The sequence below is a fragment of the Gossypium arboreum genome, chromosome 13, assembly GCF_025698485.1.
Source record: "Gossypium arboreum isolate Shixiya-1 chromosome 13, ASM2569848v2, whole genome shotgun sequence".
Taxonomy (NCBI): Eukaryota; Viridiplantae; Streptophyta; class Magnoliopsida; order Malvales; family Malvaceae; genus Gossypium; species Gossypium arboreum.
The window spans coordinates 104,843,127-104,915,215 of NC_069082.1; the positions used below are offsets into that span (position 1 = coordinate 104,843,127).

The 72,089-nt window shown below is 33.5% G+C and overlaps 1 protein-coding gene and 1 pseudogene across 1 annotated transcript; one reads left to right on the top strand and one right to left on the bottom strand.

The window, feature by feature from the left end:
* The first annotated feature begins 27,926 nt into the window (after window positions 1–27,926).
* LOC108462052 (desmethyl-deoxy-podophyllotoxin synthase-like) lies at window positions 27,927–29,590 on the top strand (annotated as a pseudogene).
* Window positions 29,591–32,367: 2,777 nt separating this feature from the next.
* Window positions 32,368–36,632, bottom strand: LOC108462051 (probable terpene synthase 9). The gene is made up of 7 exons (XM_017762052.2): window positions 36,500–36,632; window positions 36,153–36,399; window positions 35,581–35,959; window positions 33,846–34,064; window positions 33,477–33,615; window positions 33,021–33,287; window positions 32,368–32,898 (listed from the first exon to the last, which is right to left on the bottom strand). The coding sequence occupies exons 1-7, from the start codon at window positions 36,584–36,586 to the stop codon at window positions 32,614–32,616; spliced, it is 1,623 nt and encodes a 540-aa protein (XP_017617541.2). The 5' UTR covers window positions 36,587–36,632; the 3' UTR covers window positions 32,368–32,613.
* Between the last annotated feature and the right edge of the window lie 35,457 nt (window positions 36,633–72,089).

Sequence of the window (72,089 nt, forward strand, 5' to 3'; positions counted from 1 at the left end):
GCATGAATAGAATAGACTAGTAGTGAGAGGATATTTTGGTTAATGTATAGGACTACCCTTTTGTTGTAGGTCATGTACCTTTCGGTTTTGTGTAAATTTGGATAGCCATGCTAAAATGGCTTAAGTACACTTTGATCATAGCATTATAATGGTTTTGTATGTCGTCCGTCGAGAGGTATGGAAATGTTGGTAACGGTTAGTCATGGGAATGGTTATTCATAATCACTTTTGGTATATGTATGACAAACTCTAGTTGATCCATGGAGGATCATGAAATAGGTAAAGTTTACCTTAAAAATAGATGCTGGCAGCAGCAGTGATGTGGATGTGGAAAATCTCTAAAAATAGTAGGAATGGAATTAAATAGTGAATAAATTATGTAATCGAACCTTGATGAATCTATTTTCATAGGAAAGTAACGAAACGTTCATATGAACAGTATATTATGAGATGTTAAAGTTTTCGTGAGACAGGGCCAGAACGGTTTCTGGATCCCCTGATCTGACTTTGGAAATTCATTATAAATTAACCAGAGACATTTAGAAGTCATGCCATATATTTATAGATTCCTTTTTGAGTCTAGTTTCTATAGAAACAAACGGCATCAGTATTGAAGCCCTGTACAGGGAGATATCCAAATCGTAATGCATGAAGGTCAGTGTAGTCGCACCCTGTAACAGGGGAGGCTTTAACTAATAAACTGTACTAATTGGCCCGACCAAAAATTCTAGAAAAAATCTGTAGATGGATATATGAGTCTAGTTTCGGGGAAAAATTACGAAACTGATTTTCGAGTTGTGGAACTCAAGTTATGATTTTTAAGGTGACAGTGACGCAGTTAGCCAGTCGTCTGGAAAATTTTTAAATGGACTGTGAGAGTAAATGAATTAAGTCGGTTAGCACCTCGTGTTCGACTCCGGCAACGGTCTCGGGTACGGGGTGTTACAGCTGAGTTTGGGATCGTTGATTGGATGTTAAAATTGATGCTTGGGATCTCGAATTAAACCTAAATTGGGCACGAAAAGCAACCGTACACTAAGCAAAACACTTAATGATAAATCTATGATTCAAAATAATATAATCAAGTTTATGCAAATGCACACATTCAATTCATATTCAATCTCATGTCATTTATGCCAAACACTTTCAACTCCAAATATTCATGCTTATGATAATCTTAATTGCCTATTCAGTTGTACATACATGTTAATTTCTTTCACCATAGAACCTAAACAAATTCATTAGCAGCTTTATTTCATCATATAGGTAATCTAAACTTACCATTCATATCATAAGCATCGATTCATCATTTGATATACATTACACATTCATATATGTTGAACTCCATGTTATCATTTCAACAATTTTTGAATCTATAAGTTCAATCGAGTTCAAGTAGCCTTAGGCTCATTTTCAATTCAATGCACTTGGTATCGTAATTCACATTTCCATTACTTTTCATTTCATTAGTATTTAACCAGTTCATATATTTTTAACCTAATTAACTTGACACAGACTTAGAATGGATACACGGATCAGCCGCCCTAGGTTGCCTGACAATAATGACACTATGCAAATATCTGTATTACCATCCCGGATTGCCCAACGACGATGGTTTTCTCAATAAGAATAGATTGCCACCCCGGATTGCCCAAAAACAATGACTTAAGTATATAATCTATCCCACCAAATTATCCGACAACGATGGTTTTCAATCAATAACTTGACCATCCGAACAACTAATAGGGTACTCAACTTCCAATTCATTACATATAGTTCAATTTACATTTCATTAATCCAATTCACTAGCATATCATAATTTCAAAGCATATACAACATATTTCAATACAATTTCATGCCAATGATCATATATCAAGTCAATCTTAAAACTTGTATTTTATTCAATTTAGGCATTGCCTCGGAAATCAAGCTCAAACACATCAACCGGGTCAAGTAATCATCAAAGGCTTTTCTCGAATTCGATATGATGCAAAATGACATACATATGCATAAAATTAAGTGTTCCCGAATCATAAAAATATAAACCGAAAATTCTGAGTTATTCATCGACGACTTTGGATTTTCCTTTCCCTCTCGACGAATTTGGGTCAATGTTAGCTATGGATTAACACAAAGCATATAACACTATCAATAATCAACTAATCCCCAATCAATTATGAATTTATACAAATTTTACAATTCATTCAATTAGTCCCTAAAACTGAGACTAACATAACTTTCAATTTAAAGCTTCAAAATGAATTCTGATTCCACTATTACTCATTAGGGACCTCTTATTTCTTATGCCTACTTCCAATTTTACATTTTATTTAATTTGGTATCTAATGTATGAAACTATCAATTAAACTTTACAATTTGGTCCTCTTTCACATCTAAGCTTAAAATCTATCAATTTAACACCTAAAAATTTAAGAACTCAACAATGACAACTTTTTAAAACTTTAACAGTTTTACAAATTGATTTACGTGCTAACTAAATCAAGCAAACATGACATCAAATCTATAAAAAAAAATACAAAAAAAAAAATAAGGACTTACTTGAAATTTGAAGCTAAAAGCTTGAATCCCTAATAAAAATGGCGTCTCCTTCTTTTCTTTCTTTTGGTTCGGTTGGGAATATGGGTTTTTCTCTTTCTCCCCCACCGAATTTTACTTATATTTTAAATTACTTTGGTTAATTATGCAATTAACCTTAGTTTAATTATAAAATACTTAATTTAATTAAACTAAGTCACATGCTTATACCGTCCACTTTATAATGTTTATACATCCTTTAATTGCTATTTTGAATCTTTAGTTAATTTTAGTTTAAGTCCTAAAATTATTTTTAATTAAAAATCTATAGTGATTAAATTTTATAATTTAGTCTCCTAGTCTAATTAATCAAAATTTGGGCTAAATTAACTATCCAAAATTCAATTCACCTATATAATAACTCTATAAATATTTTTATTTAATAATTACGGATTTAGTTTACAAAACAGGTCTGAAAGCTGTCTTTTTCGACACCACTACAAACCGATCGTTACATTTTTATATAATATTTATTAATTAAAATATATTATAAAATTGTATCTATAAATTCATATTTGAGATAAACTTAAAATATAACTAATTTTAATAAATATTTTAAATATTAAAAAGAGTATAAAATATTAAATGAATTTAAATATAACCCGTAAATCAAAATATATTAAAATATTGATAAAATTAAAAGTATTTAAATTTTATACATGTCACAAATATTTAAATTTTTGTGATAAATATAAATATATATGTTAATTTAAATTTTACACAGGTCATATATATATATATATGAAAAGCTAACAAAACAATTTATCTACTTATATATATATATATATATATATATATATATATATATATATATATTATATAAATTATATTATTTATCTATTGAATATACATGTTAAGTTCACAAATTTTTTTTGTGACCCATTAAATATTAAATGAATACTTAGAAATATTTAAATATAAATATGACCCGTATAATATTTTATTTAAATTTTATACTTAAAAGTATAATATGAACCGTATAAATATTTAAATATTATTTTTTGTAACTATACAGACTTAAAATATATTCAAATATAGGGTCATATTATATTTTAAGTTTATCAGTATTTTATTAAAATATTTTGTTAATATATTTTAAGTTTATATAGTAACCCGTACATTACATTCATATTTAATATTAATATATTAATAAACTTAAATATGACATGCATATTTGAATATTCAATATAATATTGATAGGAATTTCTACAACTTAAAGCGGAGACAGCAACGAGGGAAGCAGAGGCAACAAGAAAATATGATGAACTCCAGCTACAGCTGTAACAGCCTAATTTTCAGTAGTGTCGGAACAGTGATTCGAGATTACTAAATCCGAAAAATGAGTAGGAAATATTATTAATTTAGTGAGTATAAGTTAATGTGAAGTTAAGAAAAATTTTGAAATAGTGAATAGTGTACTAAAAATAAATATTAAAATACTTAGAATCGAATACAAGGTATCGAGAACTTGAGAATTTTAAATGGAGCCATAAATATTTTTATAAATATTTATAGAGTGTTAATAAGTTAGTATTAAAGTTTCGTCAAGAAATTTTAAAGTTCTGATAGTTAATTGAACAAAAAGGACTAAATTGTATCAAATGCAAAATTGTGGGAAATGATTAAATAGCTTAAATGATAAAAGAAAGAGGGTTTAAAAGGAAAATAGACCCAAGGTCTCTTTGGGCTGGACGGCAAGGGCATGAAATCAGTAAGAAAATAAGGAGAATTAAGGGCAAAATTGAAAAATTGTAAAATTTACTTAATAAAGCTAGGACTAAAGTGGAATTATCTAGATTTCTCTTTATTTTTCTGCATTCTTATCAGCAAAAATGCCATGGAAGAGTTCCCTTAAGCTGGTTTTTCATATTTTTACATCAAGTAAGTTCAATTCTTGATAAAGCTAGGACTAAAGTGGAATTATCTAGATTTCTCTTTATTTTTCTGCATTCTTATCAGCAAAAATGCCATGGAAGAGTTCCCTTAAGCTGGTTTTTCATATTTTTACTTCAAGTAAATTCAATTCTTGATTATTTCTTAAATTTTTTTATGTTTTTGTGACTTTTACAACTAGGTCCACTTGTTGAATTCATTAGTTTTTTATTCTATGAAAGAAATTGAAAGTTTCTATGAATATGTGCTAGAAGTATATGATGATTTGGCATGGAAATTAGAGCTTTAAATTGTTTATATGCTGATTTTATTGAAAGAATTGAATAGAAAGTGAATGTTTGGGACCTAATTGTAAAAGAGTTTGAATTTAGAGTTTTATGTGGAAATGCTGAATTTCAATAGTTATGAAATAACTTATAATGTCTAGTAAAAGTATTAATTGAGAAAATTATCTTAATTGAGGGGTTAATTGAGTAAGGACTGAATTGTATGAAGTGTGAAATTTGGGGCAAAATGGAAATCAACATTTTGCACTAAAACTGTTTTGGACAGAAGCAGTAGTCTAGCTTTGAAAAATCACCAAAAATTGTAGAAATGGAATTAAAGGATGAATAAAATATGAAATTAAAGCTTATTGAGTCTAGTTTCTTATAGAAGAAATGATGTAAGCAATGGAATTGTAAATCATGAGATATGATAAATTTTGTGAGACAAGGTCAGAATGATTTCGGGTTCTCCTGTTTTGACTTTGTAAAATCATAAAAAATTGTATAAAAATAATTAACGGCTTAAATTTATATTTTTATAATCTTGAATAAGTCTATTTTCAAGAGAAACAAACGGGAACATCATTCAAATCCTTTACTAGGAGATAATTAATTTTTAGTAAAGAAGGGTCAAAATTGTCAGATAGCAGAACAGGGGAGAATTCAATGAATAAACTGTATTAATTGGACCAACCAAAAATTATGAAATTTTTATGGTAAGAATATATATGACTCTAGTTTTAGGGAAAATTAGCGGATCTTAATTTGGAGTTCTGTAGCTTCAAATATAAATAATTTAGTGACTATGACATGGGTGGATAGCTTGAATATTCACATAAGTAATTAGTGAAAATTATGGATAAGGTTACTTACAAGTGTGTTATTTATACCAAGGATGTGGATGGAGAGGAGGAGGAGGAAAAAATATATGAATGACTCGTGTATAAATTGATCACATGCCCGATTATAATCGATAAGTGTTGGATTAGAAATGATATAATGTTTTATTTGGAACATTTATTATGAAATTATGATTATCGTTATAATACAAAAATTGAACTTGTGAGTTTATATGGCTAAATTTTAGTGATTATTTGTTAATTTTATGAATTTCATGATGTATAATTTCATATGTATTGACGATTAAATCGTGAATAATGTAAAAGCATGAAAATTGAATAAATGATCAAATTGAGCATTTCAGTTCAGTGACAAGATGAATTGAAGGAAAAGACCATGGTTGGACCATGGCAACAAGTGATAAGTGATAGCTTCGGCTACACTTATCTGATCAAGGACAAATGAAAGTGATAAGTAATAGCTTCGGTTACACTTATCTGATTAAGGACAAGTGAAAGTGATAAGTGATAGTTTCGGCTACACTTATCTGATCAAGGACAAATGACAAGTGAAAAGTGGTAGCTTCGGCTACCTGATCAGTGAAAAGTGGTAGCTCTGGCTACCTAATCAGTGAAAAATGGTAGCTCCGGCTACCTGATCAGTGAATAGTGGTAGCTTCGGCTACAAGTGACAAGTGATTTCCGTATAAGACCATATCTGGGATATGGCATTGGTGTGATATCTGCTACTGTATAAGACCATATCTGAGATATGGCATCAGTGAGATATGTGATTCGTGTAAGACCATAGTTGGGCTACGGCATCGATATGTGATATGTGATTACGTGTAAGACCATAGCTGGGCTATGGCATCGATATATGAATATGTGTTGGACCATAGCTGGGCTATGGCATCATTATGTGAAGATGTGTAAGACCATAGTTGAACTATGACATCGAGAAAACGAAGTACTCAATTCCGTAAGGCGTTCACTAATTTGACAACGTTTGGTAAGTGTTACATGGAATTATGTGATACAAGGAAGTACGAGTTGATAAGATATGAGTATGGAACTTGGTTGATAAATGAATTCATTTGTGATTATATAATTGTTCATCTTGAATGTACATTCCATATGTATTGATAATTCAAATGTTTTAATGAATAAAGTTCCAACATGGAATAAATTGAACACGAGACAAATAATTATGAAATTGAACTCGAAATTCATGAAAATGACAGTTATTGATATACGGAGACATGAGACATTGATATATGAATATGGAAAATGTTTGATAAATGTGTTTATTCATAATTATGGAATTATATACCTCATGTGTACTATTTGCATGAAGATGATATTTCAAATACTTTGGTTATTTAAGCTTAAATATGAAATAGTATGAAATCAAGATAAGTTGTTATGAAAATATATTTAGATTACAGAGATATAGTTGATATATGTTGTATGATTACATAACGTGAAATTGTGTATATATATGAGAAATTTAATGAGAATTGAGCCCATATACGTTTCTTGTTATTTAGATGAAGTGTACGACTGACAAGGGTGATGAAGTTATAAACAGAGAGTTACACGGGTTGAAAACACGGGCGTGTGACTCTCCAAAGTGTGAAAATTTTCTAAGTGTTGCAAAAGTTTCATATGTTTACGGTTTGGTCCCGAACCATCCTGAATGTATGTTTTGGGCCCCGTAGGCCCATATAAGGGACATTAAACATATGTATGAAAGTTTTTAATTTAGAAGAAATTTTATGGCTGATTTTTACATGATTGATCATATTAAGTTTGGTAATGCCTCGTACCCTATACTAGGCTCGGAATACGGGTAAGGGTTGTTACATTTATTGGTATCAAAGCTTTGGTTTAGTCGATTCTCGGAACGAATGAGATGTGTAAAGTGTCTAAAAATACATGCCATATAAATCTGTGATAGTGTGATGTGTATGATCCGATCTAATCTTTGTTTTACATATAGACAAAAATACTTTTCAATTGAGCTATTTCATAAAGTGTTGAAAGTGGCACTAAGGTGTCTGAGTAAGAATGTGTTTATGATGAGTCGAAACTTGGAAAGGTATGAAGAAGAGTTCATGATATGGATGTGGTAAGGTACGAAATGAAATAGTCATAAATCGAGAAATATGGAACAAGTGAAATGAAATGGAAGTTTATCTTGTGATGAGCGCATCTATGTTTGTGTAACATTTATATGATATTATGTGCCTGACTTGTTTGATTAAGTAAATGCTATGAGTAAACTTACTCAAAATTCATGGAATGTATGTTTAAGTACACTTGTTTGAAAAGGATAATTGAAAAGTTCGTGTAACATAATTATGTATGTTAATTTTCTTGAAGTGAATTATGTAATTGTGAGGATATGATGTTGATGATAAATGCTAAGTCATATGCGTGTATTTATGAGAGTCCAGTTAGAGGCTTTACGACCTCACCCCCTTATCAATGTGGTATTTTATAACGAAAATTCACGAGAATTATGTTGAATAGTTCACAAGTGTGAAACTGTGACAGCCTTATTTTGACCCTAGTCGGGAAGTGGTTTCGGGACCGCTAAACCGAGTCACCGAAATTTTTGAATATAATATTTGTTGTCTAAAATATGTGTTTATGCATGTGTGAATTTTTAAATGTTTTAATTGTTGCAAATTGATATGAAATTAATTGAAATGGACTTGTGAGAAAATTTTAAGAATGTGTTAGGTAAATTTTGAAATGGCTTTGTATTATGTGACTTTAAAACACAAGGACTTGCATGTCAAATTGACATTTTTATTATGTAGTGGCCGGCCATGTGGAATGATCATTGAAGTGTATGTAATTTATACATATATTTGTATTATAATATAATTATAATAATATATGTTGTTGGTGTTATAATAAAAATAAATAAATAAAAGAGTGAAAGGTGAAAAGATCAAGGTTTAGCTTATCTTTTGTTCTTCATTGCCAAAAATAAGGGGGAAAGCTAGGTTTTCGGTCACACTTGATTTTTGCTTGATTAAGGTAAAATGTCATGTTATTTTCTTTAATTTTTTTTAGTGTGGTTGATTGCTAATTATATGACTTAGCCCATTTTGAAATTTTGAATTCTATGGTGATTTTGGGGTATTCGGCCATGATATGGAAGGTAAGAAATGGTGGTTGTTTTATGCTTTCATGAGTAAAGGTGGATAAGTGAGGTTTTAACTTGATAGATATGCATAGTAGTGGTTTAGGTGCTTTGGGAAATTTTTGGTTAATATGTTGGTGCTTGCCAAAATTGAGGTTGAGATTTTGAGCATAATTTGTGTAACTTGTGAATGAAATACTTGAAATTATGAATTAAGAACATGAATTTATTTGGATACTCAAGACAAATTGTCAAATAATGCTCAAACTTAGTGTTATTTAATTAATTGGTAAATTGAGTTTAAAATAGGTGAATTCATAGGTATGGGGCAAAGAATTTATATTCGGTCATTAGATAGATTTTGTTAAGATTTGGATAATTGAGAATTTAGTCTATGTGCTTAAAAAGAAGTTTTCATGGTTGCCGAGTTATAGAGTGAGAGGTTGCTAAGTAAAATTTTTGATAAATTTAATGAAATTGATTTGGTGATATACATGTTTAAATAATATGTATACAAAGAATGTGTGAAAGAGTGAATTTGGCAAATCACTATAAATTGTGGGAGTTGAGTTAGAAGCTGAATAAATTATATAATTAAAGCTTGATGAGTCTAGTTTCTTATAAAAGAAACTATAGAAGCAAAAGAATTGCCGATAATGAGATAATTGAAGTAATGTGGGACAGAGTCAAAATGACTTCTAGATCCCTATTCTGTTTTCATAAAATCACTATAAAACGTATAAAAATAGTCAAATGATGAAATTTACATGCTTAGACTCCTTAATGAGTATAGTTTCAAATGAAATAAACAAGGACATGTTTTGAATTCTGTACAATGAGAAATTTATTTTTTAGTGAAGAGTGGTCAGATGAGTCAAACAGTGAAACAAGGGAAACTTTAGGAAAAATCTGGCATTGATTGGATAAACTAAAAATTATGAAAATTTTATGGACAAAAGATAAATGAGTCTATTTTCAAGGAAAATTTACGGCAATTGATTTGGAGTTTCGTAGCTCTAGTTATAAATAATTTAGTGACTGTTGCTTGGGAAGTCAGCTTATAGTGAAATTGTGATTATATTGTAAACATTGATAAAAATTTGCTAATGAATTGCTTATTGATTTCTTATAAGCTTACAATAATCTGTATGTGTTAAAGTCGAGTATATATGTATTATATTCTGAAAATAATATTTGAATAGTTGATTAATGATTAGTTTAAAATTTGTTGAATTAAAGCTGAAGAGCATAAGGGGGCAATTTCGAATAAGGGAAAAGAGAAAGTAACCGAGTAGCCATTTTGCAACCGTTCAAATATATCCGAGGTAAGTTTTCAGTAGTTTCCTTTAGTATATAATTGACGATGCCACTATAATAGTATAGTAGGTAAATTGTGATCTTTGGCTTGCACTTGAATTAAGATGTATAATAGATAATGCATGTATATGACTTATAGTTTGATGGCCACTTTGAATTTAAGATTAAATGATGAATAGAATGAGTGATATGAGATATAACCATTGAGCTGAAATGTGAATGATAATGTGCGTATCGAGTTTATATTCGAATGTAATATACGAGTATTAAGTGATAAGGTGTCTGACATGTGTTATGATCAAATGTGTAGGAGATTGAAAATATCCGGACATGAGGTCCGCAGGCTATATGCTGGAAAAATTTCCGGACATGAGGTCCGCAGGCTATATGCTAGAAATATATCTGGACTTGAGGTCCGCAGGCTACGTGCTGGAAAAATATCCGGGTTAAAGACCCGCAGGCTTACACTAGTGATGTATTCCGAGCTCTAAGATTTGACAGAACCTATGCTAGTAAGTTAAATAAGATTTCAACTTCGAATATCAGTGGTAAACATCGTTGCGTAAGTATTATATGTTTTACATGTTAAGGTTCGTGTTATTTGCTTATATTTGAATTGATTTTTTTAAGTGATTTATAGCATCAAGGCACGAAATATATATATGTGAATGAATTCGGTATCTGAGGATAAGATAATAATATAATTGGTTAATGTAAGTCACCATATGAAAGAATGATTAAATGTATTAGTATAATCTATGTAAATAGTGAAATATGTGCAAGAAGTCTCGTGTATACATACATACATATTCGGCCAAGGGGTTTTGTAACTAATGTACTGGTGTATATTTGGTCAAGTGAATTACAATTAGAATACAAGTTTTGTGATACTCAATGTTCAATTTTAATGATAAGCCTTAATAGTATGAATTGCTTAAAACTTACTAAGCCTCGAAAGCTTACTCTGTTTCTTATTTCTTTGTTTTATAGATTGTTGATTTTGGCTATCGACTCGGGGATCGTCAGCAGTTCTTCATACTATCGATCTTTTTGGTACAGTTATATTTTGGACTCGATATGGCATGTATAGGTTGGACTGTTGACAAAAAAATATGTTTTGAAATTGTAAATATCTTGGTCGTATGAAAATGGCACTTATGACTTATAAATCTGTATGTATTCAGTTTGATTTATACTTGTGTGGGTAGATTATGTGATTGAAATTAAATGTTTAGCTTGGTAATACCTCATAGCCTATACCGGCAATCGGACACGGGCTAGGGGTGTTACATTTCATTGGTATCAGAGCTACGGTTTAGTCGATTCTAGGACTAACGTAGAGTGTTTGAGTCTAGCTATACATGCCATATAGTATTAATACGGTAGTATGATGAATTCTAACAATTAAAAATGTATTTTCGTATAGTAATGGATCTCAATCCCAATCGAGCAGTAGCCGATGATGTTGAGAGTGTAGCGCCTGCTCCCGCGCATAGGACAGCGCCGATGGACTCTCAACCTATTGCAAGCAATCAGAACGACAAGGCTAGATAGGCTTTTTATAGTGTGATGAATGATTGGTTCAACCAATACATTCGAACTAATACGACTGTCCCACAACCCCCACTCCCGAATAATACGCCCCCTGCACCTACAATACCTCCGGTAATTGATCAAACAAGGTTAAATAAGCCACCGGTTGACAGAATCAGAAAGTACGGGGCTACTGAATTTAAAGCTACAGATAGTGATGATGCCGAGCAAGCTGAATTTTGGTTAGACAACACTATTCGAGTACTTGATGAACTATCTTGCACACCCGATGAATGCCTGAAATGTGCTATATCCTTGCTACATGATTCTGCTTACTATTGGTGGAACACATTGGTTTCTGTTGTACCCAGAGAACGGGTGACGTGGGAGTTCTTCCAAACTGAATTCCGAAAAAAATATATCAGTCAGAGATTCATTGATCAAAAACGGAAAGAATTTCTTGAGCTTAAACAGGGTTTCATGTCAGTTACTGATTATGAACGGAAGTTTGTCAGACTCAGTAGTTATGCTCGGGAATGTGTATCGTCTGAAGCTATTATGTGTAAATGTTTTGAAGATGGGCTGAATGAAGATATAAAGATGTTTGTTGGCATTCTTGAAATACGAGAGTTCGTAGTACTTGTCGAACGAGCTTGCAAAGCCGAAGAACTTAGTAAAGAAAAAAGGAAAGCTGATGTCGAAGCTGGAGAATTTCGTAAAAGATCTTCAGGAAAGTCTTTTCAGCAATCATCGAAGAAATTTCGAGATGATTCAGGCCGATCAAAGAATACTTCGGGTTTTTCCAGACAAGACCACGATCGACCCCTTGTGAGTACACGAGCCATTTCAGTTGTGTAACGACCCAAAATCCGTGGGCACCAGAAAAGTGTGTTATCGGGCCTCCGTCTTAGTGAAATAAGTTCGAAAATAATTATTAAAAATATTTATGAGTCTAGTAGTGTGTTTAATTAGGTTTTAATTAAGTAAATTTAGCTTAATTTAGAGTAATTAGTAAAAAGGATTAAATTGAATAAGGGTAAAAGTTTAATTATAGATTAAAGAAAATTAGAAGGACTTAAGAGGAAATTAAACCATTTCCTATAGTGAGGCGGTTTAACGTGGAAAATATCAAAGATTTTATTGATTAAAAATTATATATTTATTTAATAATTAAGTATATTATATTATATTATATTATATTATATTATATTATATTATATTATATTATATTATTATATATATAAAAGAAACAAATAAGTTAAAAGAAAAGGAAATGAAAACGAAAACAGAGAAGAAACAGGGGAGAAAGAAGAAAGAAAAGGGGAAATAGAGTTTATGAAGCTTGGAGTTAATTGGTAAGCTCAATCAAGTCCTTTTCTCATAATTTTGATATTTTAGAAGTCTTAAAACAAGTTTTTGATGAAATTAAGTTGTTAGTTTGGAAGTTCTTAGGTTTTTAAACAAAGTTCATGTTGAATAAAATGATGAAATAGGGGTTTAATTAAATGAAATTCAAGTTAGAATAGATATAAGGATTGAATTGCAAAGTAAGCTATAAGTTTTGTGCTTTAGGGACTAAATTGAGGAAAATTCGGAATTAAGAAAATATGTTGAAAATTTAATAGTTAAATTTGAGTTTAAATGAAATTTGAATAGGAATAAGGTGTGAATTGGTGTTATAAATTTGGTTATTAACATTTTACATCAAAATAGTTTTGGGAAGTAGCAATGGTCTGACTTTGAAAATTCACTAAAAATTTTATAAATTGAACTAGAGGATGAACAAAATATGGAATTAAAGCTTATTGAGTCTAGTTTCTTATAGTAGAAACAGTGTAAGCAATTAATTGATGAATCAAGAGATATTTGAAATTTTGTAATACTGGTTCGGGGTGATTTCGAGATGCCCTGTTTTAAATTTGGAAAATCATTAAAAATTGTAAAAAAATTATTATGGAGTGTAATTTATATATGTGAACTCCTTAATGAATCTAGTTTCAAAATAAATAAACAAGAACCTTATTCGAGTTCTGTACAATGAGATAATTTATTTTTAGTAGAGCGAGGTCAGAACTGTCAAATGAAATAACAGGGGAGTATTTAACGAATAAACTGTACTAAATGGCTAGACCAAAAATTCTGGAAATTTTATGGTTAGAAGATATATGAGTCTAGTTTTAAGGAAAATTTACGGATATTAATTTGGAGTTTCGTAGCTCAAGATATAAATAATTTAGTAACAATGACTCAAGTAGACAGCTTAATGGTGAAATTATATATATATACATTAAAAATGGTTAAATTTGCATGTTTAGGCTCATGAATTAAATTGAATCATGTTGTATTGATGATTATAAATTATTATTTTCGTAGCCAACAAAGAACCTGAAGCATCAGCATCAAAAGGAAAGGAGAAAGTCATCGAGGACTAAAACGTGAGGATTACGGTGTGTATTACTATAATTCGAATTTTAATTATTATTGATTGCTGAAATTTTAATTGTTATGTATGGTAAATAAGACTTGAGGTAAGTATGTGAAATTGAAATTAGAAAAAGTAAAATAATACCCTATTAACTCGTCGGACTAGATTCGATACAAATGGCATGCCATTGGATTTGTGATGTGATGAAGAGATTGTAGTTCGACCGAGAAGATGTTTCTGTTATTATATACTTCGGTTTATCCGAATAGGCATTTAATGCCTTATTGGTGTGTTTGGGAGGATATATTATACCGGTGTGTTATGGAGGATTTACAATATTCCGGGTGTGTTTGGGTTGGATATTCTGGTGTGTTTGGGTGGAAATCCGCGTATCTGTCATAGTCCGAGCTTTGTTAATAGGGTAAATAATTGAAATGAAATTTTGAAAATGAGATTATTTGTTAATAGGGTAAATAATTGATGTTTGTAATTTATTAATGTTAAATAGTCTTGGATTATAGTAATACCACTGAGTATATCCATACTCGTGCATGCATTTGTTTCCGTCTTGCGAGTTAGTAGAAGTCAAGTGTCCCTCAACATCCGAACAATCCAGACTCAACACAAACTTGGTGATGTATATTTTTCTTTTGGGTAAAGGTGGCATGTACATAGGTGTTATTTAGTCACTTGAATATGTATATTACTTTGGGTAGTGAAGGATGAATTATAAAATTTAGATGGTTAAATGAAATGGTAAGGAAAGTACATGATATTTTGATACATGAACATCAAGTTGTTAAATGAATGAAGTTTTTAATCAATTTTGAATGATGCTATAATAGTTATTAAATTAAAATTTTGTTAATAATATAAATATTAGTATATGAATGTGAAATATTGGTGTTAGTTGTTTTGGTTTGAATTTGTAGGAGGTGTAGGTAAAATAAGCGAAATCTTCACGAAATTTTATAAAAAATTTGGAATACTCGAACAAGTCCCGTTCTACTTTTAATACGTGTTTGAACTTCGAGAGTTCAAGATAGGGACTTAATTATTATATTATACTATGAAAGTTATATTAATTGTAAATTATTCGTAAGTTGTCTGATATGTCCGGTAATGCCTCATAACCTCGTTCCGGTAACGGTTTGGGGTTAGGGGGTGTTACAAGTTGCCAGTGTTGGAAATGATCGCCGGGACAGGACAGAGTGCAAGTATTGTGGTAAATGGCATTCGGGGAGTTGTAGATTTCATGACCGCTCCTTTATAAATGCGGGTCAGCAGACCATTTTATTAAAGACTGCCCGAGATTATCCGAGCAAAATGTGAACCAGAGTGGGAAACCGAGTATTACAGCACGAGGTAGACCACCTAGGAATTTAGGGAATGCTAGTGGTGGTCAGAGAGGGTCTAGAGATGCTGCAACCAGATCCGAGGCTCGTGCTCCTGCTAGAGCTTATGCTATACGCGCACGCGAGGATGCTTTTTCGCCTGATGTTATTACTGGTACTTTTACTCTCTTTGATACTGATGTGATTGCTTTGATTGACCCTGGTTCTACTCATTCATATGTATGTGAGACTTTAGCATCCAGTAAGACTCTACCTGTTGAGTCTACTGAGTTCGTAATCCGAGTGTCAAATCCCTTGGGTCAATATGTGTTAGTCGACAAAGTGTGCAGGAAATGTCCCCTGATAATCCGAGGTTCCTATTTTTCGGCCGATTTGATGCTTCTACCGTTTAATGAATTTGATGTTATTCTCGGTATGGATTGGTTGACCGTCCATGATGCAGTTGTGAATTCCAAAAGAAAGACTATTGATTTGAGATGCGCAAACGATGAGATAATCCGAGTTGAGTCTACTGATATAAACAGGTTACCAGCAGTTATATCCTCGATGTTGGCTCAGAAATATGTCAAAAAAAGGTGTGAGGCGTATCTTGCGTATGTACTTGATAGTAAAGAATCAGAAAAGAAGCTTGAATCAGTATTAGTGGTTTGCGAGTATCCAGATGTTTTTCCTGAGGAATTGCCAGGGTTACCACCTGTTCGTGAGGTAGAATTCGGCATCGAACTAGCACCTGGTACCACACCAATTTCGATAGCTCCGTATTGTATGGCACCAACGGAATTGAAAGAATTGAAAACTCAGTTGCAAGAGTTGACGGATAGAGGTTTTGCTCAACCGAGTTTCTCACCTTGGGGTGCACCAGTATTATTCGTGAAAAAGAAAGACGGAACCATGAGGATGTGTATCGACTATCGTCAATTGAATAAAGTGACAATAAAGAACAAATATCCGTTACCGCATATTGATGATTTGTTTGATCAGCTGAAGGGAGCCTCAGTGTTTTCAAAGATAGATTTGAGATCGGGTTATTATCAGTTGCGAGTCCGAGACTCAGATATACCTAAAACTACTTTCAGGACGAGATACGGCCACTATGAGTTCTTAGTGATGCCGTTTGGGCTCACTAATGCCCCTGCAGTATTTATGGACTTGATGAACCAAATTTTCAGGCAGTATTTGGACCGATTTGTAGTTGTGTTTATAGACGACATCTTGATTTATTCACGCGATGAAACCGAACATGCCGAGCACCTAAGATTAGTGTTGCAGATTTTTCGGGATAAGTAGTTATATGCTAAGTTCAGTAAATGTGAGTTCTGGTTGAAAGAAGTTAGCTTTTTGGGATATGTAGTATCCGCATCGGGTATTAGAGTTGATCCGAGCAAAATTTTAGCCATACTCGATTGGAAGCCTCCGAGAAATGTTACTGAAGTTCAGAGCTTTTTGGGACTTGCTGGTTATTACAGACGATTTGTAAAGGGTTTCTCGATGATAGCCTTACCAATGACGAAACTACTTCAGAAAGATGTTAAGTTTGAATGGTCAGAAAAATGTCAGAAAAGTTTTGATCAACTGAAAACTTATTTGACTGAAGCTCCAGTGCTAGTGCAGCCCGATCAGGTAAAGAGTTTGTCATTTACAGTGATGCATCCTTACTTGGGATGGGTTGTGTATTGATGCAAGAAGGTCAAGTTGTAGCTTATGCGTCGAGACAATTGAAACCGCATGAGAAAAACTATCCGACCTATGATCTCGAATTAACTGCCATCGTATTCGCTTTAAAAATATGGCGACACTACTTGTTTGGAGAGAGGTGTCATGTTTATTCGGATCATAAAAGCCTTAAATATTTGATGACTCAGAGAGATTTGAATCTGCGACAAAGACGTTGGATTGAATTGTTGAAAGATTATGAGCTCGTTATTGACTATCACCCGGGAAAGGCTAACGTGGTTGCTAATGCTTTAAGTCGTAAGTCCTTTATTTATTTTGAGGCGATGAATGTACACCTGTCCGTTTCATCCGATAATGAGATAGTAGCAGAATTAAAGGCCAAACCATTATTGATTCATCAAATACGTGAATCCCAAAAAGTTGATGATGAATTGGTTGCCAAACGAGCTGAATGTGTTTCAAATGTGGAATCAGAGTTTCAAATTGACGACAATGATTGTTTGAGGTTCAGAGGTCGAGTGTATGTTCCAAGAAATTCAGAACTTATTCCGATAATTTTGAGCGAGGCTTATAGTAGCCGAATGTCGATTCACCCTGGTAGTACAAAAATGTATAACGATCTGAAGCGTCAGTTTTGGTGGCCTGGTATGAAACGAGACATTTCTGATTTTGTTTCGAAGTGTTTGATATGTCAACAAGTGAAAGCGGAACATCAAGTGCCTTCAGGATTACTTCAACCGATCATGATACCCGAATGGAAATGGGATTGAGTCACAATGGATTTTGTATCTGGGTTGCCATTGTCGTCAAGCAAGAAAGATGCGATTTGGGTTGTTGTTGATAGGTGACAAAGTCGGCTCATTTTATTCCGTGACGTCATTTGAATTATTCACTTGACAAACTAGCCGAGTTGTATGTTTCTCAGATTGTGAGGTTACACGGGGTACCTATTTCTATTGTGTCGGATAGAGATTCGAGATTCACATCGCGATTCTGGAAGAAATTGCAAGAAGCTTTGGGCACCAAGTTGCATTTTAGCACCGCTTTTCATCCCCAGACTGATGGTCAATCCGATCGGATCATTCAGATACTCGAGGATATGTTGAGATGTTGCATCCTTGAGTTTAGTGGTTCATGGGAACGATATTTGCCTTTGATTGAATTCGCTTACAACAATAGTTTTCAATCAAGCATTAAGATGGCACCTTACGAGGCTTTATACGGTCGTAAATGCCGTACACCGTTGTTTTGGACCGAGCTTAGTGAAAGTAAAATCTTCGGGGTTGATTTGATCAAAGATGTTGAACAGAAAGTAAAAATAATCTGTGAAAGTCTGAAAGCAGCTTCAGATCGTCAGAATTCGTATGCGGATTTAAAACGAAAAGACATTGAATATCAGGTCGGAGACAAAGTATTTCTTAAAGTTTCACCTTGGAAAAAGGTGCTCAGATTTGGTTGTAAAGGCAAATTGAGTCCGAGGTTCATCGGGCCGTATGAAATATCTGAACGAATTGGACCAGTCGTATACAGATTGATTTTACCCCCTGAAATTGAAAAGATTCACAACGTTTTTCATGTCTCGATGCTTTGACGTTATAGATCCGATCCGTCGCACATATTTAATCCATCAAAGGTTGAAATTCAGTCTGATTTGAGTTACGAAGAAGAACCAGTTCGTATTTTGGCTCGTGAAGTAAAAGAATTACGAAATAAGAAAATATCATTAGTGAAAGTACTGTGGCTTAGGCATGGGGTTGAAGAAGCTACTTGGGAACTTGAAGACTCAATGAAAGATCGATACCCTAACGTATTCACTGGTAAGATTTTCGGGGACGAAAATTCCTTATGTGGGGGAGAGTTGTGACAGCCTTATTTTGACCCTAGTCGGGAATTGGTTTCAGAACCGCTAAACCGAGTCACCGAAATATTTGAATATAATATTTATTGTCTAAAATATGTGTTTATACATGTGTGAATTTTTAAATGTTTTAATTGTTGCAAATTGATATGAAATTAATTGAAATGGACTTGTGAGAAAATTTTAAGAATGTGTTAGGTAAATTTTGAAATGGCTTTGTATTATGTGACTTTAAAACATAAGGACTTGCATGTCAAATTGACATTTTATTATGTAGTGGCCGCCATGTGGAATGATCATTGAAGTGTATGTAATTTATACATATATTTGTATTATAATATAATTATAATAATATATGTTGTTGGTGTTATAATAAAAATAAATAAATAAAAGAGTGAAAGGTGAAAAGATCAAGGTTTAGCTCATCTTTTGTTCTTCATTGCTGAAAATAAGGGGGAAAGCTAGGCTTTCGGTCACACTTGATTTTTGCTTAATTAAGGTAAAATGTCATGTTATTTTCTTTAATTTTTTTTAGTGTGGTTGATTGCTAATTATATGACTTAGCCCATTTTGAAATTTTGAATTCTATGGTGATTTTGGGGTATTCGGCCATGATATGGATGGTAAGAAATGGTGGTTGTTTTATGCCTTCATGAGTAAAGGTGGATAAGTGAGGTTTTAACTTGATAGATATGCATAGTAGTGGTTTAGGTGCTTTGGGAAATTTTTGGTTAATATGTTGGTGCTTGCCGAAATTGAGGTTGAGATTTTGAGCATAATTTGTGTAACTTGTGAACGAAATACTTGAAATTATGAATTAAGAACATGAATTTATTTGGATACTCAAGACAAATTGTCAAATAATGCTCAAACTTAGTGTTATTTACTTAATTGGTAAATTGAGTTTAGAATAGGTGAATTCATAGGTATGGGGCAAAGAATTTATATTCGGTCATTAGATAGATTTTGTTAAGATTTGGATAATTGAGAATTTAGTCTATGTGCTTAAAAAGAAGTTTTCATGGTTGCCGAGTTATAGAGTGAGAGGTTGCTAAGTAAAATTTTTGTTAAAATCAATGAAATTGATTTGGTGATATACATGTTTAAATAATATGTATACAAAGAATGTGTGAAAGAGTGAATTTGGCAAATCACTATAAATTGTGGGAGTTGAGTTAGAAGCTGAATAAATTATGTAATTAAAGCTTGATGAGTCTAGTTTCTTATAAAAGAAACTATAGAAGCAAAAGAATTGCCGATAATGAGATAATTAAAGTAATGTGGGACAGAGTCAAAATGACTTCTAGATCCCTGTTCTGTTTTCATAAAATCACTATAAAACATATAAAAATATTCAAATGATGAAATTTATATGCGTAGACTCCTTAATGAGTCTAGTTTCAAATGAAATAAACAAGGACATGTTTTGAATTCTGTACAATGAGAAATTTATTTTTTAGTGAAGAGTGGTCAAATGAGTCAAACAGTGTAACAAGGGAAACTTTAGGAAAAATCTGGTATTGATTAGCTAAACTAAAAATTATGAAAATTTTATGGACAAAAGATAAATGAGTCTATTTTCAAGGAAAATTTACGGCAATTGATTTGGAGTTTTGTAGCTCTAGTTATAAATAATTTAGTGACTGTTGCTCAGGAAGTCAGATTATAGTGAAATTGTGATTATATTGTAAACATTGATAAAAATTTGCTAATGAATTGCTTATTGATTTCTTATAAGCTTACAATAATCTGTATGTGTTAAAGTCGAGTATATATGTATTATATTCTGAAAATAATATTTGAATAGTCGATTAATGATTAGTTTAAAATTTGTTGAATTAAAGCTGAAGAGCATAAGGGGGCAATTTCGAATAAGGGAAAAGAGAAAGTAACCGAGTAGCCATTTCGCAACCGTTCAAATATATCCGAGGTAAGTTTTAAGTAGTTTCCTTTAGTATATAATTGACGATGCCACTATAATAGTATAGTAGGTAAATTGTGATCTTTGGCTTGCACTTGAATTAAGATGTATAATAGATAATGCATGTATATGACTTATAGTTTGATGGCCACTTTGAATTTAAGATTAAATGATGAATAGAATGAGTGATATGAGATATAACCATTGATCTGAAATGTGAATGATAATGTGCGTATCGAGTTTATATTCGAATGTAATATACGAGTATTAAGTGATAAGGTGTCTGACATGTGTCATGATCAAATGTGTATGAGATTGAAAATATCCGGACATGAGGTCCGCAGGCTATATGCTGGAAAAATATCCGGACATGAGGTCCGCAGGCTATATGCTGGAAAAATATCCGGACATGAGGTCCGCAGGCTATATGCTAGAAATATATCTGGACTTGAGGTCCGCAGGCTACGTGCTGGAAAAATATCCGGGTTAAAGACCTGCAAGCTTACGCTAGTGATGTATTCCGAGCTCTAAGATTTGACAGAACCTATGCCAGTAAGTTAAATAAGATTTCAACTTCGAATATCAATGGTAAACATCGTTGCGTAAGTATTATATGTTTTACATGTTAAGGTTCGTGTTATGTGCTTATATTTGAATTGATTTTTTTTAAGTGATTTAATAGCATCAAGGCACGAAATATATATATATATGTGAATGAATTCGGTATCTGAGGATAAGATAATAATATAATTGGTTAATGTAAGTCACCATATGAAAGAATGTGATTAAAGGTATTAGTATAATCTATGTAAATAGTGAAATATGTGCAAGAAGTCTTGTGTATACATACATACATATTCGGCCAAGGGGTTTTGTAACTAATGTACTGGTGTATATTTGGTCAAGTGAATTACAATTAGAATACAAGTTTTGTGATACTCAATGTTCAATTTTAATGATAAGCCTTAATAGTATGAATTGCTTAAAACTTACTAAGCCTCGAAAGCTTACTCTGTTTCTTATTTCTTTGTTTTATAGATTGTTGATTTTGGCTATCGACTCGGGGATCGTCAGCAGTTCTTCATACTATCGATCTTTTTGGTACAGTTATATTTTGGACTCGATATGGCATGTATAGGTTGGACTGTTGACAAAAAAATATGTTTTGAAATTGTAAATATCTTGGTCGTATAAAAATGGCACTTATGACTTATAAATCTGTATGTATTCAGTTTGATTTATACTTGTGTGGGTAGATTATGTGATTGAAATTAAATGTTTAGCTTGGTAATACCTCATAGCCTATACTGGCAATCGGACACGGGCTAGGGGTGTTACAGAAACTAAAGAGTACAGTAGTGGAATAATTAATAATGCAGATGGAGTTAAAAATAGTTTGACAAGTGAATACAGTTTTGAAAAAGATATCAGATTATTTTAAAGATCATTCAGATTACGTAATGTCACGGTTAAAGAAAAAGTTAACCTCGGCTAATTGACTTATTCAGATATGATGTCTAAAGTATATGTTTGCTGAAGTTTTTCCCGAATTGGTTTTCATTAGTGAATGGAATGATGCAGGGTTCATAATGATAGAATTAGTCAGAGAAATGATAATTGAGTAGTAAAGATGTCTGTGTGTGTGACAGTTATAGTTGAAATGAATATGATGATCTTTTCTGGGTATTATATATATTCTTTTATCCTCAGATATATGTGTGTAGTTGTTCAGTTTTTGATGGAGTTCTTATGTTGTGAGAATGCTAGCTAATTATGATGTTAAACGAAAGCCCTGTTGGTGTGGTCGGTTTATGATCAGTATTTCTTCATCTCTTTGGAATTTTATTCTAATATGTTGGAATGAAGTCGATGGTAAAAAAAAAATTATATGAGACTAATATTATGTTTCTACTGATTATGATTTTATTTTATACATACGGGAAATATATTATCTTCGTTATGATGGAAGTCCAGAATCGGTAAACATTGTTTTTCTTCTGGCTTTCTCTGAGGAATTATCAAGATCTTTATTATCTTCTTGTGTGTTAGATGTGCTAGTGATTGCAAGAGCGTTACATAATATTTTTTAGTTCAAGTTCAAATGTCTATTTGTTAGCAAGTAAGCCGAACATCAAGAGCATTCAGGATTATTGCAGCCAGTGATAATACTAGTGTGATATGAGATAGAATGGAATAGATTTCGAATTGGGATTGTCATTAACATCAGAAAGGAAAATGTTATTTAGTTTATGGTTAATCATTTGACAAAGAAAGATCTGTATGATCATTTCAGTAGGTACAAAATTTTTATTTGATAGATTAGCTAAGTATATGTGTTCCTAAGAGGGTAATTTAGAATTTTGACAATAAGTTCCAACATTTATTCTAGAGTTCAAAGGTGACTGGAAAATAAATAAATAAATAAATAAATAAATAAATAAATAATTATTCGAGGTTAAACCAAATTGTGATTCTGAGAAGTTAGTAAAAGTGTTTCATGAGTGTTGAAAGCAACTTCTTCTGATAAGATTTTCGGGGACCAAAATCCCTAAAAGGGGGGAGAGTTGTAACAGCCTAATTTTCAGTGGTGTCGGAACAGTGATTCAGGATCACTAAATCCGAAAAATGAGTAGGAAATATTATTAATTTAGTGAGTATAAGTTAATGTGAAGTTAAGAAAAATTTTGAAATAGTGAATAGTGTACTAAAAAATATTAAAATAATTAGAATTGAAAAAAGGTATCGAAAACTCGAGAATTTTAAATGGAGCCATAAATATTTTTATAAATATTTATAGAGTGTTAATAAGTTAGTATTAAAGTTTCGTCAAGAAATTTTAAAGTTTTGATAGTTAATTTAACAAAAAGGACTAAATTGTATCAAATGCAAAATTGTAGGAAATGATTAAATAGCTTAAATGATAAAAGAAAGAGGGTTTAAAAGGAAAATAGACCCAAGGTCTCTTTGGGCTGGACGGCAAGGGCATGAAATCAGTAAGAAAATAAGGAGAATTAAGGGCAAAATTGGAAAATTGCAAAATTTGCTTAATAAAGCTAGGACTAAAGTGGAATTATCTAGATTTCTCTTTATTTTTCTGCATTCTCATCAGCAAAAATGCCATGGAAGAGTTCCCTTAAGCTGGTTTTTCATATTTTTACTTCAAGTAAGTTCAATTCTTGATAAAGCTAGGACTAAAGTGGAATTATCTAGATTTCTCTTTATTTTTCTGCATTCTCATCAGCAAAAATGCCATGGAAGAGTTCCCTTAAACTGGTTTTTCATATTTTTACTTCAAGTAAATTCAATTCTTGATTATTTCTTAAATTTTTTTATGTTTTTGTGACTTTTACAACTAGGCCCACTTGTTGAATTCATTAGTTTTTTACTCTATGAAAGAAATTGAAAGTTGCTATGAATATATGCTAGAAGTATATGATGATTTGGCATGGAAATTAGAGTTTTAAATTGTTTATATGCTGATTTTATTGAAAGAATTGAATAGAAAGTGAATGTTTGGGACCTAATTGTAAAAGAGTTTGAAGTTAGAGTTTTATGTGGAAATGCTGAATTTCAATAGTTATGAAATAACTTATAATGTCTAGGAAAAGTATTAATTGAGAAAATTATCTTAATTGAGGGGTTAATTGAGTAAGGACTGAATTGTATGAATTGTGAAATTTGGGGCAAAATGGAAATCAACATTTTGCACTAAAACTGTTTTGGACAGAAGCAGTAGTCTAGCTTTGAAAAATCACCAAAAATGGTAGAAATAGAATTAAAGGATGAATAAAATATGAAATTAAATCTTATTGAGTCTAGTTTCTTATAGAAGAAATGATGTAAGCAATGGAATTGTAAATCATGAGATATAATAAATTTTGTGAGACAAGGTCAGAATGATTTCTGGTTCCCCTGTTTTGACTTTGTAAAATCATAAAAAATTGTATAAAAATAATTAGCGGCTTAAATTTATATTTTTAGAATTCTAAATAAGTCTATTTTCAAGAGAAACAAACAAGAACATCATTCGAATTCTTTACTAGGAGATAATTAATTTTTAGTAAAGAAGGGTAGGGATTGTCAGATAGCAGAACAGGGGAGAATTCAATGAATAAACTGTATTAATTGGACCAACGAAAAATTATGAAATTTTTATGGTAAGAAGATATATGACTCTAGTTTCAGGGAAAATTAGCGGATTTTAATTTGGAGTTCTGTAGCTTCAAATATAAATAATTTAGTGACTATGACACGGGTGGATAGCTTGAATATTCACATAAGTAATTAGTGAAAATGATGGATAAGGTTACTTACAAGTGTGTTATTTATACCAAGGATGTGGATGGAGAGGAGGATGAGGAAAAAATATATGAATGACTCGTGTATAAATTGATCACATGCCCGATTATAATCGATAAGTGTTGGATTAGAAATGATATAATGTTTTATTTGGAACAATTATTATGAAATTATGATTATCGTTATAATACAAAAATTGAACTTGTGAGTTTATATGGCTAAATTTTTGTGATTATTTGTTAATTTTATGAATTTCATGATGTATAATTTCATATGTATTGATGATTAAATCGTGAATAATGTAAAAGCATGAAAATTGAATAAATGATCAAATTGAGCATTTCAGTTCAGTGACAAGATGAATTGAAGGAAAAGACCATGGTTGGACCATGGCAACAAGTGATAAGTGATAGCTTCGGCTACACTTATCTGATCAAGGACAAATGAAAGTGATAAGTAATAGCTTGGCTACACTTATCGATTAAGGACAAGTGAAAGTGATAAGTGATAGCTTGGCTACACTTATCGATCAAGGACAAATGACAAGTGAAAAGTGGTAGCTTTGCCACCGATCGATGAAAAGTGGTAGCTTCGCACGATCGATGAAAAGTGGTAGCTCGGCTACCTAATCGATGAAAATGGTAGCTCGGCTACCGATCGATGAATAGTGGTAGCTTCGGCTACAAGTGACAAGTGATTTCCGTATAAGACCATATTTGGGATATGGCATCGGTGTGATATATGCTACTGTATAAGACCATATCTGAGATATGGCATCAGTGAGATATGTGATTCGTGTAAGACCATAGCTGGGCTACGGCATTGATATGTGATTACGTGTAAGACCATAGCTGGGCTATGGCATCGATATATGAATATGTGTAAGACCATAGCTGGGCTATGGCAGCATTATGTGAAGATGTGTAAGACCATAGTTGAACTATGGCATCGAGAAAACGAAGTACTCAATTCCGTAAGGCGTTTACTAATTTGACAACATTTGGTAAGTGTTACATGGAATTATGTGATACAAGGAAGTACAAGTTGATAAGATATGAGTATGGAACTTGGTTGATAAATGAATTCATTTGTGATTATATAATTGTTCATCTTGAATGTATTGTCCATATGTATTGATAATTCAAATGTTTTAATGAATAAAGTTCCGACATGGAATAAATTGAACACGAGACAAATAATTATGAAATTGAACTCAAAATTCATGAAAATGACGTTATTGATATATGGAGACATGAGACATTGATATATGAATATGGAAAATGTTTGATAAATGTGTTTATTCATAATTATAGAATTATATACCTCATGTGTACTATTTGCATAAAGATGATATTTCAAATACTTTGGTTATTTAAGCTTAAATATGAAATAGTATGAAATCAAGATAAGTTGTTACGAAAATATATTTAGATTACAGAGATATAGCTTATATATGTTGTATGATTACATAACGTGAAATTGTGTATATAAATGAGAAATTTAATGAGAATTGAGCCCATATACGTTTCTTGTTATTTATATGAAGTGTACGACTGACAAGGGTGACGAAATTATAAGCAGAGAGTTACACGGGTTGAAAACACGGGCGTGTGACTCTCCAAAGTGTGAAAATTTTCTAAGTGTTGCAAAAGTTTCATATGTTTATTGTTTGCTCCCGAACCATCCTGAATGTATGTTTTGGGCCCCGTAGGCCCATATAAGGGACGTTAAACATATGTATGAAAGTTTTTAATTTAGAAGAAATTTTATGGCTGATTTTTACATGATTGATCATATTAAGTTTGGTAATGCCTCGTAACCTATTCTAGGCTCGGAATACGGGTAGGGGGTGTTACAACAGCTTCAGAATTTGATGACGATTAATCAACAATTGCAGAATCCGACTTCTTAGATTTTTTTTTCTTATTGTGAGAATATTTTAACAATATGACTTTTGAATATAATATGTTTTGTTATTTTATTTATTAATTTAGATCATATACATATTTCTTTCGTGATAGTATCATTTAGTTTGAAGTTTTCGGTTGGATTTGATGTTACAGGAAATTATATTGACAATTTGGGTTCTATATGAATGAAAAATGGGTTGGTAAATCTACTAAAGCTAGTGATCTTTTTGCACAAGCGCAGCCAAAGAGCATGACTTTTAGCGGTGCTTTTACTGAAGACGCCGCTAAAGAACATGACTTTTAGTAGCATTTGTGTGAAAAGTGCCGCTAAAGGTCATATTCTTTAGCATCATTTTTATAAGAAATGCCGCTAAAGGTTTCTATAGCGGCTTTTTTACGCACTTATCAAAATGCCGCAAATTATTTTAGCGGCACTTGTAGGACTAAAAATATGCCGCTAAAAACCTATTTTGTTATAGTGTATTAGGAAAATATTATAAATCTTTCCTATTCCTACGTGGCTACTGCTATATACACTCTTACGGTCTATAAATAAATTTGAAAGGATTACCTTATTTTTGTCAAAGTGACAGTCATAGCATAAAATATTATTTGATATAAATATTCAAAATCAAAAACAAATTAGTAACATTAAATAATACAAACAATACTTTAAAGAAAATACAAAATTAAAATAAATTACACTCCTTTAAATGTCATGTATTTCAAAAATAATGAAAAAAGAATTAAAACTTTTCTAGTATAACAAGCCACGTGCCAGCAATTTCCTTATGCATCGTTTCCACGTTGAATAAAAGAATGTAATAAATTTCGGACTCCATTCTATTTTCTTACATAGTTCCGCCTGAAATTCCAGTGTTCCAAGATAAATTTCTCCATTACTCCCCCACTTCTCCAATGGAAAACCAGCTCCCCTCCTTTCTATTCCTTTTCGCCTCTCATCTTCATATTCATGGTTTTGAGGACATGGCAGAACTCCAAATATAATCAACTTGCATCAAAGCTACCACCAGGTCCTCTCAAACTGCCTCTCATTGGGAGCTTGCACCTTTTTATCGGCACTCAACCTCATCACTGCCTTGCCCGTTTGGCTCACAAGTATGGTTCCCTCATGCTTCTTCAACTTGGGGAAGTTCCAACTGTCATCATTTCTTCAGCCGAATGTGCTAAAGAAGTGATGAAAACCCATGACTCCATTTTTTCTGAGAGGCCTTATCTCTATGCTGCCGAGACGATAACTTACAACTTCCAAGACATCGTGTTTGCCCATGGTGATTACAGGAAACAAATACGCAAAATTTGTGTGCTGGAGCTCTTAAGTCAGAAACGAGTTCAGTCCTTTAGACCAATCAGGGAAGAAGAGATCTCTAATTTGGTAAAAGCCATCAAATCTAAAGCAGGGGTAGCTATCAACCTCAAGAACTTGTTGTACTCTTTATCACTTAACATACTCTCAAGAGCAGCCTTTGGTGGGAGATTCAAACAGCAAGATGCATTCAAGAAACTCCTTCCGGACATTGTAGAGTTGTTTGGAGGTCTCAGTATTGTTGATGTCTATCCTTCCCTCAAATTGCTTCGTTTGATCCTCGGTATGAGGCCTAAACACAAGAGACTCCATAGAGAAGCGGATGAAATTCTTGAAAACGTCATTCAACAACATAGAGCTGCAAAACTAAGAACAGATATGGAACAGGAAAACAAAATAGACGATCTTGTCCAAGTCCTCCTGGATATTCAGGATCGTGGAGGTGATGAAATTCCCTTAGCAACCTCTGGCATCAAAGCAACTCTCATGGTTAGTGTTAATCAATTTCTTTTTCTTTTTCAGTAGTTATTTAGATGTTTGATTAAAGTTGATAATCCTATTTCAGGATCTGTTCCTTGCGGGGGGTGAAACCACATCTTCGATTGTAGAATGGGCAATGTCAGAACTGTTAAGAATCCTCATGTAATGCAAAAGGCGCAAGCAGAGGTGAGGCAAGTCTTTTCTGGTAGAAAAGATGTTAATGAATCAGGCATTGTTGAATTGAAGTACCTCAATCCAGTTATCAAAGAGACACTAAGATTGCACCCACCAGCTCCATTGCTTCTTCCAAGAGAATGCCAAGAGAGGTGTGAGATGATGGGATGTGAGATACCAGCCAAAAGTAGGGTCATAGTTAACGCATGGGCAATTGGAAGAAACCATAACTACTGGAATGAAGCAGACAAGTTTGATCCAGAAAGATTTTTGGAAAGTTCAATTAGCTACAAAGGGACAGATTTTGAACTAATTCCTTTTGGTGCTGGAAAGAGGAAATGTCCCGGGATGTCTTTTGGCCTTGCCAATGTTGAGCTGATACTCGCAAATCTGCTTTACCATTTTGATTGGAAGCTTCCTAATGGAATCAATCCGCAAGATCTTGATATGGCTGAGGTTTTCGGTGCTTCTTTAAGAAGAAAACATGATCTGTGTCTAGTTCCAATTCCTTACCAGTTTGGGGAATCAGAAGAATAATAATTTCTACCTACTTCAGTAATAAATAAATGAACAAAATGTACTTCTGAGGTTCATTTCACATTTACTTCACATGTACCTTTTGGGTTTAAAAACTCTTCTTTACTGTATTTATTAAAAAACAAAAATAGAGATAATAACAACATTTGGGCTAGTTCATCAGATATTACGAAAAAAGAAGAAGAGAAATTATGTTGTTTTTTAAGGGAGAAAGGAAAACGTGTCTTACAAATTATGTTTTCAATTACTTCAATTGAAAATGTGTTTTATAAGATATGTTTTCATTGAAAATTAACAAATTAATTATTTTGGTCAAATAGTTAAATGTTAATTAGCACTTTTATTCTTGAGTCTTAGGCTAGATTTCTCTCTTACTCATATTTATATTTTTTATTTCATATTATTTTAAGTTTTTTAATTAATATTTTTGACACATTAACTCTTTTGGTTATATGATTAGATAATTGTAATTTCATTCTTAAGTCTTAAGTTTGATTCCTCCTATAAGTATTTTAATTTTAATTTTTATTTTATATTGTTTTAAGTTTTTATTTTATTTTAATATAATTAATAAATATATTGTTTTTATGTTTTTTAAATTCATCTCTCTTTTATTTATAAAATCAAATAATAAATATGTAATTATTTTTAAAGTTATTAAATAATTCTTTAAATATATTTTTATTTATATATAATATTTATATGTCAAATATTTATTTTCTCCACGTATATTGTGAGAGTATGGTGATTTCTAATATTGTAAAATTAAATAATTATTTCAAATATGTAAAATATTTCACACATTATTGTTTTTCATCTATATTGTAGGTATGATATTTCAAATATTTTTATATGTGAAATATTTCAAAAATCATTATGTTTATTATAGGTGAAAATTTTCAAATAATTATTTCAAATACACATAAGAGGAATCAAACTTAGGACTGAAGAATAAAATTATAATTATCTAACCATCTAATCAAAAGAACTAATGTGTCAAAATATTAATTAAAAATTAAAAAACTTAAAACAACATGAAATAAAAAATATAAATGTGAGTAGAGAGAATCAAATCCGAGACTCAAGGATAAATATACTAACACATCTAATCATTTGACCAAAAGAACTAGTTTATCAATTTTCATTGAAAATGCGTCCTGTATAATATGTTTTTAGCTGACATAACTAAAAGTGTGCCTTACAAGAGGCATTTTCACTATCCAAAGTGAAAACATACCCCATAAAACGCGTTTTCTTTTTTCTCTATAAAAATAATATAAATCAATAAATTAAAAAAAAAAACAACTAACTAACGTTTCTCAATTTTTATTTTTTTTCATCCTATAAACATTTGCTGTATTATTATTTATAAAGCTCAGCATACAACTGAAAAAACCTTATAGGACTAAGACGAGTATGGTAGGGAAAAAGAGTCATTTTGTATAATATTCGCTATTTTTGAATCTACTTTCTGACGCGATAGAAGATTGGGACCTCTCTTTTCGTTAAAACCGTAATTTGATAAAATAGGGAGAGGAGAAATATTCTGCCCAGTTCAAGGCTTGGAGGGCCATAAATAAATTTAATATGTTTAGAGTTCAAAATGAAATTTTAATATTTTTACAATTTTTAAAACGGTTCTAAAGTAATTTTACTATTTTTTTTTTGGAAAGAGGGGACACGGCCGATGCCCCTTTCTCAATATAATGTCAATTTTTTTTTATTAAATTTTAATTGAAGTTATAATTTATTTTATATATTAAGGTAGGAGGTGTTGATATCAATTACGAGCTTTGCTTGGTTGAATAATTCTTGGGTGAACAAATCATCAATTTTGCGATGATGGAGAGACGTTGTTGTCATTTTGGTACTCTCTCTAAGGGACTTGTATAAGACCCTTAAACTTTAAACCCAATTCTAAAAGTAGATTTTTATTTTTTATATTCTGTATTCTTTTTAGATTTAATTAGATTTAAGGGCTAAGCACTAATTAAAAAATATAATGGTTTAGGGTTTAGGGTTTAAATTTTATCTTATCTAATTCTACCATCCTAGATTTAATTGCCTTTTAAAACTCATAATTTAGACCATTTTATAAATTAGTCCTTATTTCAAATTTGAAAGTCCTTTGAATATGATTTTCAAAAATTGTTTTAATTTTCAAAATATCATAGGCAAAAACATTTTCAAATACCATGCTAACGAAATTCTCGAACTCATTAGAGTTAAAATCTCCATTTTACCTTTGAAACTTTTAAGCCCAATGTGATACATTTTATTATGTAAGTAATTCCTTTTTCCATTTTGATGTTATTAGTGTTATGAAAGTTGTTAGAAATTATTTTGACTAGTATTAGTTGTTAGATTTGTCGAATGTTGAAAGTAAAATTATAAGCGTTTTTATTCAATATTATATTATTATTGTTATTATCAATTGTTGAATATATTATATGAATGTAATAAGGAAGTTGTGTTATTATGTTGGCTTGTCCTTGTAATATATGTTAGCGTTAATTTAATATTTCTTGGAACTTTTATTATTAAAATTATTGAAATTATTATTTATACTTTATAAAATGATTGATTGAGTTGATTTTAACAATCAACTTGAAATTATTAAAATACTTTTAATTTAAAGTGTAGCTAATATTATTATAAGGGTATTTTTCATATTTCATACTTTTATATAATATTTCAAATAAAACAACTGAAAAATATTATTTAAAATTAAACACAAGACTAACAAATTCAAATAGAAATCTCTTGCACTTCAACCATAATAATTTATTGCTAGGATTTTATAAATATTTTTTAATATAAAATATTTTATTCACTCATATTGTGATCTATTTATTAAGAATAGTTCACCAAAGAGACTTGCCACTCAACAACAAACCAAATGACTTGCAATAATAGAAAACTAAAACACACCACACTCTAATATAAATCCCATTTAACTTGCAAAGCACTCCCTTAAAGGACACAACTAGATGCAACCATAGAAAACAATCTAATGAAAAGAGGGTATCTGTAAGTACAAACAAACATCCAACCTAAACGCCGTTGAACAATAAAGAGTTCTGACAATCTTTATTTGCCTTGCTTTGAATGCCAAACCAATCACCAAATTGATACATTCCATGAACACATCTTACCATTGCCAATGCAGCTTCGGCGAAGCCAGTCGGAAGAGAAGAATGAGCAACCGACTTGTTAAGTTTTTTCCATAAATCACTTATTAAGTCTTTTATGTGATCTCGTGCTTCTTCCTCAGACACTCCTTCTTGTATCATGTAGCATTGGATTGAATTTATTGCCTCCCCTCTTTCCATCTCGACCTTCAAAATGGTCCAATAATTTCATGTTAGAAAATAAAATTTTTATTTCATTTTATTTTTCGTACAAAGAATCATATCTTATTCATTTGAATGTACAAAAAGCTTTATTTATCGTTGTGTACCTCGGAAGTGCTTAAATCATCCAAAAGTCTGGTAATTAAGGAAGGCAAATAAAATAAGTCAGAGCTGGACCACTGCTCGAATAATTGCAATTCACATTGATTGAGTGAATTGGAATCCTCAAGCATTGCAAGAAATATGTAGGCCAAACCAACAGGAATGCCAATTGAGATCCATGCATTTTTCAAATATTCATCCAATGTTGTTGGCATGTATTCTCCATAATACCATTCTGCTTCTACATGCAACGATTGCACATAACACATCCACTGCAATAACATATATTTAATTATGTAAGTAATTAACAAGAAAAAGAAAGATTCATACTCATAATTAGAATTACTCTTAACAAGAATAATAATTAATTATCTAATTTTAAAGACATATGGATCACAAATTAATATGATAATTAGTGATTGGCAGCTTGTATTTTCTTGGTTAGCATATTGAATACGTACCTGATCCTTGATATAGGGTAAGATATCGAGGCCAAGAGTATTTAATGCATCCTCAAGCATTTCATTCACATGGTTGTACATGCCCTTATAGCACACCTTCATATACTCTGGGAGTTCCACTATAGCCTCAAGATCCCACCTGAAAGTAATTTAGTTTTTATGTTTTCTTTTAATTGGACTAATGTCACGGAGTTAAGCTATTATTATAAATATATTTTATAATTTTAATTTTTAGATTTTATTTAACTACATTAGTGTCACTGAGTTTAACAACACTATATTATTACAAGGCTTAAAATAATATTTATATGGATATATAAATATAAGTTACTTTTAGGAGCAGCAACAAAGTAATGATAGATAAGTTACCTTTTCACAGCAGTTGTGTACTTATGAAGCTCATCCTTTGATCCATAAATGTCATATACATCATCTAACATTGTCACTAAGCTTCCATATTTTGTCATGTTTCTCCTGCATTTGGAAAACTTTGGGTCAGGAACACTCCCCATTGCCCAAAAATAACTCTCAACCATCCGATCTCTTGCAAATGGCAGCTTGTCCTTCATCTTCAACCCCTTCCACCACCTGCCCATCATTTCCAATTTTTTTTGGTAAAAGAAAATTCATAATAAGAAGATAAAAAACAGAAGTTGCGGATATTGAGATATTTAACCAAGATATCAACGTTAATATGAAATAGCTATATATGGCTAGAGGTGTTTTTGGGTCGGGTCGGGTTCGATTAAAAATTATGTTTATTTATTGGACTCAGGTTGGGCTGGGCCTAAAAATGGGCCTAAAATTTTGCCTAAGCCCGAACCAGATAAAAATACTAAAACTCGGCTCATTTCGCCCGTCATATTAATTTTTATATTATTTTTAAATATATATAATACATCAAAAATACTAAAAACATCAAAATAAATATTTCCCAACAAATTAAATTTCTTTTTAAAAAATATGTTGACTTAAATAACACTAAGATAAATGCAACTTACAAGCAAATACCACTAAAATAATAAAAAATTAACAAATACCTTAAAATAATAAGAAAATTAACAATAAAATAAGTTTTATACAATATCCAAACAATAACAACAAAATAGTAGTAACATAATGTAAAATGATAGCAAAATAGGGAGAAAACAACAAGAAAATAACATTCAAAAATAAAAAAATACAGATTTTTTTTGTCTTTTAGTGAATTCGGCCGGGCCTGGACTAAAAATACCTTACCCGAAGCCCGACCTATTTTTTAAACGAGCCTTATTTTTTTATCCAAGCCCATTTTTCGGGCCTATATTTTTACCCAAATCCTCCCACATTTTGGGCGGGCCTTCAAGCTAGGCCGGATAGCCCGACCCATGAACACCTCTATATATGGCCTATCAGAGAGGATATCTTGTCAATTTTTCGTTTTTTTTAAAACTACGACACGTCAAATTTTAAAATGTATAAAATAAATAAAATATAAAGCAACATTATATTTATTCTGTTTTTAAAAGGTAAAATAACTGCATTTGGACAATTAAGAAGAAAAACAAACCACCCAAATTCTACTAGCAGCCTTAATAATTTAATTATTAATAATTGTACTTATATTTTTAAATTTAAAAACTAAAAAATAGGTTTAATTAGAAGAATATAAAGATTTAATTAATTTAAAATTATTCCTAGATTATTATTTTAAATTTTAATTTATTTTAATGATGCATTTAAAATCACACTTTAACTTATATATATTAATTGGGTTCATACTCAATCCCACATGAAAAATTGGAGAAACTATTTTATTTTTCAATTTGAAAGTTACTATATGAGATTGATTTGAATATTAATGATTAGAACATTCACTCACATGGTGATTTAGTATTCATACTCATGTTTATTCGAATAATTTTTTAAAATAAAATAAAATAAAATGTTTTATTTTTAAATAACATATCTAAAGAGGTTGATGCATTATAGGTTGATTAAGATTTGATAACTAATTGAATTAGGAAAAATTATGAACTGGGGACTAATTCTAGTATCTATGAAAATGATTGCCATTTTGACTCTGTGTTCTAGAGTTTTTTCTAAGATGGTGTAGGAGAATTACTCTGCGAGCTCCTTTAGCTCCTGGAGGTAAACTGACTGCAAAAGATTGAAGTCCAACTTAGCAAGTTCCAACAAAGCTAACTTCTTATTTTCATCTCTTTGGTAGATATTGATGAAGTTTCGAGCCTCCATTCTAGGCAACCTCCAATGTAATGGAACTTCAAGTGATTCTTTGATTTGTTGGGCTAAATCCTTCTCCAACTCCAACTTGTCCAATGCCAATTTTAGATGTTTAGTGCTAAAGGCCTTGGCCTCATCAAGAACATCTTCTTCATGCACCCCAAGGTGTGAAGCTTCATACAAGCTCAACAGCCCTGCTGCATCTTCACTTAAGCACTCCTTGAACTTCCCATCGCTGTTCATGAACTTATTAAACACATCTGTTTGATTTTATTTTCCCACCATAATCAGCACGTTACGTATTAGTACAATTATAATTACATAAATAATAAATTAAAAATAATGTTGTTCATGAAAGTGATTCTCTTATTTTTCTTCTTTTTATGACGTTATGTTGAGCATCGGTACCGTTTCATAGATAATTACAGAATTTAATTTAAAGTTAGTATAAACCTGAACCGACAGAGAAACCATAGTGACGCAGAAGGCGGAATTGCAAGGCCACTGTAAACAGATCAGTTGGAGTATTGGGATCAAGATGAGTAAGAAACTCCTTGATCTCTTTCTTAAAGTGTTTGGCTACATCTAGTCGTTGCATTTTGTTGATCATATCTAATTTTTCTTCAGGCCGAGTTGGTGATTTAAACAAAAGCTGAGTAGCATGTTTCAGCTCCTCTAGACGATGTCCATCACTCTCATACTGCATGTAAAAGCAGCCAAAGAAAAACATGATGACATTAATTAGCCAACAAATTGAATAGAAGCTGAGCTAAGGTTTATGCTGCAGACAAGACACTGACCGTGCACAGAGGGGTAAAGGATTGGATGAGTTCAGGGTCCCAAACAGTTGGAAGGTATCCGCCCGATCGTCGTTCACTCATTTGCATTATATAATTTGATCCCAAACCTGTTCTCCAGTATATAACAATATGTGACCTCTAGTATTAGGGGGTATTTATATACAATTAAATAGCTGACCAAAACAATACATTGATAAACTATCAAAATAGTTACTTTTGCTTGTCTTAGGTTGTATTTAAGTCACTTACGTTATTGTGTTGCAACATTTAGTCATTGAGCGTTAATTGCTGTTAACAATGTAACAATAAGCTGACTTAGCACGTTAAATCATCATTTCAAACAAAAATTTTAGGTTAAATTATACAATTGATCTCTATCTTTTTTCGTTTTGAGTAATTTAATTTTTTTCTTTTATGTTCTTTGAACTTTACTCTTTTTTTTGTCTTTACATTCTCTTCTCCTCCCTTAATTTTCCTTCTTTCTACATTTCATTTAACATAGTTTTTCAATATTTTCCATTTGTTAAAACTAGTTCGTATACTTTTACTTTTTTAAACAATTTAAATTTTTTTCTTTTTATTTCTTTACCTTTCCTTCCTTCTTCCCCTTTATTTTCATCTCTTCTCACATTCTTCACTGCAAAAATATAATATTTATCCACAAAATAAATCAAGTTATTGTTTATTTCACATGACTCTTAAATTGAATTTCACTCAAAGCCGAATATGAATTATTCTTAATCAAATCTTAGTTTGAATATAACCTCATTTAAAAACTAAAGTGAGATCTAACTAATGAATATAAAAATCATACCCTTAATCAAATCTAAACATAAATTGAATTCTTTATATTCAAAACATTTTCTGATGACCCCTTTTTGAGACTATATTTTTCCAAGCTTTATTTCACCATCTTATTTACCTTGCTGGTTTGTCTCATTAAAGATAGCCACGCAAGCATATGGATAGATTTTCAACTAGCTTTGGCGGAATTGAAGGCGATTGGCCAAGAAGGCGAGTTCTCACCCTGATTCCTTCATTTCGCGTCAAATCCAAAATCAACTTACTGTATTATCCAGACATCTACTCCCTTATGACCTAGCTTGTGCATATACCATTTTTAGAGGAAAACCCATTTACTAATATTACCATATGTGGCTTTCGAATATAAGATTTGATTGATAGTTTAAGCACCACTCTTTTTTTGTAGAATTGTACTTGTAAAATAGTCTCACTAGACTTTCCTTCTTCAAGATAGTTCGAATAGATATTCCCAGCAACAGATAGTCCTTAGCAGACTATCTCCTCATTAGATCGTATAAGGCAAAATTCCCTTTTATAAGATAGTCCTTAGTGGACTTTCCAACACTAGATAGTCCTAGTGGACATCATCTTTTGTTAGTCCTTAGCAGATTTTACGAAATAGATGGTCCTTAGAAGACATTCCACATAAGGTAGCCCTTGGTGAACATTCCACATACGAAAGTCTTTGGCAAACTTTCTTTTTCTGGTGACTTCTTTGCCAAGAACATTTAGAAATAGAGTCTAGACAAACGCCTCTCTTTCTCATAACCAATGTTGGCTTGTTTGCTACCTCTAGCAGACTCTTAATGGCAGATACATATTAAAACATCCTCTACCTGAGCCATTTGCCAGGTTTGGGTATTAGATGCCATATTAACCTAAAAGACTTAACAAAATTTTTTTTCTAGTTTAAGTTACATACATAACAACTCGTAATAAAACTTTAAAGCTTCATTTCCATCAGTCAATTACAAGATTTCTGGAGGAGGATTAAAAAATGTAAAGAGGCAATTAAAACATTGAGGCAGAGCCTCTATGAGAGCCCTTCTATAAACATGCACAGCTGTCACATTTCGCCTAACCCCTAGAAAAGTCTGGTTTGGTCCCTCCTGATTTTTGAATCTTTAAATAATCTGTATTCAAGAAGAAAACTTATAAGTTCAGGAGAACTTAATGAGATCTGCATATGGAATTTTAAGAAAACATGAAATGTTCAGCTTAAAATTAAACTCCCTTATATAACCACATTCATTATTTCTGGTGGCAACTACCCAAGATTTCTACATCTGCCATCTTCACTAGTTTTCATTGTTCTCACTACCAGAAGTACTAAAGCTCACTAATAACACCAAGACCCTTTTCCTGTCAGTCTATTTCAAAAGGAGACTTCTTAAGACATGCAACTCCTACCTTTAAAATCTTAATAAGATTTCTGTCATTTTCCATGGTTATGTTTGACCTCAGCTTTTCATTATCCCTAACGAATCTTTTTGCCCCCTTCTATTGGGCATGCATTTCCTCCTATGAAACCTTGATTAGCTTATTGAGCCTTCCGATGGAATTTTTTGAGCTTGCAATATATGACAACGTCCTACTGTAGTCTAGTCTATACCTATTTAAATCATGTGGGAGCCGTAGCTTCCCTAGCGGATTAATATTGGCATAATGCAAAAAATATCCCTTAACGTTTAACTGTTTGGTCACATTAACCCTTTATGGTCTTTTGAAGCAGTTTAACACCTAACTTTTTTTTTCAAACTAGTTTATTTTTAACGGACATGCTAACATAGCCATTAGTTGACTAATTATCAACACTAACCGCTGATGTGGCGGTCTAAATGTAATTAAATGCTGATGTAGCATTATTTTATCTTATATACCACGTCAACAAATGCTTTTAAAATTATTAAAAAATAAATAAAAATCCCCATTCCATCACGTCCCAACTCTAACCCCAATCCTATTCTTCTTTATCTTTTATCGCCGATCACCTAAAGAAAATGAACAACGAATCCTCTATTGTGCTTCTTCTCAATTCCTTCCTCTTCCTCTTCATTTTCAACTTTTATCTTTATCCACCCTCCATTTCACCCCCAAAATCTTAACTATTTATTACCATGAACCCTCAAAACACTTACCCCTCTGTTGGTGGCGACTAGGAAGATTGTTGGAGTGAAAGAGTCACTGCTACGCTTATCAAGGCATGGGGTGATCGTTTTCAAGACTTAACGGAGGTAAAATCCATTAAAATGACTGGCAAGAAGTCATTGACACCATTAACTCCCGTAAAAATAGAAACTGACATCCAATGCAAGAACTAGATAAACACATTGAAGAAAAAATATAAGGTTGAAATAACTAAACCATCACCTCGATTTATTGTGAATGTAAGGCGATTTTTCCATCTTGAATTTCCCTAGTGTGGATGGAATGTGTTTTAACATTAATTAAGGAGACAGGTCTTTGCAAGATTAAGAATTTAGACTTTTTTTGTACAAAATTTTGAGGGTTTTTGGAGAATCTTTTGGTTTCTTCAAAAGATGGGTTTTGTTTTTATTAGTGGCTAATGGTTTGGTGTTTTATGGTTTAAAGCTCTTTCAATGGCTTCTAGAACGAAATAAAAGATATCAATATTTGATTTTTGTGCTGCAACAACAAAAAAAAAAAAGGTAAAGTTTTAGAGAGATGAATAAGAATAAGAAGAAGAAAGTAATGAAATTAATGAAATGGGTTGATTTAATTATTCATTTGACTTGGTTAAAAATGGGAACTAGTTGCTGAATTTTTGTTCAATTTCAACTGCTACTAATTTTGGTAAGGAATTTGATTGGTTCCCACTTTTCATATCATGTATCCCTAAATCTTCTATAGTTCTATTTATCCTTTTAGTTAGAATTAAGCCTGTTTGAGAAATATTACACTCAAACCTAAAACAAAATTGCAGGTAAAGTCAACAGAGAGTCATCGATAGTTTCCAAGGTTTCTTTCATCCTTGTATTTGCGGCTCTTGTTTTTACTTTGGTTGCCTTACCGATTGTTGTTCAGGCACAATCCTCTACTCCCTCCCCTACCCAATGAGTGACAATTTATTCTTTCCCTCTCTTTGCTTCTCTTTAGAAACAATGGATAAGAAGAAATGACAATATGATTATTGTAAAATCATTTTAATAATTTTAAAAGCATTTGCTGATGTGGCATATAAGACAAAATAGTATCATGTCAGCATTTAATTATATTTGGATCGCCATGTCAGCAGTTAGTGTTGACTGTTAGTAAACTAACGACCATGTCAGCATGTTTGTTAAAAATAAACCAATTTTACAAAAAAAGTTAAGTGTTAAAAGACTCCAAAAAAAACATAAAGGGCTAAAGTGACCAAATAGTTAAACATTAGAGTCTAATTTTGGCATTATGCCATTAATATTTACGTGTTCTATATATACCTCTTTATCTAAGTAGCCTTTTTCCTTTTTCACCCTATCTGGTTGAAACATAAACTTGGCATTGCTTAACTTGTTGATGGTCTATATTTCTTAAATACACCAACTCATATCTTCTTATGAGTTGTCACTCTAATCACATCTTGAACTTCACTTTCACCCTTGACATACTTCATGAATCACAAACTTTCTAACTATTATCCCCTTGTCTTTTCATCTTGGCGGACTACCACATGTTTATTTTCTCAGTGGACTACCCTATGTTTACTGTCCTGGTGGGCTATCCTAGTTGCCATAGTCGAGCCATGGTCTTACATATTATATCTCTTAGAGGTGTTGCCTCGAAGGACCATACCGTCGTCGTGGTGTTGCCCTATAGAGCTTACTGACCGTCATTGCTGTATTTCACTATAGAACCTAATAATTGTCAATATTATCTTACCTTATATCTACCTTGATGCTCGAAAGCAAAGTGTCCCCCCTTAAGGCCCGGAGCTTTGCACAGCACGGTTTGCTCCTAATAATCCTAGATGGCGAAATCTTAACGAAATTCCAATTTTCTCCTATTCCTCCGCCCATTCCTCCATTTTCCATCCTAACCTTGATTCTCGAACACTATAGTGTCCCCTCTACAAGAACCAGAGCTTTGCACATCACAGGTGGACTCAGGAACACTATATGGCAATATCTAACAAAATCACTCTTCCACAAGTCTTAATTCCTTACCATACATATAGTGATCATGCATACCACACAAATTATCGTTGTGCATGCATCATACCAATTAATCATTCCGCAACTATCTACTATTAAACAATTTGTAGCTAACTAACAAGTTCACACAACAACATTTATAATCGTAAGGCAGGGTGCAGAAACTCACATTGCTTCCTTGTCCTCGGCAGCTTACCTTGTCCTAGCAGCTAAGCATGTCAACCATTCATCGATTAATCTACTAATGGTCATTTCTTAAAAACCCAAAACCTTAAATTATATAGAAGCTTTGGCGGTCTTACTCTACTCCTTTCTTTAATCCATAAATTAGGGAGATAATGAGTCATCACCATTAGACTTAAATTTACACCTCTGCTAAACATGCAAATTTTTTTCATTTGCACCCCCTTCTTCTTCAGAGTGACTGAAGAAGATGATGCTATAGGGGAGGAGAGGATTTATAAATAGAATCGGGAAAATTTTGTCTCTACTCATAGCCATATATATACTCTTTAGGCACGGCACTCTCAACCCTTCTCACCATCCATTCTTAATCATTTTGTCTCCCACTTTGGAACCAGTCGATTCAAATCTAAATAAACTAGAATTCGAATCCACTATTCACAATTCAGTCACTAAAATTTTCTATTCTCCCAATAGAGTCTGACAATTTACTAGTCCTTTTAATTTAATCCTAGCCTTTCCCAAATTTTGGATCAATTAGGGTAATCAGGTGTTACACATATTTCGAAAGAAAACCTATTTTTCCACGTATATCCACGTACAAGACGCTTTCACATATTCATCTTTCCTTTGTGACTTGGCTAGACCTCTTATCAAATTAACGTTTCTATAACCCCATAACAATTATGATAGGCTATTCCTTACAGGAGTCATATAGTGGGTTCCACATATATGCCCCGACGGGCTTCCCTGTTTTTTGTGTTGACAAACTTCATTTTGCCATAATGTTGAACTTGTCCTCAACTGAATTATGTCATGGCTTGCCATTGAATTTTGACTCTGAAAAGTCAGTAAACCTTTTTCATAGAGTCATTACATAGAGACAGTAGACCATTTCCATGATGTCGTTCTATAGAGCCTAGACCATTATTCCAACCAAACCTCCTCATTCCGTTTTATTAATTTGTCCACTCACAAGGCTAGGTCATTTTCATATTTTGATGACTTTATTTTCCATTCACCCTATCTATTCCTCTACTACGTCAATTTTCCTATCTTCAACTAACCTGTCAAATAATTCCCTCCGTACCCTACTTTTTACAATCATGCATATCATAATAATGAACACTATTTATTCATAGTGTATCATAGAGTTTTACTCTACCCCTTTCATCAATCTATAAACGCAAAGTGGTAAGGAAGCTAATCAGTTTCTCAATTTCTCCACGACCAGACTTAAATTTACACCCTTACTGCGACATACAAAACTTTCTTCATATGCATCCCTTTATTCTTTAGAACGACTGAAGAAAATCATGTTATGGGAGGAGACGATTTATAAATAGAATTGGGAAATTCTCTCTCAATTCATGCCCATATTTATACTCCTTAGGCACGATCCTCATCAACCTTTCCCACCATCCATTCTTAATCATTTTTTCTCCCACTTTGGAACTAGTCAGTTTCAATCTAATTGAACTGGAATTAGAATCCAAATATTTACAATTCAGTCACTAAAATTCCTAATGAAGTCTGAGAATTTAGTAGTCCGTTCAATTTAATCTTGGGCCAATTATGGTAATCAAATGTAACAACTCTCTCATCTTTAAAAAAAATTCATCTTCGAAATTTCCTTTCTTACCTAATCTTCTCAAGGCAATGTCCAATTCAATTTCTCTTATCTTAAAAACTTCTTTACATACCATAGGGTAATTGCTTCCACTTTTCATGTGCACTTGATGCTACCTTAAATCTCGTCCAGATCTTATCCCACTCATCGATGACTCTACCCTGACTCTCTACATGGAAATTAGCAGCACGAGGACCATTTGTACTTATTCTGGCAGATTCTTACTCGCACCAACAACCAGATATGTCCCAGCACAAAACTAATAGACATTTCCAAGGTGAAAATAGGACGTATGGAGGATTCTCGATAACTGACCAATTTTTTTGGACATTTATACCTTTCTACTTATCGAGGGGTTTACAAGAAACCCTCTCTAGCTCAATAGGTGTCATCTATGAATTCAAGGGTTTGAATAATTTATTTCAAACTTCCCTCATCTTTTTTTAGACGTTTGGCTACTTAAGAATATTAGAAATAGAGGCCTTTCATTTGAAATTACTTTTTGACTCCTTATTGACTATGTTTCTTTCTAAATCCCTAGCTTATCTTTTAGCCTTTCTTTTTCCCTCGTTTGAGTTCCTCTTCCTTTTTTCCTTGATCAATTCTCAGCATGTCTCCCAAGTAATTTCTTATGTCCTTTCTATTTCTTTCATCTTTCCTTCAAAATAGTCAAAATTAAATGAAGTCATCGCGAGGGTATCAACCATCGCGGTAGTGACAGTAACTGCTGGTTTGGTGCCCTAATTGTAGTATTTTCGTTAATATAAATTTTTATTTTTCCCCAAAGATTGGTGAATAAAATATATTCATTAATTAAATTAATATACTTTGTATAAAAATTTCCTCACGTGATTTTTACACACAAAGCAAAATGGAAACAAATTTTGCTCATTGGTTGTCTAAATGTTTAACTAATACTAAGCAGTATTACGTAGTCAGATCATAGTATGAAAAGACAAATTGTATTAGTAGACAAACCTAAACATGTCATTAGTCTAATCAGAAATAAGCAAACCAAGTAAAACACTAATATGTCATCTATCAAGTCTAATCGAGGAGATGTTTTGTCTTGAACATCGGAGAAAATGACTCCCAGAAGATAGAGATATAGATGTAACTAACTGGATTGACAATATATTGGACATGACCCAAGTAGAATAAATCTTGAATCTATTTATGGATTTATTCACTTGCAATGTTCATAGTGTGGTATACCTAAATCCTGAGTGGATGGCGCACTATGTATGCATGACTCGTACACTTTAATGTAAGTAAAAACTTGAGTTCAAATAGATAAGGAACCAAAAGTTGGTGCATTGGGTGTATGACTTCTGTAGTATGTAGCAGCATTCACAATAGTGAGATTCATAGCCCTAAAAATGGGTAAATGATATGCTCTTATTGGCATTACATGGTTGATGAAAAGTAAATGTGGCCACGGGTCGCCATCTTTATGATGAATGACTTGATCACTATTTGATAGTGATTGACTTTTCACGAAGGAAGATGTAATGATTACCATGAGATAAAATACGACTATATCGGGAGAATAAATATTATCCCAAAGAGATAAATGATATCCTATGAGGGTAACACACTAATGATAAGGTCATTGGACGAGCACTGAGTAGTTGCTTTCGTAGTGGTATGTCGTTAGGGAGAGCTCAGTCAGGATACTATCGTGGAATGACTTCGTGACTAAATGAGTTTATAGTTAATAGGTGAAAAACTAAAACTTAAGTATAAATCATTTGATCCTCAACTACATATGTCTAATCAGTCCCTTCGCTAGCTCACTGAAACTAGAAATGAATTTCGTGTTTGAATAGAAATGAACGAAATGAATAGGAAAAGAGAAATGGAAAACATTTAGGAATAATTATGGTTTTCTCCGAAATAGAGAAATGGAATCATTTTGAAATGAATGGAGGTTTCTAAAAATGGAAATGAAAATGATCCATTTGCAATACTATATAGATTACTTAAAATATGATAGGAAGAATGAGTTTATGTTTTTGGACTATTTTGAAGCTTTAAAATGAAAATAAACCATTCGGTCATAGTGAACATGTTGAGTTGTGAAACATTGAACTATTTTCTCAAAATTTTACCAGGAGCAAAATCATTAAAATTTTGTTGGGGGTAAAATAGGGATGAGGAAATTGTTTCATATATAAATATTAAAGTTTATTTTGGGAAATAGAAAAATTGAGTCGGGTTGGATCACATTATAGAGTACTGGATGACAAAGTCTCAGGAAGCACTCGTAATTGGACCCGATGTTAGAGAGGCCCAAAAACCCCTCATGGACATAAAAGAGGCAACAACCCTAGTAGGAATACTAGGGTGTTCCGTCCACCCTAGTCCTATTCTAAGTAGGATGTTGTTATTCTTTTTAAATAAACCACTACAAATTTGCAAGGGTTCTACCTTATCTTCCTATAAATAGATGACACCGGTAAAGCAATTAACATAATTTTGAGAGATTGTTATTCTGGTGTAAAAGAGAGAATTTATTCTCAACTATTACATATATTTTTCCGAAATAATAATTTTACCGATTTCTATTATGAAGAGAGAATTTTTGTTTTCACCCCAAAAAGAGAGAACTTTTTCTAGTTCTGTCTTTCAATTTAATTGGTTCAAGCCCACACTCGAAGTAGTTCGTGGTACGAGAATAGTGGTGAAGATCGTTCAGTTGAAAGTTGTAATAGCCCATTTTTAGTCAAATCAAAACAGTGGTTTTGGGACCACAAATCTGAAGTCAAAATATTTATTTTATTATTATTTTAAGGGTTACAGGATGATAATTTGATTGTGTGAAATTTTCGTTAAGAAATTTTATCATTTGAGTGCTTAATTTGATAAAAAGGACTAAATCGCATAAAGTGTAAAACTTGTGTTCTATTAGCTAAAGGTGTTTAATAGCTATGGAATTTTAAATTGAAGGTTCTTATGTGGTAAATAACCCATTAATTAGATATTGGATTATAATGGGTTGGCATAATTGAAATTTTGAATTAATAATAAGGTTAATTTTGGTATTTAGTAAATTAGGTTAATTAAAATAAAAAAAAACAAATTTTAATGTTATCATCTTCTTCATTTGCCAAAAATTTAAGATAAATAAGACATTAGGGTTCTTCATTCATCCATTGTAAATCCTTGCAATTATGAACGATTTTTGTCCCATTTTTAATGATTTCTATGTTTGAGATCGTTGTAGCTTAGTCTAGCTAGCCCAGGGACTATTTTGCAAAAATGTTAAAGGTTTAGAGTTTTTCCATTGATTAATGTTGATGTATTTTGATGTTTAATGGTAGAAAATGCATGCTTGTTGTTAGATAAACAACATTTGTAAAGTGATTTTTGACAAAATTGTCAATTAAGGGTTAAATTGTGAAATGTTGAAAATTGGTGGCTAAATTGTGAAATAAATGAAAAATATGGACTTCTAGGGACCTAATTGAAATTCAGCTAGCTTGGGTCTTAATTGAATTGCATGAATTTGTAATTTTATGAAATAGGGACTAAATTGTAAAAATTGTGAAATATAAAGGGTAGAATTGTAAAGTGGCTTTAAAGTGTATTTTGGACTAAATAGAATAGATAAATTATTAAATAAGCTAAAATTGATATTATATAGATCAAGAAAAGCAAAATTTGGATTAGATCAGGGAAAGAACAAGATTTTGGATTAATTGACTCGTTTCACCGTTTTTGCATCCAAGGTAAGTTTGTATGTAATAAGCATCATTATAATTATATTTTAAATGCTTTGATATTGTATAAATTGTAAATATGACCTTGCAGATACATTCGACGATGATTTGGCAATGAGAAATCCCGATTAAACCTTAGGAATAGATTAGGATACGAATGACATGTCATGAGGCGTTATTATTGATTTGGGTACTGGTTCGTACGTCCTGTCAGCGGCTGAGTTATCCAGCATGTGTTACAGATTCTTGTTAGCACCGTATAGATACGTCATGACCGTCATCTTATGTGAGCAAACCCGTTTATTGGCTCGAGAGTGAGCATTATTGAGATAGCTTTGGTTATATATATTGGAACTTTAGTGTATTATTGAAATAGCTTCAGCTATATTTATTGATATTGGCACTTCAGTGCGAGATTCCCGAGTGTCCAATATTATTCCAAACGGTCAACGGGTATATCGAAAATATGAAATGGTGAGATATTGATATATATCAGTATAGTTATGTACAAAAACTATTGAAACATCAAATCTATGGAAATTGTGAATTTATAGTTTATTATGTTATTGAATATATGTTAATATTGAGGCTAAATGTTTTATAGTATGTTATGTTCATATTTTTGAATGATAATTGAATGTTGAGCTTTGTTTATTATTTCATACGAGCTTATTAAGCTTTATAGCTTACTTTGTTTATTTTCCGTATTTTATAGTGATATCAAGCTAGCTTGGATTCGGGAATTGTCGGAGATTTCATCACACTATCCAACTAACACTTTGGTACTTTTGAATCTATGTATTTGGTTATATGGCATGTATAGGAACTTGGATCATTTTGCCTTATGTGTTGATAGTGGTTTTAGCCATTTGAATTGGCTTGTAAATGTCTAAAGTTTGGTTTGGTATAAATAGTCATGAGAGTTGGCTTAATTTAGTTGGTTTGGTTGTGTATATATATGTGTGCATATGGCTTATGATATGTGAATGAGATTGGCTTTGTGATGCTTATTGATAATAGGATTGTGGATGTCAAATGATTGATATTGGAAAAGATATGTGCTTGTGAGTTTGAGTATAATGATTCAAGTTTGAAAATGTCTAATTAGTTGAATTGTATATGTGAATTTGGTATAAATGGAATGGCCTATATTGTGACTTGTGTGTATTGGGGTTAATGGTATTGAGTAAGCATGAATTAGGTTTGATTTAGTTGGTTTGAATGCCTACATATGCTATGTTTTGGTGTTAATTGGGTTGATGTAGGTGTAAGCAAGTTTGGGTGGCAAAATGGTTTGGTGAATAGCCTATGTTTGTCCATACGGTCAGAGACACGAACGTGTGTCTCAGCCGTGTGTGACGCACGGTCAGGATACACGGTTGTGTGTCTCCAGGTGTTGAATTAGAAATCAAGTCAGTATGCTCCACACGGCCTAGCACACGGGCATGTGATTGGCTGTGTGGCATAAGTCAGTACACCTTATAGGTTTGGCACAGCCTAGCACACGGCCTGGCACATAAGCGTGTGTGGCCATTTTTAGGGCACATAGGCGTGTGTGTTGCCCATGTGTGTAATAGCCCGTTTTTAGTCAAATCAGAATAGTAGTTTCGGGACCACAAATCCAAAGTCAAAATATTTATTTTATTATTATTTCAATATTTACAGCATGATAAAATGATTGTGTGAAATTTTCATTAAGAAATTTTATTGTTTGGATGGTTAATTTGATAAAAAGGACTAAATCGCATAAAGTGTAAAAGTGGGGTTCTATTAGCTAAAAGTATGTAATAGCTATAGAACCTTAAAGTAAGAGTCCTTAAGTGGTAATTAGATGATTTCAATTGTGGGTGGACATTTATGGGCTTAAAATGGATGTTTAATATGATTATATAATAAGGTTATTTATGTAATTTAGTAATTAAGGTAAATTAAATAAAAGAAACAAATATATCATCTTTTATTTCTACATGCTTCAACCGAAATTAGGGCAAAGAGCACCATTTTTTATCTTCTTCATTCGGCCAAGCTTTAATAGCTTATTAAGGTATGATTTTTGTTCCGTTTTTAATGATTTCTATGTTTTTGAGATCGTTGCAACTAGGTCTAACTAGCCTAGGGACTATTTTTCAAAATTGTTTAAGATTTTAGATATTTCCATTGATGAATACATGAGTATTTTGATGTTTAATGATAGATTATGAATGTTTGATGATAGTTATACAAGTTTTGTTAAGTGATTTTTAGTGAAATTTTAAATTAGGGATTAAATTGTGAAATGTGGAAACTTTGTAGTTAAAATGTGAAATAAATGGAAAATATGGGCTGCTAGGGACTTATTTGTAATTCAGCTAGCATGGGTTAGTGTTGAATTTCATGAATTTGTGATTTTATAAAATAATGATTAAATTTTAAAAGTTGTGAAATATTAGGGCCAAATATGTAAAAGTGCCTTAAAGTGAATTTTGAACTAAATTGAATGGAGAGATAATTAAATAAGTTAATTTTGATTAATATAGATCAAGAAAAGCCAAACTCGGATCTAGATCGAGGGAAAAACAAAGTTCTCGACTAATCGACCAGTTTAGTCTTTTTGCATCCGAGGTAAGTTCGTATGTAATAAGTTTCATTATTAATGTATTTTAAATGCTTTGATATTGCATAAACTGTGAATACGAGACTACGGACATGTTCGACAGTGATTCGGAATTTGAAATCCCGATTGAATATTAGGAATAGATTAGGATACTAGTGACATGTTATTAGGGATCATTGTGATTATATGGTCCGGGTGCTAGTCTTGTATGTCCTACCTGTGGCTGAGTGTACCGGCATGTGTTGCGGTTACTTGATAGCTTGTGTGAGCAACACCGTGTAGCTACGTCTCGACTGACAACTTGTGTGAGCAGGCCCATTGATAGCTCTAGTGTGAGAAGTATATGTGATATGAGATTAAGATAGTTTCGGCTATATATGTGGCACTTCGGGTGTGAGTTTCCCATGTATCCGATAGTATTCCAAACGGTTCAACGGGTAAATGAATGACGCGATTGAGTATGAGATTGATACGAGATGGTACAAGTATGTAGCACCCCAAACCCAGCCCAGACGTTAAGGCCGAATCCGACATGCCACTTTGAAGTCAAAAACCCGTGTTCCCTTTTTAGTGTTTTAAAAAAAGCCGAATTTTGTCAAACTAACCAAGTGAATGGAAGTCGGGCACCGGTAGGTATCCATAACAGAGGAGGTGAGCCATGAAGGTCGCTAAGTACCAAGCTCTCCGATTGGATCCAATCCTAGACATGTCCACATCCATTGCCACACTTGGTTATAACAAGTTGAAATTTCTTTGAGTGGTTATCTTTGGTAAATTGAATATTCGTGTCATCGTGTTATTTAAAAATTATCGTTTTGAAATCGTGCCCTAAATCTAGCCCATTTGAATTATTATTATCCATCAATTTAAAGTTGTTTAAAATAATATAATCTCGAAAATCAAAGAAAAAATAAAGTTAAAATGGCCTTATTACAACCCAAAACTTAAATAGTAATTAAAAATAACTTAAGAAAACCGGTCTCTTTTTCAAACCCAAAATGTTCACAATGGCCACTCTGAATCCCCTCGGCTCCAAGTCACCCACATGAAGACTCACCGCAAGGTTAAAGAAGGGTGAGTTTGGGGAAACTCAGTGTGTAAGGAAAACCCATTCAAAGCCCAAGTCACTCAAGCCCATTGGGTCTAAGCCCATTCAAGTATGATGGTCTTGGGCGAGCCCTTTTGATTACAATAAAGCTGGACCTTAGCCCTTATTCAGATAATAGTATGGCCCATAGGCCCATTTCAAAATACATGCAACATCAAGTAAACATATGCAAGCCCATTTGGGAGACTACTCAACCCACCAACCACTACGCTCCACCCGTACTAGCCATACACTCCATGTGGGAATAACTCAACCCACCCATTTAACACTCCACACAGCTTGACCTTTTGCTCAGTTATCGATAAATTGAGGCAAAGCCTCCAAGATCGTGGACAAGCCACTTTCAGTACTTCCTCCGTCAATATCCCGGTCCCATGCATCGATAATAACAACATGGCATGCGATAAATAACAATAGTCAAACATGCATTTAGGTCAATTTAACCTTAGGGGTATTTCGGTAATTTATCTCCTAGGGGTAAAACTGTAAAATTTCCACTTTTAAAAGTATTTCAGTAATTTATCTACTTTAGGGTTTTCATGCATATTCCTACCTTTCACGTACTAACAGAATCACTACCGAGGGTTCTGATCGAATTGGGCCCGTTGGTCCATCATTCCAATTTTGGCCCATTAAGCCTAAAAATATCGAGGGCACAGAAATCATGCACTTTGCAGTCCAAACATTGCAGCTTACCAAAAACATTAATCGATTTACCTCACGAGAATTCGCACACTCGTAAATCTACAAAATACCGGTTTTCGACATTTCGACTTTTCGACTTTTGCCGATCTAGACTAAGAAAGAGGGTGTTAGTTACACACCTGTTTGCGACGATATGCTGACGAGATCCACACACGAACCGCCTACAATTGGGTTACTAACACGTCAATCTAACTATTCAAATACAAACTACGTATTAACCCCTTACAATATTCGACCAACCACACCTACAGATCATAGTAAGCTTATAAGAAATCAATAAGCAACTCATTAACAAATTTTTGTCAATGTTTACCACATAATCATAATTTCACTGAAAGCTGTCTTCCTGAGCAACAGTCACTAAATCATTTATAACTGGAGCTACGAAACTCCAAATCAAGTTCCGTTAATTTTCCCTGAAAATAGACTCATATATATTCTATCCATAAAATTTTCAGTATTTTTAGTTTAGCCAATCAATACCAGATTTTTCTCAAAGTTTCCCATGTTTCACTGTTTGACTAATCTGACCACTCTTCATTACGAATCAAATTTCTCATTGTACAGAATTCAAAATATGTTCTTGTTTATTTCATTAGAAACTACACTCAATAAGCTTTAATTACATAATTTATTCAGCTTCTAATTCATCTCCCACAATTTATGGTGATTTTCCAAAGTCACGTTACTGCTGCTGTCCCAAGCAGATTTATTACCAAATCACTCTTTCACATCTAACTTGCATGCTTGTTATTTAAACATGTATATCACCAATCAATCATCACATATCTAAGATTTTACTTAAGTATAATCTCCATTTCACCATTTTAAAGCACAACATGTTAGCCGATTTTTCCCTTTAGCATCTAAGGCACATGCATGCTCATTTGTTTGGCTCAACTTCACCTATCTTCCATTTTTCATCAAAAGAACATGAAACAACAACCAAAAACTAAAATATGCTTCATGAGTTAGGGTAGAATCAAGAAGAACTCATGAACATCAAGATAGAAGCAAAGTACCAAGAATTTACCTTCAATTTTTCCTCCTCCTAGTGACCGAATATTCAAGGGTTTCCTCCCCTATTTGCTCTCTCTCAAATTCAGCTATGGAGAACAAAGAATGAACAACAACCTTCCTTTACTTCCTTTTGTTATTCTTATCACTCAACATTTTATGACACATAAATGATATACTAATATTTGTGCCATACTCATGCCATAATTCCAATAAAAATATGCCCATAATGCTTATCATGCCCATCATCCATTAACTATTAAAATGCTAATGCCCATCATTCATTAACTATTAAAATGCTAATGCCCGTCATCCATTAACTATTAAAATGCTAAAATGCATACATTATCAACTATCCATCACCTTGGCTGGCCACTACATTAAAAGTGGGGAATTTGACATGCAAATCCTCCTATTTTGCACTCCTATTTATTTGGCCACTACAAATTAGCCTATAGCATTTTCAAACATTTTCACATAGGTCCTATTTCATAATTTCACTCCCTTTTTCTTATGGAACAAAAATTAACTAAAATTATCGGGTTCTATCTTAAGCTTGAGCCTTCTAGAGGCCCACTAACATAATTAAACCTATGCCAACATTCACAGAATTCCTGAAAATTGGGCCGTTACAACTCTACCCCCCTTAAAGAAATTTCGGCCTCGAAATTTACCTAATCCAAATAGTTGAGGGTATTGTTGACGCATAGTCTCTTCTGATTCCCAAGTAGCTTCTTCCCTTCCATGATTACGCCACTGTACTTTTACCAACGGAACCGACTTCTTTCTTAGAACTTTAACCTCTCGATCTAAAATTTGTATGGGTTCTTCCTCAAAGGTCAAATTAGTCCTTACTTCAATCTCCTCTACCGGCACAACATGTGAGGGATCTGATCGATATCGTCTTAACATAGACACATGAAAAACGTCATGGATTCTGTCTAACTCTGGTGGTAATTCTAACTGATACGCTACTGGTCCTACCCACTTAAGAACTCGATAAGGCCCTATAAACCGCGGACTCAATTTGCCTTTCTTGCCGAATCTCAAGATCTTCTTCCAAGGTGAAACCTTTAAGAAAACCATATCCCCAATCGCGAACTCTATCTCTTTATGCTTTAGGTCCGCATACGACTTCTGTCTATCAGATGCCTCTTTTAATCGATCTCTTATCAACTTAACCTTACTTTCAGTATCTACCACCAACTCCGGTCCAAGCACTTGTCGTTCACCCAACTCTGTCCAACACGTAGGCGTACGACATCTCCGCCCATAAAGTGCCTCATATGGAGCCATCTGAATACTTGCTTGGTAGCTGTTATTGTATGCAAACTCCACCAATGGCAAGTAGTCCTCCCAACTCCCACGAAAATCGATGATACAACCCCTTAACATATCCTCCAAAATCTGAATAACCCTCTCCGACTGTCCATCATGCGTGGGTGAAAAGCGATCTTGAAATCCAAACATGTACCCAATGCCTCCTGCAACTTCTTCCAGAACCGAGATGTAAATCTAGGGTCTCGGTCGAAAATAATCGACACTGGCACTCCATGTAGTCGTACTATCTACGCCACATACAACCTAGCCAACTTTTGCGAGGGAGTAATCGATGCAATTGGTATAAAATGGGCGATTTTGTTAACCTATCCACCACTACCCACAGAATCTTTCTTGGTGGGTGTCAAAGGTAGCCCACTCACAAAGTCCATAGTAACTCTCTCCCACTTCCACAATGGAATTTTCACGGTTGTAGTAATCCGTAAGAAATTGATGTTCACTTTCACTTGCGGCATGTCGACATTTCCCACGAACTCGTTACTTCTCGTTTAAGCCCGTGCCACCGAGACAGTTCTCGCAAGTCGTGATACAACTTATTCCCTCCAGGATGCATGGCACAAAGTCCTCCATGAGCTTCCTTCAATATTGGTGTCTCAAGTCGAGTCCTTGAACACAAATTCTTCCTCGGAAGCATAAAACTCCTTGATATTCAGGTCCAAAATCCTCATTCTCACCCTTCTCAACTTGCTAAACCGAAGAACCAACGAGTTATCCTTCAACTATTTTTCTTTAACTGCTCGGTCCAAATAGGCCTCACTTACAATTACGCTAATGACTTCCATCATCAAGCAGACTCAAACGTGCAAACAAGGCTCTCAAATCGAAACAACCCTTCGACTCAACGCATCACCACCACGTTAGCCTTACAGGTGGTACTCAATCGAACGATCGTAATCCTTAAGCAACTCTACCCATCTTCGTTGCCTAAGGTTTAACTCCTTACGAGTTAACAGATACTTTAGGCTCTTATGGTCCGTGTATATGATACACTTTTCTCTATATAAGTAATGTCTCCAGATTTTCAACGCGAAGATCACTGTTGCTAGCTCTAAGTCGTGCGTAGGGTAGTTCGCTTCATGAGACTTAAGCTGTCGGGAAGCATAAGCGACCACCTTACCCTCTTGCATCAGTACACATCTTAACCCCACATGTGACGCATCACTGTACACAGTGAAGTCCTTCCTAGACTTCGGTTGAATCAACACTGGTGCTTCAGTCAATACCTTTTTCAAATGGTCAAAAGCTTTTTGCTGACTCTCAGTCCAGACAAATGCTACCCCTTTCCTTAATAGTTTCGTCAATGGTGCAGCAATCAGAGAAAATCCTTCTACGAACCTTCGGTAATAGCCTGCCAAACCCAGAAAACTCTGAATTTTCGATACTAATTTTGGTGGCTTCCATCCCAGAACTGCCTCAATTTTTCGAGGATCCACTCTAATTCCTTCAGCAGAAACCACATGACCTAGAAAAGCCACTTCTCGCAACCAAAATTCACACTTACTAAACTTGGCATACAGTTCCTTCTCTCTCAGCACTTGCAGTACAATACGTAAATGCTCCTCATGTTTCTCCTCGGTTTCCGAGTATACCAGAATATCATCGATGAAAACTACCACGAATCGGTCCAAGTAAGGTTGGAACACTCGATTCATTAGATCCATGAAAGCGGCGGTGCGTTCGTCAACCCAAGCGGCATAACCAGAACTCGTAATGACCATATCGAGTCCCGAATGTCATCTTATGAATATCCACTTCCTTTACCCTTAAGCGATGGTATCCGGATCGAAGGTCAATCTTGGAAAATACCGAAGCTCCTCTAAGTTGGTCAAATAAATCATCAATCCTTGGCAGAAGGTATTTGTTCTTTATCGTCAGTTTGTTCAACTGGCGGTAATCGATGCACATGCGCATTGTCCCATCCTTTTTCTTCACAAATAGCACCGGTGCTCCCCATGGAGACACGTTTGGCCTAATGAAGCCCCTATCCAACAACTCTTGAATTTGAGCCTTTAGCTCCACTAACTCCTTCGGTGGCATCCTATACGGTGCGATGGACATAGGCGCCGTTCCAGGCAACAAATCTATTCCAAACTCAACTTCTCAGTTCGGAGGCAATCCTGGAAGCTTCTCCGGAAGAACATCTTGGAACTCCTTTACGGTCTTAACCTTATCTACTGTCGGTCCCTCCTCTTCTGACTGACTTACAAATGCCAAATAGACCTCACAACCTTTCCGAATCCACTTTTCGGCTCTTAATGCCGACACCACATTGGACAAATAATCCCTTCGCTCACCTATCACCATAACCTCCTCATCCTTTGTGGTCCTTAACACCATTCGTTTAGCAGCACAATCCAGAGTCGCTTTATGCTTAACAAGCCAGTCCATTCCCAAAATGAGATCAAACTCTCCGAATGGTAACTCCATCAGATCTCCAGGGAAAATCTTACCTTGAGTTTTTAAGGGTACACCCCTATACAGTTTGTCTACCCTAATCGAGTGACCTAAAGGACTTAGTACAGATACCCCACTCACAATCTCCTCAGAGTGCACACCCAACGACCCAGATATGGCACATGCAACATAAGAATGAGTAGATCCAACATCCACCAAGGCAGTATACGGTATGCTAAAAATAAAAAACGTACCAGTTATGACGCCAGGTGCGTCACCCTCCTCGCGGCGACGAGTAGCATATACCAAAGCTGGCTGATGAGCCTCAGTGTTAATAGTACCCTTGCCAGGTGCCTCACGTCCATGGCCATTGCCACCGCGACCTCGGCCATGACCTCTCAACGGTGACGGTCCACCTCGCACTGTTTGCACGGGTTACACAGCCCTTTGTTCAACCACTTGAGCCTGAGCTGGCCTCTTAGGACAATCCCTGATCTTATGTTCCTTTGATCCACAACGAAGACAAGCCCCAGAACGTTTCCAACATTCCCTCAGATGTATTCTACCACAATCTCCACAAGCTTGTGGTCTAACAGTATTCACCGGAACCGCTCGAACTGGTTCTTCCATCCTAGCTCTCTTAACATTTTGGTTTGCAGCACCAGTTGATCCAGCATCTCTCCTGAATCGATTTCGATCCCTGTCACGGTTCCCTCGTTCAGCTTGCTTCACCTCTTCGGCTCTCTTAGCCTTTTCTATCGGTCAAGCAAAATCGCGCTCTCTTTATGAGCTATGAGCACCCTTAGCTCATCCACGAGGCCATCCTAAGCGAACACTGCTGCTCGTATTTGGTAGAGACAATACCATTAGCATACGGCTCAATCGCGAAACTCGCCTTATATTCAAGAACGGTCTTACCACCACAGGTCGGGTTCAGAATTCCTTCCTTGGCGTATCCACATAGCTAGCTCCAGCATACTTACATACGAAGGACTGCTTAAACAACTCCCAAGTTACCTCTCGGTTGGGTACCTCTCTCACGATGATCCACCACCGTCGCCTCATCCCGTAGTAAGGATACTGCTCCTTTTAACTTTTGCTCTACTGAGCAGTCCAAGTAATCCATAATCCGCTCCGTGGCTTCCAGCCAGTACTCAGCCACATTTGGGGCTACTCCAGATACACCCTTAAAAACTTCCGCTCCGTTGGCCCGGAGTCACTCAGGAATGGACTCCCTATTCATGGGCCCGATATTAGCTCCGGCCACCCTTTCCAAAACTCTTAACATGGCCTAGGACAGAGCGTCATCCCCCGCGGCCCAATCATACGGCCCATTCTCATCCACCGGTGGTGGTCGTGCTACTCCAGCGGGTATGTGTTCAGAAGACGAAGATCCAGCTTGAGTACTACCTCGGCCTCGACCACGGCCTCTTCCCCGAGTAGCTTTCGTACTCATATCGATTTATTTGATTACGAATTTTATGCAGTTAGTTTACTGTTTCCACTGTTTATTATAGAATATCTTATGAACAGATAAGGTTTCAGAGTTGTTCTCGTGTAACCACAGTTTAGCTACTGTCTTAGTTTCCTAGGGCTTAGTTTACCCTACAGTCTCAGTTTCGTAACCTTTACGCTATATTATCTATAGTACTATCTCTAAGGTTTAGTATTAAATACTGATGCGATTCAATATAAAATGTAATAGTACTTACGACCTTGGTGCCGGAATTGATGTGCCACCTCATCGGTTTCAGATCAACTCAAAAGATTTAGACTTTTGAAATCCATTTTCCAAACATTTGTGTTAAAAAATAAGTTCGGAGATTATCTCCTTTAAAGCAGAAAATTTTATTTTCAAAAGCGTGTTTTCCAAAATACCCTCTTTTTTTTGGCATAAAGTTTTGAAAACCCTTTTGGACCCGATCCACACCGAGTTGTTGCAACCTAGGCTCGATACCACTAAATGTAGCACCCCAAACCCGCCCAGACGTTAAGGCGAATCCGACATGCCACTTTGAAGTCAAAACCCGTGTTCCCTTTTTAGTGTTTTAAAAAAGCCGAATTTTGTCAAACTAACCAAGTGAATGGAAGTGGGCACCGTGTAGGTATCCATAACAGAGGAGGTGAGCCATGAAGGTCGCTTAAGTACCAAGCTCTCGATTAGATCCAATCTTAGACATGTCCACATCCATTGCCACACTTGGTTATAACAAGTTGAAATTTCTTTGAGTGGTTATCTTTGGTAAATTGAATATTCGTGTCATCGTGTTATTTAAAATTATCGTTTTGAAATCGTGCCTAAATATAGCCCATTTGAATTATTATTATCCATCAATTTAAAGTTGTTTAAAATAATATAATCTTAGAAAATCAAAGAAGAAAATAAAGTTAAAATGGCCTTATTACAACCCAAAACTTAAATAGTAATTAAAAATAACTTAAGAAAACCAGTCTCTTTTTCAAACCCAAAATGTTCACAATGGCCACTCTGAATCCCTCGGCTCTAAGTCACCCACATCAAGACTCACCGCAAGGTTAAAGAAGGGGTGAGTTTGGGAAACTCGATGTGTAAGGAAAACCCATTCAAAGCCCAAGTCAGCTCAAGCCCATTGGGCCTAAGCCCATTCAAGTAACAGTGGTACTGGGCCAGAGCCCTTTTCAGATTACAATAAACTGGACCTTAGCCCCTTATTCAGATAACAGTATGGCCCATAGGCCCATTTCAAAATACATGCAACATCGGTAAACATATGCAAGCCCATTTGGAGAGACTACTCAACCCACCAACCACTACACTCCACCGTACCACCATACACTCCATGTGGGAATAACTCAACCCACCCACCCAACACTCCACGATTGCGGCCTTAACTGCTCGATTAACGATAAATTGAGGCAAAGCCTCCGATCGTGGACAAGCCACTTTCAGTACTTCCTCCGTCAATATCCCGGTCCATGCATCGATAATAACAACATGGCATGCGATAAATAACAATAGTCAAACATGCATTTAGGTCAATTTAACCCTAGGGGTATTTGGTAATTTATCTCCTAGGGTAAAGCGTAAAATTTCCACTTTTAAAGGTATTTCAGTAATTTATCTACTTTAGGGTTTTCATGCATATTCCTACCTTTCATGTACTAATGAATCACTACTGAGGGTTCTTATCGAATTGGGCAGTTGGCCCATCATTCAATTTTGGCCCATTAAGCCCAAAAATATCGAGGCACGAAATCATGCACTTTGCGGTCCAAACATTGCAGCTTACCAAAAACATTAATCGATTTACCTCACGAGAATTCGCACACTCGCAAATCTACAAAATACCGGTTTTCGACATTTTGGCTTTTCGACTTTTGCCGATCTAGACTAAGAAAGAGGGTGTTAGTTACACACTTGTTTGCGATGATATGCTGACGAGATCCACACACGAACCGCCTACAATTGGATTACTAACACATCAATCTAACTATTCAAATACAAACTACGTATTAACCCCTTACAATATTCGACCAACCACACCTACAGATCATAGTAAGCTTATAAGAAATCAATAAGCAACTCATTAACAAATTTTTGTCAATATTTACCATATAATCATAATTTCTCTGAAAGCTGTCTTCCTGAGCAACAGTCACTAAATCATTTATAACTGGAGCTACGATACTCCAAATCAAGTTCTGTTAATTTTCCCTGAAAATAGACTCATATATTTTCTATCCATAAAATTTTCAGTATTTTTGGTTTAGCCAATCAATACCAGATTTTTCTCAAAGTTTCCCATGTTTCACTGTTTGACTAATCTGACCACTCTTCATTACGAATCAAATTTCTCATTGTAAAGAATTCAAAATATGTTCTTGTTTATTTCATTAGAAACTAGACTCAATAAGCTTTAATTACATAATTTATTCAGCTTCTAATTCATCTCCCACAATTTATGGTGATTTTCCAAAGTCACGTTACTGCTGCTGTCCCAAGCAGATTTATTACCAAATCACTCTTTCACATCTAACTTGCATGCTTGTTATTTAAACATGTATATCACCAATAAATCATCACATATCTATGATTTTACTTAAGTATAATCTCCATTTCACCATTTTAAAGCACAACATGTTAGCCGATTTTTCCCTTTAGCATCTAAGGCACATGCATGCTCATTTGTTTGGCTCAACTTCACCTATCTTCCATTTTTCATCAAAAGAACATGAAACAACAACCAGAAACTAAAATATGCTTCATGAGTTAGGGTAGAATCAAGAAGAACTCATGAAAATCAAGATAGAAGCAATGTACCAAGAACTTACCTTCAATTTTTCCTCCTCCTAGTGACCGAATATTCAAGGGTTTCCTCCCTATTTGCTCTCTCTCAAATTCAGCTATGGAGAACAAAGAATGAACAACAACCTTCCTTTACTTCCTTTTGTTATTCTTATCACTCAACATTTTATGACACATAAATGATATACTAATATTTGTGCCATACTCATGTCATAATTCCAATAAAAATATGCCCATAATGCTTATCATGCCCATCATCTATTAACTATTAAAATGCTAATGCCCATCATTCATTAACTATTAAAATGCTAATGCCCATCATCCATTAACTATTAAAATGCTAAAATGCATACATTATCAACTATTCATCACCTTGGCTGGCCACTACATTAAAAGTGGGGAATTTGACATGCAAATCCTCCTATTTTGCACTCCTATTTATTTGGCCACTACAAATTAGCCTATAGCATTTTCAAACATTTTCACATAGGTTCTATTTCATAATTTCACTCCCTTTTCTTATGGAACAAAAATTAACTAAAATTACCGGGTTCTATCTTAAGCTTGAGCCTTCTAGAGGCCCACTAACATAATTAAACCTATGCCAACATTCACAGAATTCCTGAAAATTGGGGCGTTACAAAGTATGTACATAAACCATATAAGCTTTAAATCGAAGAAATGGTGAAGAATACATATAATTTTGTGAATGAGTATTTGAAAGGTTTGTTAGTTAATATGAATTACACTTATTTATATTCAATTGTTGAATTATGTGTTTATGGTTATATTAAGTTTATTTCACACGAGCTTATTAAGCTATATAGCTTATTTTGTTTAATTTTCTGTGTTTATAGAGATTTCAAAGCTAGTTTGGATTTGGGGATCGTCGGAGACTACATCACACTATCCAACTATCAATTTGGTAATTTTGAGTTTATGTTTTGAGTATATGGCATGTATAGGGATTTTGGTCATATTGGTTAAGTGTTGGTAACGAATTTATCCATTTGAAATGGCTTGTAAATGTTTAAAGTTTGTTTTTGTATAGTGCGATGAACGTTGGTGTGTTTTGGTATGTTTGAATCATGTATATATATATATATATATAAATATATGACTTGTGTTTTGAGTTCATGGATAGGTATATGTTGCTTGTAAATTATAAAGATTGTGGAGACCAATTGGTTGATATTAGAGTAGTTATATGCTTGTGAGTTTGATGCTTGATGATGCATGTTTGGAAGTATCTAGCATGTTAAATTGTGTATGTGAATTTGGTATAATTGGTATGGCATGATTTGTGATTTGTGTGTATAGAGAATAGGAATATAGAATGGGAATCAATTATGTTTGAAATGGCTGGTTTAAATGCTCACATATGTTATGTATTGGTGCCTTTGAATTTGATGTAGGTGTGCACAAGTTTGGGTGGAAAATTGGCTTGGTAAATAACTTATTTTTGTCCACACGGGCAGAGATACGGGCGTTTGTCTCAGCCGTGTGTAATACATAGTCTTGTACACGACCGTGTGTCCCCTGGTGTTGAAATAGAAAACAAATCAGTATGCTCCACACGGCCTCACACACAGGTGTGCAACTTGGTCGTGTGGCATAAGTCAGTATACCTACAGGTTTGGCATGTCCTAGCACACAACCTGGCACACGGGCGTGTATGGCCATTTTTAGGGCACATGGGCTAGCCACATTGGTCTGTGTGTTGACCGTGTGACCCAAGTTAGAGAGTTACACGGGGTTGAACACTGGCTGGGACTCGGCCATGTGCTTCCATTTGAATGTCCACACGGCCGGGCCACACTGGCATATGTCCCTATTTTTGAGAAAATTTTCTAAGTGTTCTAAGAATTTCCAAAGTTATCGGTTTAGTCCCAAACCACTCCTAATGCATGTTTAGGGCCCCGTAGGCTTGTATTAGGGACAATATGATTGGTTGTGATTGAATTGTATTTGAATTGATTAAATTGTATATGAAATGTATGTTTATTATGTAATAGGTTTGATAATGCTCCGTAACCCTATTCCCATATTGAATACAGGTGAGGGGTGTTAGAGTGTGACCCAAGTCAGAGAGTTATATGAGGTCAGGCACGGGCTGGGACACGACCATGTTGTAACACCCCTAACCTATATTCATAGTTAGAATAGGGTTACAGGACATTATAGAATAACACACCTCATTCAGATACATTTATACATTCATACTCAAGATCCATTCAAAAACATTCACAATGTCCCTTGTAAGGATTTACGAGACCTTAAAGCATGCTTAGAAGTGGTTCTGGACTAAATCGATAACATTTAAAAACTTTGGGAAACTTGAAATTTTTTTTTTGATTTCAGGGTCACACGCCCATAGGAACAAGCCTTGTGCCTACACGACTACCAGATACACCCGTGTCACAACCTGTGTGAAAACAGGGCATACATACTGACTTGCACCACACGACTAGAGACACGCCCGTATGCCATGGTCGTGGGAAAATTAAGGAGGTTACTGGCTTGGCCACATGCCCATGTGCCAGCCCGTGTGTCACACACCGCCAGTAAACACGCCCGTGTGTCTAGATCGTGTCAAACCTGTAGGGTATACTGACTTAATTCGAAAGGGTACCCCAGGGGACACACGGCCGTGTAACATGACCGTGTGTCACACACGGCTGAGACACACGCCTGTGTCTCTGCCCGTGTGGCCCGTGTGGACAAAAATAGGCCATTTGCATAGCCAATTTGCCATCTTTTTCTCATGCACACCTAGCCATCAAATTAATATCATTTTAACACATATATAGGTGGCCAAAACATGCCAATTCACATACATATCATGCCATCTATCATCAACCAATTCAACTGCTAAATTACGTATTCAAAACATACCAAATCAATATGCCACACTCATCAAACTCACATAACTTCTAAATGAATTTTCTCATCTTTCTATCAACCAATTCATGCTTCTCAAACATACCAATTCTTCATCCAAAAATCATACCAAAATATGCTATCCCTCAAGCAATAATACCATAACATATAACTATCCAAAAGAGCACCCATACAACCATTCCAAACAAGCCACCACTTAGGACATTATATGCATCACATATATCATTTATCAAACATGTAATTCAAGCTAACTTAAATGGCCAAGTACATGCCAACATTTACAAGCCAAATCTCATGGCTAATAGCATAATTCAAGATATACCAAAATGACACTAGCCTATACATGCCATATACCATATATACAAAGCTTCCAAAAGTACCAATGAGATGATCGATAGTGTGATGACGTTTCCCGACGATCCTTGAGTCTGAGTAAGCTTTGATAATCTATAAAACACAGACAAATAACACATAGTAAGCTTCATAGCTTAGTAAGTTCGTACTAATAAACTCGATAGTTCATAATGAGTCTCATATCATCACTCAATTCTAACCCATGACCGTTTTCATATATATATATATATCAAGCTTATACACATAGTATCAACTGCCACATAGGTATCGTACATACCTGTACTCTCCTATATTTAATTATTACATTTTCACCTCTTTGTTCAATACGTTAATCCATCCGAAAAACTTTCAATACTCAAGGAACTCGCACACTTAGTGCCAAAATGATTAGTCAAAGCTATAACGATATCGCACACTTAGTGCCATCACATTAAACCGAAGCTATCTCAGTATCACACACTTAGTGCCACATATAGCCGAAGCTATTCCAATTCACACACTAAGTGCTATTTATAGCTGAAGCTATCTCGAAATGCACACTAAGTGCCAAACATAGTCGATTTGTCGTCGTACGCAATCCTAGTCGTATATATACAATTTATGCATTATTAAAGCATTAAAAACATAATTTTAACAATGTTTATCATATACAAACTTACCTCGGACATAAAAATGACGAAACTAGTCGATTACTCGAGTACTTTGTTCTTGCCTCGATCTAAGTCTGGGTTCCTCTTTTCCTGATCTATATTATAACAAATTCAACTCATTTATTCACAGAATCTTTTAATTTAGTCCACAAGACACATTTAGGCATTTTACATATTAGCCCTAGACTTTCATATTTAATCAATTTAGTCCCTATTTCCCAAATACATCAAATTCACACAATTCAATTTAATCCATGCTTAGCCAATTACAATAATACCTCTAGTAGCCCATATGTCAATTTATTCACACTTTTAACTCCATATTTTTATCTTTTACAATTTAATCATTAATATACATTTTACTCAAAATCACTTTACAAAACATGTATATCAAACACCAAACTTTCATATTTCATCATCAAACATCCAAAAACACATGAATTCATCAATGGCATCTTTCAAAATCACTAACAAGCTAAAAAATTAGGGCACGGGCTAGCTAGTACTCAAAGCAACGATCACAAAAGCGTAAAATAATTAAAAATCAAGTTCAAAGCACTTACCAATTGAAGCTCACAAGTTTGAACCCTAAGGGAGCATGAAAGCTTTATTTTTATTCTTAAAATTCGGCTAGGATGAAGAAATAAGGATGATATGGCTTTTGTTTTAATTATTATACATTAATAACCAACTTACTATTTTAACCTTGGTTATTAAACCATTCAATCATCAAACATATGCCCATTTATGTCCATTCCCACTATCAATGGTCTAATATCAACATAAGGACCTTTCATTTAATGTCTCATAGCAATTAAGCACTTTTAACCTATAGCATGCTACTTTTGCATTTTACGCGATTAAGTCCTTTTCTCAAATTAACCACTTAAATGATAAAATTATTTCACGAAACTTTCACACATATATAATCACATGCTATAAACACCAAAAATAATATTAAAATAATTTTATGACCTCAGATTTGTGGTTTCAAAACCACTGTTCTGATTTAGCTAAAACTGGTTGTTACACATGTGATTCCATTTCGAATGTTAACATGGCCTGTGACACGGGCATGTCTTTGGCCGTGTGAGACACACGGCCAAGCCACACGGGCGTGTGTCCCCTGTAGTTTTGAAAAAAAATTTAAGTTTTGTAAAAAGTTTCTAAATTATCGGTTTAGTCTCGAACCACTCCTAAAGCATGTTTTGTAATATCCTGATTTTGGGCCTAGTCGGAATAGTGGTTTCGTGACCACAAAATCTAAGATAGAAATAATTATTTTATGATTATTTTGAGGTCTATGATATGATTGCATGATTGTGTGAAAATTTCGTGAAGAAATTTTATGCATAAAGTGCTTAAATTGAAATTAGGGACTAAATCGAATAATTTGTAAAACTTGCATTCTAGAAGTTTCTAGTATGAAATTGTTTTGAAATATTAATTAGGAGGTCTTAAATAGCAATTTTACCAATTTCTAAGTCTATGGACAAAAATTGGACATGGATGGAATTTTTGGAAAGTTTAGTAGTAAGGGCATTTTGGTCATTTAGGGTAAAATGAATTAAAATACAAAATTAAAAGCCAATTTTGCTCATCTTCAATCCCATGGCCGAATATAGCAAGGAGAAACCATGGCTAGGGTTTTCAAGCTTCCAAGCTCGATTGTAAGTCCGATCTAGCCTCGTTTTTAATGATTTTACGTTTTGGAGTCCCCAGAGCTCGATTAAACTTATGCTAGCAATAATTCAACCTAGGGTTCATATTTGGAAAAATACCCATAGGTGAAATTTGTGTATTTTGTTGTTTTATGATAGAATATGAGGTTTTAAATTATGTTAGACAACTTGTGCTACTCGGTTTTAAGCGAAAACTAGTAAAAGGGCTTAATCGGTAAAAATACCTAATAGTCATAAGTACATGTTAGAGTGAGAATTTGATGTTGCCATAGAAGGGAAAAATGATCAGCATGTCATAAAACATAATAAAATAGGCTGAAGTTTAATTTACGAGCTTTGGGGAAAAAGTGTAAATATGCAAAAGTTTAGGGCAAAATTGTAATTTTTCCAAAATATGATTTTGGGTCAATTTGAATAGTGTGAGTCCTAATTAGACTATATTTTAAATGATAGAGCAAGGAAAACTGAAATTCGGGCTAAAATGGGGAAAATACCAAGTTGTGGACGAAATGGTAAAAGTAGCCATTTTGCATACGAGGTAAGTTCATATGTAAATGTTGGTAACATAGTTATTGTTTTAAATGTTTTAATGTTATTTAAATGATATGATAATTATTATGAAATATCATACTTGTGACAATTGTTTGATAATATGTCAAATTATGTGATATACTTGGAAAATGTGAAATACTACCGAGTATATCAGTATCGACATTCCATAGAAGATGGTTGAGACATATGATTGGGAAAAATGTCCCGTTGAACCTTAGGAATGAATTAGGATACAAGTGACATGTCACTAGGATATTTGGGCATCCGAACTCGTTGAGTTGAGTCCGAGTTCACTTATGGATGCGAACGCCCGAGCTCGTTGAGTTGAGCCCGAGTTCACTTATGGGCGGGTTACATGGTAGCTTGGCTACATATGTGGCACTTATGTGCAAACTTTCCATGTATCCGAATTATATTCCGATGTGTTCAACGGGTAAAATTCTACTCAAATGGAGGAATACTTGAGATGAAAGGGACGTATTGGTAAGTGTTGTGAAATGAATACTTTGAACAGGTATGTACTTAACCCTCGGGTTGAAAAATCGATATAACAACAATAAGGTAAGATGATAAATGAAAATGTGATATGAATGTCTTGGTGATGATTATGCAAATGATGTTTTATGTTTGCTTATATGGTTATGTTACTTGCTATTTGCATGTGAACTTACTAAGCATTTATGCTTACTCCTCCTTTTCATTCCTTGTAGTGTTGACAAGCCACTCGAAATCGAAAGCGATTGGAGGCGCTCACACTATCAAGTATACCATCTTGGCATAATGGCTTGTATATTTTGAGTATGGCATGTATAGCATTATAATCATTTTGTGTATATGGTCTTATGATATGGTTATTGAGTGGTATGGAAATGCTTGGTAATCATTAGCCATTGGAATGGCTAATCATGATCATATTTGGTGTTATGTATGCTAAATTGCTAGCTAATCCATGGAAACCATGAAATAGGTAAAATTTACCATAAAATAGATTCAGTCAACAGCAGTGACGTGAGTTTGAAAAATCACTAAAAATAGTAGAGATACAATTAGATGATGAATAATATATGGAATTGAAGAATTGTGAGTCTATTTTCATATGGATGGAACAAAACAGGTATATGAGTTATGTTTTATGAGATGTTTAAATTTTTGTGAAATAGGACCAGAGCAATTTCTGGATCCCCTGTTATGACTTTGGAAATTCACCATAAATTTTAAAAGATAATTAGAAGTCATAATTTATATGTACAGATTCCTTATTGAGTCTAGTTTTATTAGAAGCAAACGTTATAGTCATTGAAACTCTGTACAGGGAGATATTTGATTAAGTAATACACAGAGGTCGAGCAGTCAAACTCGAAACAGGGAGACTTTAACTAATAAACTGTACTAATTTGCTCAACCAAAATTCTATAAAAAATTATTAAATATATTTATGAGTCTAGTTTCAGGTAAAATTTACAGAATTAGATTTTGAGTTTCGTAACTTGAGATATGAATTTTTAAGCGACTATGATGCAGATTGTTAGCTTGACTGAAAATTTTAAAAATAAATTGTTTGAGTTGTTTAAGTAATGAATTAAGTTTATTAACACTTCGTGTTCGACTCCAGCGACAGTCTCGGGTACGGGGCGTTACATGTTTTGGGCCTCGTAGGCTCGTGTTAGGGACAATGTAAATGGTGTTGAATGATGATTATTTGAAATCTGAAAATGCGTGTGAAATGAATGTTTAATTATTTAATAAGTCCGGTAATGCTCCGTAACCCTATTCCAGATACAGGTGAGGAGTGTTACAAAAACTGAGACCAATGAATGTCAGCTAAGCCGAAAACATAAGTACAGGTTCAATTAAGATTTATTGTTATAAATATCACAAACCGAGTCAATCTTCAAAATTTTAATTTTCTGCTGTACAAGAAAATCATTTTCAAATAGGATTTTTTTCCAACAATTAGTATCAGAGCTAGGTTATCCTATGCTTATAGTGTAAACCGAGACCAAATCTCTCTTTTCATCTTGTTTGATTAATAATTGACAAGATGTGACATTCTTGTAATTATTCACATGTTTAGGAAAATGTATATGAATGAATGCAATATTATATATATTTGTTATATAATTATTATTTTTGCCAAGGTTGTGGTTCTTAAGATATAGACTATGGGCTATCATCTCACGTAACATTATTTTTTATTTATAGAATTCTTGTGAGCTGGAGACGAACATAGGATATAAATGTAGTTTTTTTCAAAAAAAAGAGTACATGATGAGGAGAAGATGGATCGATGGCGATCGAAGACACAAAGAATGCCTTGTGGCGAAAAACAATGTAAATTTTTTTTTGGTTTTTCATTTAGTTTCTAAAAATAGAACCATGGAAACCTTAACTCACAATTTTATTTTTTAAGCCATCTCTTTATATGTCTGTTTAATAATTTTTTTTATGATATAATTGTGATATATTAAAGATAAGAACTGTGGTAATGAGAAAATAAATGTGTTGTATTGTTCCATACGCTTCTTTAGATTATTCAATTAGCACGAGAAGTGTGGTAATAAAAATGTGCATGGATTGGAGCTGACTAGGACATGCTTGATTATTTAATAATAATCCTATTATATTAAAATTTAAAAACAATAACAATAATTATCTACCTAAAAAAAATTCTACAAGGAGTACTCTGATCATTTCAGTTTTTATTTTATTTTATTACAACATTTATTCCATTTAACCAAACACAAGAATATTATTGCAGTTCTATTCCATTCAATTCAACTAAACAATTGAATCACTAATTACAACTCTATTCTATTACAGTGAACATTTTAATATATATTTTATTTATTATATTTATTATAGTTAATATTTTTTTGATATAAAACCATATATCTAAAATCTAATTTAATGTCTTATTAAAAATATGTAATTTAATAAAATAATTCGATTCAAAAGATTAAGCCCATACCATTAATAAAACGTGTCATCGAACCCTGTTCTTGGTTAGTTTCCCACCTTTTTCTAGCTATAACATTAAATTTGTTTTATATAATATTAATACAGTTTGAAATGATGTGAAACAAATATTTGACAAAAATTTTAATTATTCTTCCGTTTAAGTTAAAGGCTACATTAACTTTTTTTTTGTCTGGATTTTTCTTGAAATTTTCAAAACTTAAAATAGATATAAACCCACAATTATTTCATGAGATTTATTAGAATTTTATATTTTAAATTTACAATAAAAATAAAAAATTAATCTATGCCTGTCTTTTACCATGATTTACCCTTAATTGAAATCTACTTAATTATCCCAATCAAATTGATGCAAAGGTTCATAGCTGGATAAATTTAAAGCTTCTTAAAATCAGAAAAATTAAAATTAAAATTTTATTTCTCAAAAAGTACCCAAATATAAATTTTCTCTTACCTTTCCTTATAGGAAATATTTTATATTTACTCATATTTTAATTTTAATATTTTGAGAATAAACTCATATTTTAAATTTTAAATATTTCAAATTTATCAATATAGTTCGTCATGCTTAAAATCTTACACTTATATGAATTTTTGAAATTTAATAAATCAAAAAATATACTATATGTAACGTCTCAAAATTCATTAGTTTTTGAGTTTATACTTATGTTAAGTAATTAATTTGGTTTAGTGATTAAGTGTTTTATTTATATGGTTGAAGTTTTGTGTTTGAATCTTTTTCCTTGAATTTGGGTGTTTTTATTTCTTCACCTAACTCATCACGTTAGGGTTATCTTTAATTGTTTATGAGTTATTAGCAAAAATGAGTCTAGTAGTTTTGCGGTAAAGTTTAGTTTATCCTCAGGTCCCAAGTTTGAATCTCATCGTGTCAAGATGAAATTAATTGTTGCTTTGTCTCTCTTTATTCTGACCCATACTTGTCAAAGTTTCGATCAAACTCTATTACTAGGCAATCGATTGGTGGTTAGCTAATTAGATTAGATAATTTTTTTATCATATTTATATTTTTTGAAATTATTAAAAATTATCCCAAAATTTCCTCTCTCCCTATTTTCCATTTTTCTCTCATTTTGCTATTGGGAACTCTTCCTCTGTCGCCTCTCGTCTATGTTTCTTCTTCTTTTCATTTTGTTTTGTTTCTCGTAATTTTGTGGGAAATCTCTTGCTTATTTTTCTATTGTGTCATCCAGACCTTGATTTCTCATAGTGTCATTTTCAATTCTTTGTTTTCTAAGTTTTCTTTGCAATCATAATTCGTTTGTTTTATAGGAAGTTTATTTTTATTTTTATTTTTTATCTTAGGAGAGTTTTGGTTCTGTTAGGTGAAGATTACAAGATACGTAACTTGTTGGCAGTTTCGTTGTTGTTAAACCGCTGTCTTTCTAGGGTAAGTGACCAAATGGCAGTTTAAGGGACTGGTTTAATTAAGTGTTGAGTACCAAATTCAAGTTTCAATTTCATTCGAGGTTGCTAATCAAGTTAGTCATGGATGTCGGGTACGAGGGACTTAAAGTCTTTGCTTTAGTGCCGATATCCCAAAAGCAATAAAGTGTGTGACCTAACTCGTAGTTCTAAAAATGAAGATGGAAATCTTGAAATCTTATAAAAATCAAAAGGAGGCTAATGATGCCACATGATCGTGTTGGACTGTGTGGGCCACACAGTCTGGTTGAGGTAGGGTATGTGAGCCAGACAGGCATGTAGGCCATTTTGAGTGGTTGTTGGGACATGTTTGGGCCAAGTATTAAATTCTAGATTCTGATTTGTAATATACTCCGAATATGTGTTAAATCATGATATCTGTAAACTTATGTGTATTTGTAAAAGTGAGTTTCCATTTTGTAAGGCTTTGAGTAAGCTTAAACATTATGTTCATGTTCTGTTATTAGTTATGTATGAGTAAATATGACATGATCACTCAGTATGATTTCTGTATATGCATTGGGGTGATAATTGATTTTGTGATAGAGGAAGTCTGATTCTGGCAGTTTAACTGCACTATATATATTTTTGGCGGTATACCCAAAATAATTTTTTGGTAGCACAACTACGAATTATCTGAGTGGCATATGACTATACTTTGGTGTGATGGATGGATGAGTTCTAGTTGTAACGCCTGTATCCGAGCTAATTGACCGGATCCAAGCCTTGAGTGTTATTAAACAGATCAAACTCGCCAAATTTTCTCAACACTTTAACATACTAAACAATACCTTGTTATTTCTTACTAATTAAAACAAACTTAACGATTCAACATATATATAACTATCTACAATACCCTTAATTTAGTGAGCTTTCAAATAAATATCCATATAATGACATGACTCGACTCCAGTGGCTTCTTAAGTCCATGGAAGACCACCTACGAAAAATCCTACTTAGAATATCTACAAAGACATCATGACAACCTATCTTTCTATGAGACTCGTCCAGCCCTCAAGGCTCGAGCACGCTCGTATAACTCCGCTGTGTATGCATTAATGCCCACTCCATTGTCCCCACGGCATAGCCCTGGCAT

Bases quoted from the DNA above. Each gene is read 5' to 3' on its own strand.
- LOC108462051 (XM_017762052.2), bottom strand. From the start codon at position 36,586: ATGCAAATGAGTGAACGACGATCGGGCGGATACCTTCCAACTGTTTGG. The intron at 35,960-36,152 runs GTTTATACTAAC...AAAATCAAACAG, and splicing joins TGGTTTCTCTGTCGGTTCAG to ATGTGTTTAATAAGTTCATG. The intron at 33,616-33,845 runs GTAACTTATCTA...AATTACTTTCAG, and splicing joins TACACAACTGCTGTGAAAAG to GTGGGATCTTGAGGCTATAG.